Raw genomic sequence first — 72,089 nt, forward strand, 5'->3', positions numbered from 1 at the left:
GTTATGATTATGTTGTGCTCTGTGCAAAATTCTACCAGGCGGCTTCCTCTTTCATTTCTGTCCCCCAATCCATATTCACCTACTATGTTTCCTTCTCTCCCTTTTCCTACACTCGAATTCCAGTCACCCATGACTATTAAATTTTCGTCTCCCTTCACAATCTGAATAATTTCTTTTATTTCATCATACATTTCTTCAATTTCTTCGTCATCTGCAGAGCTAGTTGGCATATAAACTTGTACTACTGTAGTAGGTGTGGGCTTCGTATCTATCTTGGCCACAATAATGCGTTCACTATGCTGTTTGTAGTAGCTTACCCGCATTCCTATTTTCCTATTCATTATTAAACCTATTCCTGCATTACCCCTATTTGATTTTGTGTTTATAACCCTGTAGTCACCTGACCAGAAGTCTTGTTCCTCCTGCCACCGAACTTCACTAATTCCCACTATATCTAACTTCAACCTATCCATTTCCCTTTTTAAATTTTCTAACCTACCTGCCCGATTATGGGATCTGACATTCCACGCTCCGATCCGTAGAACGCCAGTTTTCTTTCTCCTGATAACGACATCCTCTTGAGTAGTCCCCACCCGGAGATCCGAATGGGGGACTATTTTACCTCCGGAATATTTTACCCAAGAGGACGCCATCATCATGTAATCATACAGTAAAGCTGCATGCCCTGGGGACAAATTACGGCTGTAGTTTCCCCTTGCTTTCAGCCGTTCGCAGTACCAGCACAGCAAGGCCGTTTTGGTTATTGTTACAAGGCCAGATCAGTGAATCATCCATACTGTTGCCCCTGCAACTATTGAAAAGGCTGCTGCCTCTCTTCAGGAACCACACGTTTGTCTGGCCTCTCAACAGATACCCCTCCGTTGTGGTTGCACCTACGGTACGGCCATCTGTATCGCTGAGGCACGCAAGCCTCCCCACCAACGGCAAGGTCCATGGTTCATGGGGGGGGAATAATTGTTAAATGATCCTATTATTTATTTAGTGCTGTTGTTTGCTGTCCTCAACACTGGCTCTTTAACTACAATATTGACAACCAGAAAGTGATTAGCAAAACGTGAACCCTGTAATTAGAATTCCTAGTGCCCACTTCATCTGAGAAATACATTTATAGCTTCAGCTTATAGCTCTGAGGAATTAGGAGATTGTCTGGGATTCATAATCAAAAACCATTCTCTCTAAAATGTTCACTATATTCTGAAAGTCACAGACCAAATAGAATCCACACAATCCAACTACCAGAGCAGAGTCTAATGCGCTGATGCAACTATAACTGTTCAAATTAAATGTTTAAGTGAATGCTCGCCATAATTTGATAATAATGTTCATCAAACGCCACGCTAATATTGGTAGAATGTCTGTCCTGCGGCGGCACGTGAAAATACGACATTCGCAAACTAAAGATAGATCATTAACGTCATCCCAGAATTAACACTTCATTCGAAAACGATTTCATGGTTACCAGTATCCCGAGTAACTTATTACGGCATCCGAGGCTGTTTATATCAACAATACCGACGCGACGCGACTCCCGGCACAGGTGGTGCGCTAATCAGCGTCTGGAGAGAACTGGGGCGTTCCTCTCTCGCGCAGCGTTCTTAGATATTGAGCCGCGGTGTGGACGGCTAAGGGAACGCCTGATCAACTCGGCTCTCCCGACTAACTGCTGGGCTAGTAATGCACCACTTTAAGTTGTCGAATAAATCATTGCTTCCTTTGCTGATGGCTGATGAAGCTTTCAATTTAATTGTGGAATCAGCACAGAAGTAAGTATTCGTAATAAAAGTCTGATGTGGCTAAGTCAAATATTTTGGGCGAGAGAATTAATTTAATTACACTACACGCAGTAGACGAGCTCTGAACTTGCCCTTTGGAGATACGCTATCGCTATAGTTTTATAGTTATTCAGTTGAAACTTCTCACATCTTTATGATTATAGCGGATCTCCCTTCTACTTAAATTTAAACATCCTAGCTGTATTTATTCGCTACTTAATCTACCTTGCTTCCTTAATTTCTAAGACAAAAACCAGAAAATCATCAATTTCAACTAAAATTTTAATTTGTGAGATCCAGAATACTGTTTCTACGAAATTATTATGCAAAAGGAATCTAAATATAAATTTTTAAGTTTCTAGCTCTTTTCTGTTGCGCCAATGATTTTTACAGAAAAACATCCAAATTTCGAAAATGGTTGAAGTTATTGAACTGATATCCAACACATATTGATTTTGTATTACTGCTGACATGCTAGAAACGTTTCAGGTTATTTACTTCATTTTAAAGTATTGCGCAATATTTATGACGTCAGAGCTAGTTACAGCGGACTAGGCTGGCACACAATGGAAAGACTGATGTGAATTTTATAAGACGTGAGTAGGCTGCTTCCTACAGGGTCCATGCCTTTTCCTCCTTTCGCGTATGCGGCGTCCGCCATGACTGCCTCAATGCAGGATCGCGCTCTGCTTGTAAAGCTGTATTGCAAGAATGATGGCTGTGCACACGTCGCTCTGCAGAAGTTCCGGACACTGAAGGGTTTGAAAAAAGGCGTTGGTTCGATGGCTGCCGTGGGTCTGGAGAAAATGATTCAGAAACTGGAAAGAAGACGGGCTCTTCTGGCGTGCAATCAGGCAGAGGGAGGAAACGAGTTGATTCGAAATCAGTGGAAGCAGTGGCCACAGAAATGCGGGAGGAAACTAGCGGTGGTGTGCGAACGTGTATTGCACGGACTATTGCCCGAACGTTGGACGTACCCGTGAGCACGGTGAGTAAAATCCAACGAAACATCCTCCTTTGCAGTCCACTCAAAATTACCCATGTGCACGAGTTGCTTCCTGTTGATCTGCCAGCAAGAGAGACCTTTGCTTTAGAATTTCTCGCTCGCACGGAAGTGAACAGTGACTGATAGTGGAAGATTTTTGTGGACAGACGGAGCCCACTTCCATCTTACAGGATACGAGGTGCGGCTAGAAAAAAACTGGACTGATGCTGGAAAAAACATTTATTTTCAATTATTTACAATTTCATGTTATCTCCTTCAATGTGCTCTCCTCCTCGGTCTCTACACCGCTCCATACGAATTTTCCACTGTTCATAGCAATGCTGCAGATCATTTTCGGTAAGTCCATACGTTACTTCCGTCGCTTTTTCTTTTACTGCTTCAACAGTCTCAAATCTAGTTCCTTTCAAAGCTGACTTGACTTTAGGGAAAAGAAAAAAGTCACAGGGGGCCAAATCAGGTGAGTAGGGTGGATGATCTAAGATGGGAATGTTGTGTTTTGCCAAAAACGTCTTCACTGACAACGCACTGTGAGCTGGAGCATTGTCTTGGTGAAGGATCCATGACTTTTTTCTCCACAAATCGTTCCGTTTTCTCCGTACTCGCTCACGTAGGGTAGCCAGGACGCTAATGTAGTAATGCTGATTCACTGTTTGTCCCTCTGGTACCCAATCAATGTGCACAATCCCTCTGATGTCAAAAAAAACAATCATCATTGCCTTGAATTTCGATTTTGACATTCGTGCTTTTTTTGTCGTGGAGAACCAGGAGTTTTCCAATGCATCGATTGGCGTTTAGTTTCGGGATCGTAAGTAAAAAAACCACGATTCATCGCAAGTAATAACGTTTTGTAAGAAGGTGGGATCACTTTCAATGTTTTCCAGGATGTCAGAACAAATCATTCTTCGGCGTTCCTTCTGTTCAATTGTGAGACACTTTGCAACCATTTTTGAACACACTTTGTTCATGTTGAAACTTTCATGAAGAATCTGTCTAACACTTTCCTTGTCAACTCCTGTTAACTCAGACACTGCTCTGATCGTTAAACGGCGATCTTGTCGAACAAGTTTACCGATTTTTTCAATGTTTGCATCAGTTTTTGCTGACAATGGTCTGCCAGTGCGAGTGTCATCACTGGTGTCTTCGCGGCCATCTTTAAATCGTTTAAACCACTCAAACACTTGTGTTCGCGATAAACAATCATCGCCGTACACTTGTTGTAACATTACAAACGCTTCACTTGCAGATCTTCCTAGTTTGAAACAAAATTTGATGTTAACACGCTGTTCTTTCTGTACACTCGACATTTTCCGACGCACAGACAAAACGTCAACTACTTAAAACAGACGCCACGGGCAGACTGAGTGCAGGAGGCAGATGAAACTCGAGCAGTAGGCGGAGCGAGAGTCACGTGACAGGCCACGCGACTTTCAGCCTTATTGCATTCGTTTTATTGTTTCACCAGTACTAGTCCGGTTTTTTTCTAGCCACACCTCCTATGTCAATACAAAGAATTGTCGAATATGGGCGAGAGAAAATTCACACACAAATCAACCAGAACCACTTCACCCTGAAAAGGTCACTGTGTGGTGTGGGTTCGTCATCGTTTATCATAGGGCCATATTTTTCCGAAGAGACAGGTGCTTCCGGCCCTGTTACCTGTACGGTCACTGGTAAGCGCTATGAGTTTCTTTTGCGCAACCACGTCATTCCAGCTCTCCAACAGCGTGGATTGGTGGATGCAATGATTTTTATGCAAGATGGCGCACCTCCACACATTGCAAATCCAGTTAAGCAGCTGCTGAAGCTCCATTTCGGAAATGCTAGAATTATCAGCCACCATTTCCCTACTGCCTGGACGTCGCGACCACCCGATCTTAATCCGTGTGACTTCTGGCTGTGCGGCTGTCTGAAAGATATTGTGTTCCGTGTCCCGATTCCAAACTTAGCTGCGTTGAAGACACGCATTGTGCTACACATTCTGAACGTGAGCCCGGAAACACTTCGATCAGTTGCGAAACATCCTGTTTCGCGATTTGAACTTGCAGGAAACGGTGGACAGCATACTGAACATGTTTTGCGCCAGTCACACGGAAATTAATAATCCGATTTGATTTTGATTGATGATTTTTATGCGGGCTTAGGCGTCAGGACAGTTAACAACCGATTTTTCCCATACGATGTGACCTTGTCGTGATGTATGGGCTTACGTGGCTAACAGAACACCCATGCACACCGAGTAATACAGTTCGTTTAACGTCAAACGTACACCTTAGACATTGTTGTATGGTTCAGTTGTCATTTGTAGTCGACCACTATTTAATTATGACGCTTACAGCGCCATCTATTGCTACATTTTGTAACTATTTATTTTTTTCCGCCATGCGTTTTCCCCCTTCTCCGATAATATTCCGTTGCAATTTGACGTCTTTTTGACTAGTGGTGTTATTTCTACTGCGGTTTGAAAGTTTAATTTTAATTATAATCACCCCATATATATATATATATATATATATATATATATATATATATATATATATATTGGTGTTGCGTTTCTTTTTCCATCATAGTATGAATGTCATACACTCTTGGAAATGAAAAAAAGAACACATTGACACCGGTGTGTCAGACCCACCATACTTGCTCCGGACACTGCGAGAGGGCTGTACAAGCAATGATCACACGCACGGCACAGCGGACACACCAGGAACCGCGGTGTTGGCCGTCGAATGGCGCTAGCTGCGCAGCATTTGTGCACCGCCGCCGTCAGTGTCAGCCAGTTTGCCGTGGCATACGGAGCTCCATCGCAGTCTTTAACACTGGTAGCATGCCGCGACAGCGTGGACGTGAACCGTATGTGCAGTTGACGGACTTTGAGCGAGGGCGTATAGTGGGCATGCGGGAGGCCGGGTGGACGTACCGCCGAATTGCTCAACACGTGGGGCGTGAGGTCTCCACAGTACATCAATGTTGTCGCCAGTGGTCGGCGGAAAGTGCACGTGCCCGTCGACCTGGGACCGGACCGCAGCGACGCACGGATGCACGCCAAGACCGTAGGATCCTACGCAGTGCCGTAGGGGACCGCAGCGCCACTTCCCAGCAAATTAGGGACACTGTTGCTCCTGGGGTATCGGCGAGGACCATTCGCAACCGTCTCCATGAAGCTGGGCTACGGTCCCGCACACCGTTAGGCCGTCTTCCGCTCACGCCCCAACATCGTGCAGCCCGCCTCCAGTGGTGTCGCGACAGGCGTGAATGGAGGGACGAATGGAGACGTGTCGTCTTCAGCGATGAGAGTCGCTTCTGCCTTGGTGCCAATGATGGTCGTATGCGTGTTTGGCGCCGTGTAGGTGAGCGCCACAATGAGGACTGCATACGACCGAGGCACACAGGACCAACACCCGGCATCATGGTGTGGGGAGCGATCTCCTACACTGGCCGTACACCACTGGTGATCGTCGAGGGGACACTGAATAGTGCACGGTACATCCAAACCGTCATCGAACCCATCGTTCTACCATTCCTAGACCGGCAAGGGAACTTGCTGTTCCAACAGGACAATGCACGTCCGCATGTATCCCGTGCCACCCAACGTGCTCTAGACGGTGTAAGTCAACTACCCTGGCCAGCAAGATCTCCGGATCTGTCCCCCATTGAGCATGTTTGGGACTGGATGAAGCGTCGTCTCACGCGGTCTGCACGTCCAGCACGAACGCTGGTCCAACTGAGGCGCCAGGTGGAAATGGCATGGCAAGCTGTTCCACAGGACTACATCCAGCATCTCTACGATCGTCTCCATGGGAGAATAGCAGCCTGCATTGCTGCGAAAGGTGGATATACACTGTACTAGTGCCGACATTGTGCATGCTCTGTTGCCTGTGTCTATGTGCCTGTGGTTCTGTCAGTGTGATCATGTGATGTATCTGACCCCAGGAATGTGTCAATAAAGTTTCCCCTTCCTGGGACAATGAATTCACGGTGTTCTTATTTCAATTTCCAGGAGTGTATATATAGAGGGGAATCTCTGTTAACGTAAGTTTCAACAACAACATGTAAAAATTTAGAGTTATTTGGTCGCGTACATTTTGAAACTTACGGTAACATAGTTTCCCCTTTATATATGACATACATACTATGATGGAAAAAGAATTGCAACACCAAAAAATAATTAATCTAGAGTAATAAAATTTCGGAAACATATTTTGGTAGGTAAGTGATTATCAATGCAAGATCACAGGTTAATATAAGCGTGAGATACGCTATTGCAAATGAGAAATGCTGGTCTGAGCGGTGTAACCGCCAGAATATTGAGTACACGCATGCAAACGTGCATGCATTTTGTTGTAGACGTGTCGAATGTCAGACTGTGGGATGGATCGGCCAGTACAGGGACTGCTAGTGTTAATAATTGGCAACCACTGCTGTACTATCGCAATAAAGGCATGAGATGTTCAATTGACTCTTTTATTAGAACATGTTACGCAGATATCACAAACATAAACTCCTTCCTAAACAACCAGACGTACAGCCTTGACAACTCAAAAAAAGTGTCCAATAACATGTGGCTGTAACTGCGACACAACATTTGGGGTTACACTCGTCACATTCCCGGGAGTGGAGGGGGGGAGGGGGGTCCATCGGGGGCCGAACCGCACAATAAGAGAGCAATGAGAGAAGCATTCAACGAATTCGAACATAAAACATTGGCAAACAATCTAAACAAGAACCCTAAAAAGTTTTGGTCATATGTAAAATCGGTAAGCGGATCTAAATCCCCTATTCAATCACTCGTTGACCACGATGGCACCGAAACAGAGGACGACCGAAGAAAGGCAGAAATACTGAATTCAGTGTTCCGAAACTGTTTCACTGCGGAAAATCGTAACACGGTCCCTGACTTCAGCCGTCGCACGGACGCCAAAATGGAAAATATTGAAATAAACGATATCGGAATTGAAAAACAACTGCTGTCACTTAGTAGCGGAAAAGCATCCGGACCAGACGAGATACCCTTAAGATTCTACAGTGATTATGCTAAAGAACTTGCCCCCTTTCTATCAGCAATTTATCGTAGATCGCTGGAAGAACGTAAAGTACCTAGCGACTGGAAGAAAGCGCAGGTCGTTCCCATTTTCAAGAAGGGTCATAAATCAGATGCGAATAATTATAGGCCTATTTCGCTTACGTCAATCTGTTGTAGAATAATGGAACATGTTTTGTGTTCTCGTATTATGACGTTCTTAGATAATACAAATCTCCTTCATCATAACCAACATGGATTCCGCAAACAGAGATCATGTGAAACACAGCTCGCCCTATTTGCCCAAGAAATTCACAGTGCCGTAGACACTGGCGAGCAGATTGATGCCGTATTCCTGTACTTCAGGAAGGCATTTGATACGGTTCCGCACTTACGTTTAGTGAAAAAAATACGAGCTTACGGAATATCGGACCAGGTTTGTGATTGGATTCAGGATTTCCTAGAAGAAAGAACACAACATGTCATTCTTAACGGTTCAAAATCTGCAGATGTAGAGGTAATTTCGGGAGTACCGCAGGGAAGCGTGATAGGACCTTTATTGTTTACAATATACATAAATGACTTAGTTGACAACATCGGTAGCTCCGTGAGGCTATTTGCAGATGACACGGTTGTCTACAAGAAAGTAGCAACATCAGAAGACTCGTACGTACTCCAGGAGGACCTGCAGAGGATTAATGCATGGTGCGACAGCTGGCAGCTTTCCCTAAACGTAGATAAATGTAATATAATGCGCATACATAGGGGCAGAAATCCATTCCAGTACGATTATGCCATAGGTGGTAAATCACTGGAAGCGGTAACGACCGTAAAATACTTAGGAGTTACTATCCGGAGCGATCTGAAGTGGAATGATCACATAAAACAAATAGTGGGAAAAGCAGGCGCCAGGTTGAGATTCATAGGAAGAATTCTAAGAAAATGTGACTCATCGACGAAAGAAGTAGCTTACAAAACACTTATTCGTCCGATTCTTGAGTATTGCTCATCAGTATGGGACCCTTACCAGGTTGGATTAATAGAAGAGATAGACATGATCCAGCGAAAAGCAGCGCGATTCGTCATGGGGACATTTAGTCAGCGCGAGAGCTTTACGGAGATGCTGAACAAGCTCCAGTGGCGGACACTTCAAGAAAGGCGTTACGCAATACGGAGAGGTTTATTATCGAAATTACGAGAGAGCACATTCCGGGAAGAGATGGGCAACATATTACTACCGCCCACATATATCTCGCGTAATGGTCACAACGAAAAGATCCGAGAAATTAGAGCAAATACGGAGACTTACAAGCAGTCGTTCTTCCCACGCACAATTCGTGAATGGAACAGGGAAGGGGGGATCAGATAGTGGTACAATAAGTACCCTCCGCCACACACCGTAAGGTGGCTCGCGGAGTATAGATGTAGATGTAGAATAACCCTGGGTTCGGTGTAGGGGCGGCGGTGGGGTGGGTGGACTGCTGTGGCCTGTTGTGGGATTGTGGAGATCGGTCGTTCGCGTACTAGAGCGAGGAACCAATTCTAAGGAACGGTCTTTCATAGGTCACTTCGGTCGCGGCTTTCTACTTATAGTTCCCGGGAACGGGAAATGGCGGTCCCGTTCCCGCAACAGCACGTCGGCCGGTCTCGTTCCAGCCTCGGTCCCGTTCCCGCCTATCTCGGTCTCGGTCTCGCTCGGCCGGACTCGGCCTTCTTCGGGTGGCCACTTGTCGCAGGTCCACTGCCGACTGGTCGTAGTTAGTTCAGTATCGAGTTGTTGTTGTTCGTTTCGTTCGCTTCGCACGCCCATTCTAGATCTGCTGCAAACTTTTTTTGAACGCTGAACTTCCGGTTCTCTTCGTATTCTATTCAGCGTCCACGACAGGTAATTAAAACTTATTTTATAATTATGTAAACTACATAAAAATTACATGGTATGTAATACATACATATTTTCAAGGATTGCATTGTACGAGGTGCATTCAAGTTCTAAGGTCTCCGATTTTTTTTTTTTTCTAATTAACTACTCACCCGAAATCGATGAAACTGGCGTTACTTCTCGACGTAATCGCCCTGCAGACGTACACATTTTTCACAACGCTGACGCCATGATTCCATGGCAGCGGCGAAGGCTTCTTTAGGAGTCTGTTTTGACCACTGGAAAATCGCTGAGGCAATAGCAGCACGGCTGGTGAATGTGCGGCCACGGAGAGTGTCTTTCATTGTTGGAAAAAGCCAAAAGTCACTAGGAGCCAGGTCAGGTGAGCAGGGAGCATGAGGAATCACTTCAAAGTTGTTATCACGAAGAAACTGTTGCGTAACGTTAGCTCGATGTGCGGGTGCGTTGTCTCGGTGAAACAGCACACGCGCAGCCCTTCCCGGACGTTTTTGTTGCAGTGCAGGAAGCAATTTGTTCTTCAAAACATTTTCGTAGGATGCTCCTGTTACCGTAGTGCCCTTTGGAACGCAATGGGTAAGGATTACGACCTCGCTGTCCCAGAACACGGACACCATAATTTTTTCAGCACTGGCGGTTACCCGCAATTTTTTTGGTGGTGGTGAATCTGTGTGCTTCCATTGAACTGACTGGCGCTTTGTTTCTGGATTGAAAAATGGCATCCACGTCTCATCCATTGTCACAACCGACGAAAAGAAAGTCCCATTCGTGCTGTTGTTGCGCGTCAACATTGCTCGGCAACGTGCCACACGGGCAGCCGTGTGGTCGTCCGTCAGCATTCGTGGCACCCACCTGGATGACACTTTTCGCATTTTCAGGTCGTCATGCAGGATTGTGTGCACGGAAGCCACAGAAATGCCAACTCTGGAGGCGATCTGTTCAACAGTCATTCGGCGATCCCCCAAAACAATTCTCTCCACTTTCTCGGTCGTGTCGTGAGACCGGCTTGTGCGAGCCCGAGGTTGTTTCGGTTTGTTGTCACACGATGTTCTGCCTACATTAAACTGTCACACCCACGAACGCACTTTCGACACATCCATAACTCCATCACCACATGTCTCCTTCAACTGCCGATGAATTTTAATTGGTATCACACCACGCAAATTCAGAAAACGAATGATTGCACGCTGTTCGAGTAAGGAAAACGTCGCCATTTTAAGTATTTAAAACAGTTCTCATTCTCGCCGCTGGTGGTAAAATTCCATCTGCCGTATGGTGCTGCCATCTCTGGGACGTATTGACAATGAACGCGGCCTCATTTTAAAACAGTGCGCATTTTTCTATCTCTTTCCAGTCTGGAGAAAAAAAATCAGAGGCCTTAGAACTTGAATGCACCTCGTATGTTAACCGGGGGCCTAGATACGACGGAGAGGCTCCGTCCCCGCCGCAGCTGCAGTGGTCCACAACCCCACGACGACTACCGCAGTCCACTTCACCCCTCCGCCGCCCCACACCGAACCCAAGCTTATTGTGCGGTTCGGCCCCCGGTGGACCCCCCAGGGAACGTCTCACACCAGACGAGTGTAGCCCCTATGTTTGCGTGGTAGAGTAACGGTGGTGTACGCGTACGTGGAGAACTTGTTGGCGCAGCAATCACTGACATAGTGTAGCTGAGGCGGAATAAGGGGAACCAGCCCACAATCGCCGAGGCAGATGGAAAACCGCCTAAAAACCATCCACAGGCTGGCCGGCTACTCACACCTCGACACAAATCCGCCGGGCGGATTCGTGCTGGGAACCAGGCGCTCCTTCCGAATCTGGAAAGCTGTGCGTTAGACCGCACGGCTAACCGGACAGGCTCTTGTTTTGTAACAAAACGGCATATCAGCTTACTTCACTTTTTCGATAGACAGCATAAGAAATACTTGTAAAAACGCAAGATTTTTTGTTATTACACTCGCAAAGGACGTCGGCACGCGGCACACACGAGTGGCCATTTTCCGTCGTTTTTTGATCCAAGGTGAAAGTCATGTTCATGGCTATGGAAGGCACAGCGACTTAAACCGAATGAAGCCCGCGCCCCGTAATCGAGTGCATGGTATCACATCTTGCAAAGAGAACACGATAGCACCATTTTGGAACATATATTGTGTTCGAACATTATGAATTACCTCGAAGAAAACGGTCTATTGACACACAGTCAACACGGATTTAGAAAACATCGTTCTTGTGAGACACAACTAGCTCTTTGCTCACACGAAGTGTTGAGTGGTATCGACAGGAGATGTCAAACTGATTCCGTATTTCTAGATTTCCAGAAGGCTTTTGACATTGTACCACACAAGCAGTTCGTAGTCAAACTGCGTGCTTATGGAATATCGTCTCAGTTACGTGACTGTTTGTTATTACACAAGCAAAGGAAGTCGGCCCGTCACACAGGAATGGCCATTTTCCGCTTTTTTTTTTAAATCCAATGAAAAAGGGCATGTTCATTGTTATGAAAGGCAGACTGACGTACAACCGAATGAAGCCCGCGCTCCATAATCGAGTGTCTGGTGTCACATTTTGTAAAGAGAATACGATAACTCGTACAATATTGTTTCAGTGGTACAGGGTGGCGGACGGAAAATCGGCCCCGAGTACTGGACTGCTCATTGTCGCCCAACAATCGTCATCTGTTGTTTCGAAGTTGTTTGCAATAGCTTCTTTGTTATTTCTTCACTGCCTGATTATTACATGTTTGCCTATTCTGCTCGTAGCGGTAAACAAATCGTGCGTAATTGGCGAGCAGTCTGTACTCGGGGCCGGTTTTTCGTGCGCCACCCTATATTATTTCACTGTGAAACGTCCCCTTAGAAAACTTATGAATGACTGTGCTGGTAAACCCGTTACGTTATTTCATTTTCAAACAGCTGAGCAGAACTGAACATACTCAGACATTACTCTCTTTACTTATTCTGATCAACACTAAACTGACACACAATATTTTTAGCGCAACGCAATCTGACTTTCAATAAACCCTACAAAAGAATGTCCCTGACTAACAATAACCTATACCTTTCATGAGTCACTTACCTCACAAAAATCTTCGTTACTCGATCTACTGCAATACAGCGAGCGCCAATACCGCCAGCTCAATAAATGATTCAAACTACTGAGGTCACTAACTACTGGTAGGCATAGTTAGCAAATGAAAGATTTTGATATAGAACAAACAATGTATTTACCTTAATACTGTCCAAAAGTCATAATATACACTCCTGAAAATGGAAAAAAGAACACATTGACACCGGTGTGTTAGACCCACCATACTTGCTCCGGACACTGCGAGAGGGCTGTTCAAGCAATGATTACACGCATGGCACAGCGGACACACCAGGAACCGCGGTGTTGGCCGTCGAATGGCGCTAGCTGCGCAGCATTTGTGCACCGCCGCCGTCAGTGTCAGCCAGTTTGCCGTGGCATACGGAGCTCCATCGCAGTCTTTAACACTGGTAGTATGCCGCGACAGCGTGGACGTGAACCGTATGTGCAGTTGACGGACTTTGAGCGAGGGCGTATAGTGGGCATGCGGGAGGCCGGGTGGACGTACCGCCGAATTGCTCAACACGTGGGGCGTGAGGTCTCCACAGTACATCGATGTTGTCGCCAGTGGTCGGCGGAAGGTGCACGTGCCCGTCGACCTGGGACCGGACCGCAGCGACGCACGGATGCACGCCAAGACCGTAGGATCCTACGCAGTGCCGTAGGGGACCGCACCGCCACTTCCCAGCAAATTAGGGACACTGTTGCTCCTGGGGTATCGGCGAGGACCATTCGCAACCGTCTCCATGAAGCTGGGCTACGGTCCCGCACACCGTTAGGCCGTCTTCCGCTCACGCCCCAACATCGTGCAGCCCGCCTCCAGTGGTGTCGCGACAGGCGTGAATGGAGGGACGAATGGAGACGTGTCGTCTTCAGCGATGAGAGTCGCTTCTGCCTTGGTGCCAATGATGGTCGTATGCGTGTTTGGCGCCGTGCAGGTGAGCGCCACAATCAGGACTGCATACGACCGAGGCACACAGGGCCAACACCCGGCATCATGGTGTGGGGAGCGATCTCCTACACTGGCCGTACACCACTGGTGATCGTCGAGGGGACACTGAATAGTGCACGGTACATCCAAACCGTCATCGAACCCATCGTTCTACCATTCCTAGACCGGCAAGGGAACTTGCTGTTCCAACAGGACAATGCACGTCCGCATGTATCCCGTGCCACCCAACGTGCTCTAGAAGGTGTAAGTCAACTACCCTGGCCAGCAAGATCTCCGGATCTGTCCCCCATTGAGCATGTTTGGGACTGGATGAAGCGTCGTCTCACGCGGTCTGCACGTCCAGCACGAACGCTAGTCCAACTGAGGCGCCAGGAGGAAATGGCATGGCAAGCCGTTCCACAGGACTACATCCAGCATCTCTACGATCGTCTCCATGGGAGAATAGCAGCCTGCATTGCTGCGAAAGGTGGATATACACTGTACTAGTGCCGACATTGTGCATGCTCTGTTGCCTGTGTCTATGTGCCTATGGTTCTGTCAGTGTGATCATGTGATGTTTCTGACCCCAGGAATGTGTCAATAAAGTTTCCCCTTCCTGGGACAATGAATTCACGGTGTTCTTATTTCAATTTCCAGGAGTGTATTTATCAGTTCATGGCATCCAGTCTTACAAATTTCGTTTTTCTGACGGACACACGTCCAGATCTTCCGCTCTCAAAACTCCGCCAGCTCTCTCCCCACGTCCACCACTGCTGGCGGCTCACCTCCAACTGCGCAACGCTACGCGCTGTTCACATCCAACTGCCCAACACTGCAATAGCGAATATTCCAACAATGCCAACCAGCCACAGACTGCACACAGCACAGCCAGTGATTTTCATACAGAGCGCTACGTGGCGTTACCAACATAAAAACCTAAACAGCCTACTCACAACTGCGTTACAGCTGGCTGAACGAGAGGTTTTGCAGAACCAAGAAAATTACAAGAGTGTGAGAATTCTGTTATGAATAAAAACTCTGCACTCCAGGGGGGAGGCAAGTGCCCCCTCTTGGCGCTTTCCATCTTCAGTCACGTACGCTACCAATTTTCAGTTTTTCATAAGAACCGTATACCAAGCACAAACGAACGGTGAACGAGTAAAAATGGTTCCCAAAAAAGAGCGACTACCAGTGAATTAGTTCCCAAGGATGAGGGACTTTGCCCATCTCTATTGTGAACCACTGAGGGCTGTGGTGGGACGAAGCCTCTCCGTCGTTTCTAGGTCCCCGGTTCAATACACACAATACACAATACAGAGGTATACCTCAGCTGGTAGTATACATTTCTGAAAATGCGCTAGCACTGTTAGGGCTAAACCGAGCGTGGCTAGAAAGCGCGAGTTTTGACGTTAGGTAGGACTGACAGTAGAGGTTTTGTGGGAATAAGCGAGTAGTCAGCAACGCAAGGACAATGCGTACGGTGTACATTCGCTGCCAAGTAATCCGTACAGCAGTGATAACGGGCGCAGGGCAGATGTGGGGCGCTCTCTAGCTCACCGCTTGCGTAATCGCCGGCTGCGTCTAGAGGATGATTCCGAGGTGATGTTGCAGGCTTTCTGGGATGACGCAGGCGCGTGAGGTATGGGACCCAGGTCTGGAAATGACCGAGTCGAATGTTCAAAGTTCCCTACTGTATCTTTATGGAGGTAACTTAGCCCAAATTTACTTCCTTCTCTACAAAAAATCTAAAAGCAAACAAACACCGTCCCAACAGGCTGCTGACAAAGATACGAACGTATGGAATAAGTTCACAGGTACGTGAGTGGCACGGAGATTTCTTAAGTAATAGAGTTTTCCTCGATGACGAATGTTCAGCCGGCCGCTGTGGCCGAGCGGTTCTAGGCGCTTCACTCTGGAACCGTGCGACCGCTACGGTCGCAGGTTCAAATTCTGCCTCGGGCATGGATGTGTGTGATATCCTTAGGTTAGTTAGGTTTGAGTAATTCTAAGTCTAGGGGACTGATGACCTCAGACGTTAAATCTCATAGAGCCATTTGAACCATTTTGTACAGGTTCCGTATCTCTCGGAACGGATGCAAAACTTTTTTTTGATGTGTGTGTGTATATGTAGAGTATATATTTTTTAAAACAATAATGTGCACGTTTTCTGTTAAACTGACGGCGAGAATGAAAATGCTCTGCTGTATCATTGTGCGGATCGGTTCACTTTGTCGTGGGCGGTTTCACTCATAGACGATTTTTACAGAAAAGAGGAAAGTTGTATTTCTTACTTATCGTTTATGGTTAGAACAGTATTACCGAATCTGAATTTGCAGGAACAACAAAGAAGTTTCAAGGTTAGAAAGGGAGGGAGAGGAACACAGGTGTAGGAGAAAATGGACATAGAAAGCGGAAAGGAGGAGATGGAGAGGTATAGTGCGTGTGTGTGTGTGTGTGTGTGTGTGTGTGTGTGTGTGTGTGTGTGTGTGTGTGTGAGAGAGAGAGAGAGAGAGAGAGAGAGAGAGAGATCGATGGAGGGGGAAGGAGGTAATGAACAGAGAGGGACAAGGAGGAGAAGATGGAAAAGGAGAGGCTGGGGTAGTTGGTGATTAGGACTGCCTCTGGCATGGATGTGTGTGATGTCCTTAGGTTAGTTAGGTTTAAGTAGTTCTAAGTTCTAGGGGACTGATGACCTCACATGTTAAGTCCCATAGTGCTCAGAGCCATTTGAACCATTTTTGAACAAGTGTTCATCAGCGACAAGGGTATCGTCAGCAGTGCCCCAGGGAAGTGTGACAGGACCGCTGTTGTTTCCTGTATACATAAATGTATTTGGCAGACAGGGTGGGCAGCAATCTGTGGTTGTTTGCTGATTATGCCGTGGTGTACGGTAAGGTGTTGAAATTGAGTGACTGCAGGAAGACTTCTAGTACTCAGCCACACACAATTGATATCATCAAAGTGTACGGGCTTGAAGATGGCATTCACGCAACGTCGAAACTAGTAGCCAAATAAATATGAAATCGTAAGTACAGCTGGAGGAGTTTCATTTTTAATCAAAATTGGAAATAGTCTGAATACAACTTGTCTTTATATTAAATACGCAGTTGAAGTAAAACAATTACATTGGCCTGATAAAAAATTTCCACCTTACTCGCGGCTTGTCAACATTGTCGCAGATTTCTCGAAAGCACAATAGCAAAGCAGTGGAACACAAAAATTGGAAGACGCATTCAGTTTGAGATCAGGAGGTGACAGCGACATCAGCCTCCACAATAGTGATCAGGAACATATAGGACACTTGTCTATGACTTCTTGCCAAACCAAAGGCAAATCAACACCATCACCGGCGCCTGTACTGAAAGATGACCTAAAAATAGGCAAGTTTGTTATGGTAAAATGGAACTCCTGAGTATTCCTTCGAGTTATCCTCGCCATAGAAGCTGAAGGTGCTAGAGTCGACTGCATGGAGCCTACACTAAAAGCCTGGAGGTGGCCCAAAAATAACTATGTCTTGTTGTATAAATTTGAAGGTGTGGTACAGACAATAGCACCCCCAAAATTAATAAAAAGAGGTTTGTTTTCTTTAACTGGACTCTAAATATTGTTATACCCCTACATTCTATAGTTTGTACAGTATCAAGAAAGTGTTGTTCAAAATTAATGTTCAAAATTAATATTTGTCTTTAAAATAAACGTTTGGAAGTTCACAGGATGTTCAGAAATTATGTTATTCAAATAACCATCAACCTACTAGGACCCAAACTGCCTTCAAATGGTAGTATTATGGGAATTACAGTCTGGGTTCAAGTAACCCAACTGTAAGGTTAACTTGAGCCCAAATAAAATAGAAAAAATAAAATATTTACTAAGTCACAAACAATGCGTAATGCACGTTAAAGTATCCATCATGAACGATAGCTTAATAATATATTGTACGTCGGTGAAAAAATCTGTTGTGCCGATTTTCAAATATAATGTCAGAAGTTTCGAAATCTATGCTCAAGTAGCCCGCGTTTATGGTACCTTAAAAGCTATGAGCTCTTGCTCATCTTCACTAGTCTGAAACACATCTATCCTACTGCAAGGTCCTTTGGTTTCCATATTTTTGGAGGAGTTAGTATGAACCCTATATTTATAGATTTCCGACAGGCCTATGACAGCATTAATCGGACGGTATTATGGAGGATAATGCAAGAGTTCGGCATCACAAGAAAATACATCAAAGTGATTGAAGCGTGTTACACAGATACGAGCTGCCAAGTATGGTTTGGAAACCAAATGTCAGAGCCTTTCCCTGTCCAACACGGTTTGAGACAAGGAGACTCTTTGCCCTAGTGCCATTCAACATTGCATTAGAAAAGGCACGACGTGAAATTGGTAATGATAGGGAGATGGATATAATTGGACCTGACACAATCCTGGCCTTTGCCGATGATGTGATGATTATGGGAGACTCACTCAATCAGATAGTGTCTGACACCACTAGGTTCATGAAAGAGGCAAGCAAATTGGGATTAGTTGTCAACGACGAGAAAACCAAATATATGATCGTCTCACGCCGACAGGATTTCCCTACCACTGTCAATATAGATGGACACAATTTTGAGCGAGTAGAGAATTTAAGTACCTGGGATCTGTCCTATCTAATAAAGGCGAGCTTGAGAAAGATATTCAACAGAGACTAATTAATGCTAATCGTGCCTTTTTTCGTCTCAGTAACTTATTCAAGTCACCCTTCGTCTCACAAAATAGCAAGATCAAACTTTATATGGCGCTGGTAAAACCGGTTCTGTTATATGGCTGCGAGACATGGGCGACTTCACAAACACTTGAAGAGCGCATTTGAAAGGAAAGTGCTCAGAGAGATCTATGAGCCTACATTCAACAGAGAAAATGGAAGATGGGAAAGGAGGCAAAAAGAGGACTTGTACCAACGTTTTGGGAAAGCTGACGTTGATAATACCATCTTTGGTTGGGACATGTCTTAAGAGCTGGAGAATCTATCCCCAACCGAGTGTTCAATTCCCAGCTGATTGAAAGACGCCCAAGAGGTCGACCAAGGACTAGGTGGAAAGATAGGGCGACGAGGACGTTGCAGAAGGTAGAACCAACAGCGCCCCTGGAAGATGCAACGGACAGAAGAAAGTGGAACAACATGTGCCAGAAATACCTGCAACTGTGATCGGGACAATGCTCCTCCCTGTGTCACTGATTGTGTTATTCATCTTTGTACAGTGTGTTATTCAGGTTTCTGATATTTCTTTTGCTTTCTGTCATGGGCCTTTATGACCTGTTACGTACAATGAATGCATCAGAATGTCAGCTGGTTGGCTTGATCATGAACCTTTCCAAAACAAAAGTTATGTCCAACAAATGGGTCCCAGCTGCAGATGTGAAAGTCAAGGACAGTCTATTAGAAGAGGTCAGTGAATATGTCTACTTTGGCCAGATTATAAATATGAAAGGGAGACATAAGACCAGAAATCTGTCGACGCATCAAGCTTGGCTGTCAAGCATTTGGGAAGAATTCAACAGTATTCAGATCAAAAAGCGCCAGTAAATCTGAAGAACGCAGTATTTGATCAATGCATTCTCCCTGTGATGTATGGCTGCGAGACATGGACACTGAACTCATTTACAAAAGGGATACTTAGGACAGCACAGAGAGCCATGGAGAGATCAACGCTGGGCTATACAAGAAAGGATACGAAAAGGGCAGATGACATCCGTTCTGTGACGAAGGTTAATGACATCTTAGAGACAGTAGGTTCCTCGAAATGGCAGTGGGCTGGCCACGTTGCAAGAAGAAAAGACAACAGATGGACGAAGCTAGTACTGGAGTGGAGTCCGAGAGAGCACCGGAGGCCTAGAGAAAGACCACTAGACAGATGGGACAAAGACATCGAGAAGATAGCTGGTAACACCTGGCAGAGAATTCCCCAAGACCGTCCCACTTGCAGAAGACTGCTGAAAGCCTACCTGAATCCACGACTCGAAGAGGCCACATAAGTTAATGACTGAATTGGCTGATGATGATGATGATGATGATGAATGTTAGTATGAACAAAAACAAAAAAAGGCCAGTAAGTATGGGCTCCAAAACGCGCATCTTAAGACATGTGGGCACTCGCTTAGCAGAAGGGATGTTTGACAGTTTGGAAGATGGTGATAGCTTTTTAGGTATACGTCAGAGCCGATATTTAATGGACTTTCTTGTTTTACTCCATACCACCACCTCTGAAATTGCCTACCCTACAATCTTAGCAACAATAGCACCAGGACATGTGTTCCATTATTTAATATTTATCGTACGGCAAACAGAACAATTTTCAGAATGAGATTTTCACTCTGCAGCGGAGTGTGCGCTGATATGAAACTTCCTGGCAGGTTAAAACGGTGTGCCGGACCGAGACTCGAACTCGGGACCTTTGCCTTTTGAGGTCCCGAGTTCGAGTCTCGGTCCGGCACACAATTTTAATCTGCCAGGAAGTTTCAGAACAATTTTCACTTGTAACTTTCGATTAGGATGTTTCCGGACTGGAGTACCTTCATATTGATATATTTACCGTTCTCCATCACCCTCCAAAGTTTGTAACCTCATCACCGAATCACCCTGTATGTGTTTGTATAAGTTTATCTATCTGTTGATTCAGAGAAAGCTTTTGGCCATGTTGTCCGGAGTACACACTGTGAAATTCTGAAGGTAGTAGTGATAAAGTACAGGGAACCGAAGATTGTTTACTACATTTACGGAAATTAGACAGCAGATGCGAGAAATGGTGGTGGTAGTGGTAAGTTCCTATGGGACCAAACTGCTGACGTCATCGGTCCTAGGCTTACACACTACTTAATCTAACTTAAACTAACTTACGCTAAGGACAAAACACACACCCACGCTCGAGGGAGGACTCGAACGTTCGACAGGGGAGCTGCGCGAACCGTGGCAAGGCGCCCCAGACAGCACGGCTACCCCGCGCGGGTAGGCAGTAAAAGAGAGGAAAAAGAAGCTTTGATTTTTGCCAATAACATATTAATTTTGTTAGAGACAGCAAACTCCTTGGAAGAGGAGTTCTGATATGTATAGTCTTTGTGGTTATCAGATCAACACCAACAAAATTAAACGGGATTATAATAGGAAAAGAGACACTAAAATCGGTGGGTAAGTTTTGATATTTCGGCAGCCAAATAAGGGATGATGGAAATGGAAATGATCGTGTGGTGTCAGTGACCGGGAGTTCCCAGGCGGGAAATTCGGCCGCCAAGTCTTACTGACATGGGGAGGCCGCCAATTGTGAAATCCAGATTCGATTCATACTGCGCATAATAAAAGCTCATGGCCAGAGGTGTAATGTGGCAAAGCACCAAGATGCACTTCTCAGCCGTTGTCGAGAAAATCGACAGTTAAAAGAAACCGTTGCGGTGAAATACTCTCTACGATTAGTAACTTTCTACAGCGTGGTGGTGCAGCGGTAAGCGCTCGGGTTCGTAATCCGAAGGTCGTCAAATAGAATCTCGCTCCATGCAAGTTTTTTTTTAGTATTTGTTTTTTGTAATTCATATATATATATATAATTCCCGGCAATCAGTTGCAACAATTATGCATATAATAAGTTGCTGAAAGTCGTTTGTCGTGGAAAAACTGGTGACTTTGAACATCATTATGTTTTCCGCAAACAGAGTTGTATTTCACAAATGTTATTAATTGTCTTCATAATGTTAACCACGTACAGTTAACGGAAGACGTAGGAACGAATACGTATAGCGTAAGTCAAACGTTCGAATTCGAATAGAGACCCCACGAACACAAACTTGCTGTGGCAGGTATGAAATATAAACTCCGTTACTCGCTCGTTACACTTGAAGGACAGATGTTGAATGGGCCGAAACGAGCCGCCCCATAACAGCGTAGTTGCCTGCTAACTTCGAAAGAAGGTAGATGCAGTCCCTAGCGCAACTTATAACATCGTCGAAAATCAGTGCGGACGTGAGAGCTTTGGTACACCCTGTTAAACAAACGGAAAAATGGAGGCGGTACAATTGGAGAGCGATCCGCCTTCACCAATATGCATAACCATTAATAGTTTATATATATATATATATATATATATATATATATATATGAATTGTAAAAAACTAATAATAAAAATCTATTGCATGGCGCGAGACTCGATCCGGCGACCTTCGGATTACGAACCCGAGCGCTTACCGCTGCGCCACAACGCTGTAGAAAATTATTAATCGTAGAGAGTATTTCACCGCAACGGTTTCTTTTACCTGTCGATTTTCTCGACAACGGCTGAGAAGTGCATCTTGGTGCTTTGCCACATTACACCTCTGGCCATGAGCTTTTATTATGCGCAGTATGAATCGAATCTGAATTTCACAATTGGCGGCCTCCCCTTGTGAGTGCGACGCCACGTTGGGCGACTTGCGCGTCGACAGTGGGGATGAAATGGTGATGAGGACAGCACAATACCCAGTCCCTGAGGGGACAAAATCTGCGACCCCAGCCGGGAATCGAACCCGTGCCCCGTGCTTGGCATTCCAATGTGCTGAACGTTCAGCTATTGGGGTGGGCATGAGGGATGCTGACCTAAGTAGAAAAGATATAAATAGCGCACTTGATACAGCAAGAAAAGCATTTCTGTAAAAAGAGGGATTTGTTAACATCTAACATAAATTCAAGTGTTAGGAAGTCTTTTCTGAAGGTATTTGTCTAGAGTCTAGCCTTGCGCAGAAGTGGAGCTTGTGCAGTCAAGAATAGAATAGAGGCTTTTGATGTGGGATGCTAAAGAAGTATTCGGAAGATTAGATGGGTAGATCAGGTAAATAATGAGGAGGTGCTTAATCGAACTGGGGACAAAAAGGATGTATGTCCCAACGTGACTAAATGAAGGGATCGGTTGATGGGACTCATTCAATCAAGACTTTCGTGTATTGTGTCTATGAAATGGACTTAGTTTGTAAGGTGTCAGGCAAATCCAACACCTTCCATGAAAACCCTGACATGATAAGCAAATCCAGTAGTATGTCACATAGCTCCGAATAAATCGTGACATTAAATTAACCAAAGTAATATGAGTAATGAGTGAGCAAACAGAATACCACAGATTAACACAAGAATGCCTAAATGCATGTCACACCTTCACACCGTGAGACAGACGCAGTTCCGAGAGGAGAAACGAGAACACCCACGTCGCCAGCTAACCGCTAGGACCACCCCCCAGCCCATGTTAAAAGCTAGAGCCCTCCAGAAGAACAGTATAGATCTTACGATAACACTAAAAGGACCACACCAGCTGCAAATTTTAGCGTGAGACTTTTTCGTGTCTCTGTTATGTTGCAAACTTTAAAAACATTGCCCCACCACGAAAAGTATAACGTTTCTCATTGGATAGACAGAATTTTTGTAGGCGGAGCTAAAGGTTAACATTGAGACGCTGATTGGTCAGATGAAAACACAGCCAGATAGTTTTTTTTTTAAACCAACTTCGGTAAATTGTAATAAGGAGAAGTTAGGAGAGAGTTGCTTCCGAGACGGGAAGGTGAGCGGAGCTGTGCTGCCCGCCGCCCCCTGACGAACACCGACAAGGTAATGAACGCACGCGATGCCGCATAACAGCGCATAAAGCTTCACTCAGAACTGCAGAAGTCTCATCTGTTACACCCCATTTTTGCGTAATACTAGTGTCGATCGTCAATTAAAGCTCATGGTGTTCACGTTTGCCACTTCAAGTAAAAATCTGAAACGCGATGATTTTTCTGTTATATAATTATTGAGAAGCCACATCAGCCACTGTAATTTACGACAAGTTAGATAAGTAATTTAAGATAATTGAGGGTCACTGTAGACCATTTTGATAGTTTTCTCTCTTGTGAAACTTAATTTAAACCTAGATTATAGGTGTGATATGGCATAGGTCATCCTTCGATCCATTGTAGAACTTGGAAACCCATTCAGGGAATATTCGTTCACATTTTTGTTGAATGCAGGTTGGTTTTTATCATCCTGTATTAACATATTTCCTTCAATAGTGCAATTTATAAACAATGTTTTGTGAGTAGAATAAAATTTCCAATGGTAAACTTAACTGCTTTTTCGACGTTATTTTACCAGCTAACTAAAAATAGAAAAGCCTTGAACCCCTTCCACTAAATTTAGTTAGTATTAAGATTCTTTTACAGGGAGTGCAGTGGAGCTGACGCTGAAATCATTAAGTATTTGGTTATATCATCGCTAGTCTCACTGAACTCTTCTGAACTCTACATGTCATGTGTGGTCTGGCGTCTCCTTACCAGCAACAGGTCCCAGGTTCAAACTAGTCAATTCCCTAAAAAAACACGCTCAGAGCGTCGTTCCGCGAAAGTGGTAGGGAGACACGATATAGAACAAACAGAATGTTAGAAGTTGTTGCGTAACTTGATGATATTTAGTTTGGCGATATTGCTACCATTCTCTTAACGTTCTCAACGTAACTTTACTGCACTTGATAAGGGTCTTTCCCTTTATTTGAGACGTCCTTCCTTGAATAAACATTTTTCAACCTAATTCTATGTCTCGTACATCAATTACAGACGTTAGAATCCAGTCTTTTTTTATTAAATTAATCATTTATCTTGTATTTTGTGTTTCTGTGTATGTTATTAATTCGCAGTTCTAGGCAGTGCGAAGTCGATTTGAGTGCAGGATCACAGCCAGATGTTATTATTTGCAGCGAATTAGCTGTGGGGCATGAAAGCAGACCGTATGACTACATCGAGCTATTCTTTTTAAACAGTGCTGTGCATAGCCCAAGTACCTCAAGTACAAATGGTACTAGGGAAGTTTTGCAGTACAGCATTATTTTATTATTGGATGGAGGTGTGTAGGGTAGAAATGATAGAGGGAGACCAAGGCATGAATACAGCAAGCAGGTTAAGCGGATGTGGACTGCAGTAGATATAGAGAGGCGAAGAGGGTTGGACAGAGCAGAGTAGTTCAACTAAATACCTAGGTATTACAATTACGAACAACTTAAATTGGAAGGAACACACAGAAAATGTTGTGGGGAAGGCTAACCAAAGGCTGCGTTTCATTGGCAGGACACTTAGAAAATGTAGCAGACCTACTAAGGAGACTGTCTAGACTACGCATGTCCGTCCTCTTTTCGAATACTGTTGCGCGGTGTGGGATCTTTACCACATAGGACTGACGGAGTACATCAAAAAAGTTGAAAGAAGGGTAGCACGTTTTGTATTATCGCGAAATATGGGAGAGAGTATCACCGAAATGATACAGGATTAGGGCTGGACATCATTAAAAGAAAGGCGTTTTTCGTTGCGACGGAATCTTCTCACGAAATTCCAATCACCAACTTTCTCCTCAGGATGCGAAAATATTTTGTTGACACCGACCTACATAGGGAGAAACGATCACCACGATAAAATAAGGGAAATCAGAGCTCGTACGGAAAGATATAGGTGTTCATTCTTTCCGCGCGCTATGCGAGATTGGAATAATAGAGAATTGTGAAGGTTCGTCGATGAACCCTCTGCCAGGCACGTAGTTATGATTTGCAGAGTATCCATGCAGATGTAGATGTAGCATGGGGAGTTGCATCAAATCTGACTTCGGACTGAATACCACAACAGTAACAACGATACCGTGTCATTCTGATTTTAATTACGTCAAATATCGCGGGGAAAGGAGCTAATTGTTTGATTAAGTGCCTCAACAGCATCTGCTAATTACTGGCTACACGTTGATAGCGCTCCTCTTATCTCTTCTCTCGTCTGACTCTTGTAGTCGGCTTCAAAGCTGTTTGGATACGGTTAGGCGTTATCGCTTAGCAAGTGGCGCGCTTGTTTGCGAAACAGTCCGCTTGCATGCTAGAGTCATTGCAAGTTATTAGGAATCACAATATACTTACCACTCGGAGCTGAAGTGAACGTTAGTCAAATAGCGGCAATACACGTTACCACTTTAGATTTCCGTATACTTCGTCGTCTTGTTTATGAAAATCGAGCCCCCAGTAGAAAACAAATGACTCTGAGCACTATGGGACTTAACTTCTGAGGTCATCAATCCCCTAGAACTACTTAAACCTAACTAACCTAAGGACATCACACACATCCATGCCCAAGGCAGGATTCGAACCCGCAACCGTTGCGGTCGCGCCGTTCCAGACTGTAGCGCCTAGAACCGCTCGGTCACCCCGGCCGTCCGGGACCAGCCCGGTATTCACTTAGTGGGATGTGAGAAACCGCGTAAAAGCCACATCCAGGCTCGTACGGAAAGATATAGGTGTTCATTCTTTCCGCGCGCTCGGCCACTTCGGCCGGCCCCGTAGTAGATTTTGAGACCCATAACTAGATTTCATTCCGTTTCATTTATCCTGCGGATTCCTGCAAGGTTGCTGGTCCGTGGCTTAATATTACGTTTGAGGTGATTTTAAATGCTTGAAAAATAAACAAAAACTGTTTGTAATGTTTGTTTATTATTTTTCAAAATAGTATTTATCTGTCTCTCTCCCTCCCTCTCTCTCTCTCTCTCTCTCTCTCTCTCTCTCTCTTCGTTCGGACAGGGCTCGGAACGCTTAACGGTACCGACCGACCGCCATGTCGTCCTCTCCTAATAGGCATCACTGTATGCAGACATGGAGGGGCATGTGGTCAGTACGTCTCCCGCACGACTGTTGTCAGTTTTCGTGACGTGAGCCGCTTCTTCTCAGCCAAGTAGCTCCTCAATTGGTCTCACAAGGACTTTGTGCACCCCGCTTACCAACAGCACTCGGCAGACCCAGACAGTCACCCATCAGAGTGACAGTTAAGCCCGACAGCATTTAAATCTGGTGCCCTAATGCGAACCATTGCTACCACTGTGGTAAGGCCAAAGGCGTTTTCAGCACAGGGCATAAACATAGCACTGCCATTCCTCCTGAGATAATCAGTGCTGCCACAACACCGTTTAATATAATAGAGTCACCAGAACTGCTCTCGTGTTCATTTACTTATTTATTGATTTATTAAACAGATCTGGTTGGAGCCATCAAGCTCTCTCATCCACTGGACCAGTTTCTTACACATACAGTACCTCTTTTACAGCACAGTTATCTAATAAATAACTTTTAATATGACAAATACACTTCTTCATCTTGTTCTCACGTTTTTCTGCCATTGTAAATACACTGAGGAGGCAAAGAAACTGGTACACCTGCCTAGTATCGTGCAGGGCCCCCGCAAGCATGTAGAAGTGCAGCAACGCGACGCGGCATGGACTCGACTGATGTCTGAAGTAGAGTTGGAGGGAACTGACTCAATGAATCCTGCAGGGCTGTCCATAAATCCGTAAGAGTACGAGCGGGGTGGAGATCTCTTCTGAACAGCACGTTGCAAGGCATCCCAGATATCCTCAATCATGTTCTTGTTGGGGAGTCTGGTGGTCAGCGGAAGTGTTAACCTCAGAAGAGTGTTCCTGGAGCCACTCTGCAGCAATTCTGGACGTGTGGGATGTCGCATTGTCCTGCTGGAATTGCCCAAGTCCGTCGGAATGCAGAATGGACACGAAAGGATGCAGGTGATCAGACAGGATGCTTTCGTACGAGTGACCTGTCAGAGTCGTATGTAGACGTATCAGGCGTCCCATATCACTCCAACTGCATACGCCCTACACGATTACAGAGCCTCCACCAGCTTGAACAGTCCCCTGCTGACATGCAGGGCCCACAGATTCATGAAGTTGTCGCCGTACTCGCTCGATAAAACTTGAAACGAGACTCGTCCGACCAGGCAACATGTTTCCGGTCATTAACAGTCCAATGTCGGTGTTGACGGTCCCAGGCGAGGCATAAGGCTTTTTGTCGTGCAGTCATCAAGGGTACACGAATGGGCCTTCGGCTCCGAAAGCCCATATCGATGATGTTCCGTTGAATGGTTCGCACGCTCACACTTGTTGGTGGCCCAGCGTTGATATCCGCAGCAATTTGGAGAAGGGTTGCACTTCTGTTACGTTGAACGATTCTCTTCAGCCTCCTTCAGTTCCGTCCTCGCAGGATCGTTTTACGGCCGCAGCGATGTCAGAGATTTGATGTTTTACCGGATTCCATATTGTGTAGTCATTAGACTGTTCATTCCACAGAGCAGATGCTGTAATTCTTGTTCATTATCAGTGAGAATAGCATGTCATCAGCAAATCTTAACACTGATATCCTTTGGTTCAAATGGCTCTGAGCAGTATGGGACAACATCTGAGGTCATCAGTCCCCTAGAACATAGAACTACTTAAACCTAACTAACCTAAGGACATCACACACATCCATGCCCGAGGCAGGATTCGAACCTGCGACCGTAGCGGTCTCGCGGGTCCAGCCTGAAGCGCCTAGAACCGCTGGGCCACACCGGCCAGCACTGATATTCTTTCACCTTGAGTCTTAATCCCGCTCTTGATGCATAAACATTGGCGGCGTTCGAAACCGGGACGGAGTACGTTTTAGTTCGTAATCAAAGACGTTACCCCCTTTTTTAAATCTCGTTATTGTTCGTTGCATTTCTTCCGGGTGGACGTCCCATGACACCTGTTCAGGTTTCTCGTTGATCCGTTCACTCAGTTTTTTATTACAGAGGGTAGCTGACCCTCTGATGCAACACGCTGAGCACTATAAAGTCCTAAACAATGTAAAGTGCAGAAAGCTACAGTATCTTGGCCACGTACGGGGGAGTGGAAACAGATATAAGGTGCTGCAGAACATTCTTCGAGGAAAAAAATGTGTGTGAAATCTTTATGGGACTTAACTGCTAAGGTTATCAGTCCCTAAGCTTACACACTACTTAACCTAAATTATCCTGAGGACAAACACACACACCCATGCCCGAGGGAGGACTCGAACCTCGGCCGGGACCAGCCGCACAGCGCCTTAGACCGTTCGGCTAATCCATTCTTCGAGGAAGAAGAAGACGATCTTGGCTCGGAAACTTACAGACTTGAACTTCACACACGAGAGAGAAACTTGTTACAACAAGGAAAAGTGACAATCAATGACGGCCACCAACACACGGAACGGACAGAAAATGGAAGAAGGCAGGCCGTTGTTGCCGAGCGGTTCTAGGCGCTTCAGTCCGGAACCGCGCGACCGCTACCGTCGCAGGGTCGAATCCCGCTTCGGGCATGGATGTGTGTGATGTCCATAGGTTAGTTAGGTTTGAGTAGTTCTAGGGGACTGATGACCTCATATGTTAAGTCCCACAGTGCTCGGAGCCATTTGGTTTGAACCAAATCGAAGAAGAAGACGTAAACTCGCAGATGAGTACGACTTTGGGATTGTGAGACTCTTGACAGGCTGCCCCGGTGCCCGACATCGGACACAGAATTCCTGCCGGCCTGCACGCCTGTGTCTCTTTCAGTTCTTATCACGGAATGTCGCGCTGTTGTGTTGTGTCGGGTTGCCGTTATCTGCGTTGCGTAACGGCCGAGCGGATCATCTCAAAGCCTGGGGGCCTAGCTGCCCGCCAGTCACACACTCCCAGCAGCCGCCACTTCACATGCAATTGCCTCGAGTAGGTTACAATGACGTACTCGGTCGCGGGTTTTACTCACACACCCGATACATGGACATTTCTCGCATTTGTACACTTCTGCCCATTAAAATTGCTACACCAAGAAGAAATGCAGATTATGAACAGGTATTCATTGGACATATTATACTAGAACTGACATTTGATTACATTTTCACGCAATTTGGGTGCATAGATCCTGAGAAATCAGTACCCAGAACAAGCACCTCTGGCCGCAATAACGGCCTTGATACGCCGGGGCATTGAGTGAAACAGAGCTTGGATGGCGTGTACAGGTACAGCTGCCCATGCAGCTTCAACACGATACCACAGTTCATCAAGAGTAGTGACTGGCGTATTGTGACGAGCCAGTTGCTCGGCCACCATTGACCAGATGATTTCAATTGGTGAGAGATCTGGAGAATGTGCTGGCCAGGGCAGCAGTCGAACATTTTGTGTACCCAGAAAGTCCCGTACAGGACCTGCAGCATGCGGTCGTGCATTATCCTGCTGAAATGAAGGGTTTCGCAGTGATCGAATGAAGGGTAGAGCCGCGGGCCGTAATTCATCTGAAATGCAACGTCCACTGTTGCAGTGAAAAATTCGGAGTAGGAATTAAAATCCCTAGAGAAGAAATAAAAACTTTGAGGTTCAGCGATGACACTGCAATTCTGTCAGAGACAGCAAAGGGCCTGGAAGAGCAGCTGAACGGAATGGGCAGTGTCTTGAAAGGAGGGTATAAGATGAACATCAACAAAAGCAAAACGAGGATAATGGTATGTAGTCGAATTAAATCGGGTGATGCTGGGGGAATTACATTAGGAAATGAGACACTTAAAGTAGTAAAGGTGTTTTGCTATTTGGGGAGCAAAATAACTCATGATGGTCGAAGTAGAGAGGATATAAAATGTAGAGTGGCAGTGGCAAGGAAAGCGTTTCTGAAGAAGAGAAATTTGTTAACTTCGAGTATAGATTTAAGTGTGAGGAAATCGTCTGTGAAAGTATTTGTATGGAGTGTAGCCATGTATGGAAATGAAACAGGGACGATAAACAGTTTAGACAAGAAGAGAATAGAAGCTTTCGAAATGTGGTGCTACAGAAGAATGCTGAAGATTAGATGGGTAGATCGCATAACTAATGAAGAGGTATTGAATAGAATTAGGGAAAAGAGAAATTTGTGGCACAGATTGACTAGAAGAAGGGATCGTTTGGTAGGACATGTTCTGTGGCACCAAGGGATCACCAATTTAGTATTGGAAGGTAAAAATCGTAGAGGGAGACCAAGAGATGAATGCACTAAGCAGATTCAGTAGGATGTAGGTTGCAGTAGGTACTGGGAGATGAAGAAGCTTGCACAGGATAGAGTAGCATGGAGAGCTGCGTCAAACCAGTCTCAGGACTGAAGACCACAACAACAATAACCCAAAATAGTATACTATTTGGTTATGAGCAGTCCAGTTTGAGTTAAAAAATTTCTCTTCCAGAGAATTTAGGGAAGTATCGGCTAATGGACCTGCTACACTACTATCCATGGATACAATCTGGTTAGGTATAAATTTTGTTGTTAAATTCAAAAAGCATTGTGGTAGTGCTGCTCTCAAAAGATTTCTAATTTTAAATTTTCCTGTCATTGGTATTTTCCTGTATTGTGAGAGCTTGTATTTTATGATTTGTATAGTCTACGGGTAAAAATGATTAATTATTACAAGCAGCTATTCTGGTGCAACTGTCTAACAAGTATGCTGTGAAATCCTACTGACGAAGTTTCAAGAACGCTTATAACATTAATTATTTAGTAACATAGTACAAAACACAACGTACGGCTTCCGTAGCGACTACGAACACGAGAAGTGACAGATTGTAGAGGCGGTTAAGTGAGCGGTCATTATCGCCGTACTCCGTACGGGAAATGAGGCAGAAGAAAAGGCAATGTGAGGCAGCGTGCTGAGAACCCTCTGCCATGCACTTCACAATATTTTACAGAGAACGCTCGTGCATGTAGATGAAACGGTTCCAAGATTCGAAATCCGACAGTGTAGTACCGAAGAGTTAAATTTCAAACAACAATCGGATGCGCTCTGGCGTAAAACGTAAACAAGCTCGCGTCGCCGTGAGCAGAAGCAAGCTGACGATTCCTAACAATCCATTAATACAAAGTTTTATAGCTTTATTTGCCGTATAGAGTACACTGCTCGTTGTGTGTATAACGGACGGTCGGTGTGGCCTAGCGGTTCTAGGCGCTTCAGTCTAGAACCGCGTGACCGCTACTGTCGCAGGTTCGAATGCTGCCTCGGGCATGGATGTGAGTGATGTCCTTAGGTTAGTTAGGTTTAAGTAGTTCTAAGTTCTAGAGTACTGATGACCAATTCCCATAGTGCTCAGAGCAATTTTTTTGTGTGTATAACGTTAAAACAATAATTGCGAAAGAGTAGGAAACAAAGAATTATTTTTAAAGATTTCTGCCACATGTAGCAAGACGCTTATGACATAATAAAAATAACTGAGTTAGTGGCCAGAGACTAATGTATGATAAGAGAACTGAAGTTGAGGATAGCAAAGCGGAAGCACAAAACTTTAACTTTACCTCTCCTGTAGTCCTTAGTTGCTTGTATTTGAGAGCGACTGCAAATGATCCATTGGTCTTCAAAACTATATATTTTCGAAATATCATTGGCTCGTTAATAGAACTGTTATCCATACATCGATATATCGACGGAAAAAACACCAGCCATCGAGTATTGCTCATCAGTGTGTCATCCGTACCAGGTCGGGTTGACAGAAGAGATACAGAAGATCCAAAGAAGAGCGGCGCGTTTCGTCACAGGGTTATTTGGTAAGCGTGATAGCGTTACGAAGATGTTTAGCAAACTCAAGTGGCAGACTCTGCAAGAGAGGCGCTCTGCATCGCGGTGTAGCTTACTGTCCAGGTTTGGAGAGGGTGCGTTTCTGGATGAGGTATCGAATATATTGCTTCCCCCTACTTATACCTCCCGAGGAGATCACGAATGTAAAATTAGAGAGATTAGAGCGCCCGCGGAGGCTTTCCGACAGTCGTTCTTCCCGCGAACCATACGCGACTGGAACAGGAAAGGGAGGTAGTGACAGTGCCACGTAAAGTGCCCTCCGCCACACACCGTTGGGTGGCTTGCGGAGTATAAATGTAGATGTAAATAATGGCTGCGCATTTTAGATTTACTGCCGGCTTTAGAGCAGTGTATTTAAGTATTGATTTATTATTACATTTACTGTACATCAACAAACTAGCAGCCTGCTTATCCCCCTCAGAGCAAGAATTGAAAAGAAAACGATGCACGTTCACGCATTACTACGAATGGTAACTGCATGCATGTACGTGGCTCAATAAAAGGTGTCAGATGGGTCCGTCGTTCGGTTTCGTCACGTATCGGATTTGTCCGGAACACTTCTTGTCGACTTCACTGTTTTGTTTTTCTCATTTCCGCAAACGCCGGCGACTCAGCAGTTTTGGTGCCGTAATTGCTTGAAGACGCTAAACCTTGCAACTCCTGTCGGTAGCGCCGAGCGTCGATACATCAGCATTTCCCCTCACACGTCCCCGCCCGTCGCAAAGAGCAGTCTTGTCATTCAGATTATTGTTCATCATCGATTCCTAACATATCGGATATCTTGTTATCCCATTCACCGCCGCCCCCCCCCCCCCCTACCCAGTGCAATCGGACTTCCTGCGCCATCTATACTTCAAAGAGAAAGAATGAAAGCTCAGAAAGTAGTAACACTCCTTTACATAGTGAAAGTAAAATTATGTTCTACTGCAATTTCAAATAGATAATTTCGAATATTTATCGGAATTGGGGAAAAATTATAATCTGAAATAAAAATATGGGTATTCGATATTGCTCTTTCGATATCGATATACCGTAGAAAATGTCACTCTGGTATATAAATTGATATTTTGTAAAATATAAAATGTTGGAACACGTGAGGCAATACTAAACTTACGACTTATCTTAGAAGAAAGATTAAGAAAAGGCAAACCTACGTTTCTAGCATTTGTAGACTTAGAGAAAGCTTTTGACAACGTTAGCTGGAATACTCTCTTTCAAATTCTAAAGGTGGCAGGGGTAAAATACAGGGAGCGAAAGGCTATTTACAATTTGTACAGAAAGCAGATAGAAGTTATAAGAGTGGAGGGGCATGAAAGGGAAGCAGTGGTTGGGAAAGGAGTGAGACAGGGTTGTAGCCTCTCCCCGATGTTATTCAATCTGTATATTGAGCAAGCAGTAAAGGAAACAAAAGAAAAATTCGGAGTAGATATTAAAATCCATGGAGAAGAAATAAAAACTTTGAGGTTCGCCGATGACATTGTAATTCTGTCAGAGACAGCAAAGGACTTGGAAGAGCAGTTGAACGGAATGGACAGTGTCTTGAAAGGAGGATATAAGATGAATATCAACAAAAGCAAAACGAGGATAATGGAATGTAGTCAAATTAAATCGGGTGATGCTGAGGGGGTTAGATTAAGAAATGAGACACTTAAAGTAGTGAAGGAGTTTTGCTATTTAGGGAGTAAAATAACTGATGATGGTCGAAGTAGAGAGGATATAAAATGTAGACTGGCAATGGCAAGGAAATCGTTTCTGAAGAAGAGAAATTTGTTAACATCGAGTATAGATTTAAGTGTCAGGAAGTCGTTTCTGAAAGTATTTGTATGGAGTGTAGCCATGTATGGAAGTGAAACATGGACGATAAATAGTTTGGACAAGAAGAGAATAGCAGCTTTCGAAATGTGGTGCTACAGAAGAATGCTGAAGATAAGGTGGGTAGATCACGTAACTAATGAGGAGGTATTGAATAGGATTGGGGAGAAGAGAAGTTTGTGGCACAACTTGACTAGAAGAAGGGATCGGTTGGTAGGACATGTTTTGAGGCATCAAGGGATCACCAATTTAGTATTGGAGAGCAGCGCATAGGGTAAAAATCGTAGAGGGAGACCAAGAGATGAATACACTAAGCAGATTCAGAAGGATGTAGGTTGCAGTAGGTACTGGGAGATGAAGAAGCTTGCACAGGATAGAGTAGCATGGAGAGCTGCATCAAACCAGTCTCAGGACTGAAGACCACAACAACAACAACAACATCGGTACACGCAGTGTATCAAAAAGAATCAGCCGCATTAAAAAAAAAAACGTAACTATTATGTTATTTGAGAGATCTGCGTGAACAACGTAGTGTTGGAATGAGCAAATCCTCGAGTTTTACATGGTTCCCGCTAGGTAGCAGCAGTGTGCGCCCACTTCAGTTATAGTGTCGGGACAACAGAAACCGTTTCGTGTTCCATGTTTTGCTCAGTGCGGTTCAGTAACAACTGTTCAGCGTGACTTTCGTACTAGGTACGGTGTGGATCCTCCTACAGCACAGAGCATTAGACGACGGCACGGACAGTTCCGAGAAACATGTTGTTAGTGTAAAGCCAAATCGCCGGGGCGTCCCCGAGTGTCTGACACAGACGTCGAACGCATCCGCCACAGTTCCACAAGGAGTCCCCAGAAATCCGTTCTCCGTGCACCTGGAGAGCTCAACATGACCCCGATGTCCGTCTGGCGTGTGTTGCGGCGACGTTTACACGTGAAACCGTGCAAAACTCAGCTACTGCAAGCTCTTCGTGAAGGTGACAAACAACAACTCGTGGAGCCGGGCGCGGTGGCCGAGCGGTTCTAGGCGCTCAGTCCGGAACAGCGCGACTGCTACGGTCGCAGGTTCGAATCCTGCCTCGGGCATGGATGTGTGTGATGTCCTTAGGTTAGTTAGGTTTAAGTAGTTCTCAGTTCTAGGGGACTGATGACCTCAGAAGTTAAGTCGCATAGTGCTCAGAGCCATTTGAACCATTGTTTTGAACACCGCTCTCCCGGCCGTATGTCAGTTAACGAGACCGGTGGCGCTACTTCTCAGCCAAGTAGCTCCTCAGTTTGCCTCTCAATGGCTGAGTGCATCCCGCTTGCGAACAGCGTCCGGCAGACCGGATGGTCACCCATCCAAGTGCTACCCCAGCCCGACAGCGCTTATCGTCGGTGATCTGACGGGAACCGGTGTCACCACTGCGTCAACGCCGTTGGCTGAACGTCCTTCATACCACGAACAAATACCGAAGGGAAAACAGCGCTGATACCACGATTCTGCCGAACTCTGAGAGTTGGGCCGAATGAAAAATGCCGCACTGTTGCTGTTGTTGTTGTTGTGGTGGTCTTCAGTCCTGAGACTGGTCTGATGCAGCTCTCCATGCTACTCTATCCTGTGCAAGCTTCTTCATCTCCCAGTACCTACTGCAGCCTACATCCTTCTGAATCTGCTTACTATATTCATCTCTTGGTCTCCCTCTACGATTTTTACCCTCCACGCTGCCCTCCAATACTAGATTGATGATCCTACCAACCGATCCCTTCTTCTAGTCAAGTTGTGCCACAAATTTCTCTTTTCCCTAATTGTATTCAATACCTCCTCATTACTTGTGTGATCTACCCATCTAATCTTCAACATTCTTCTGTGGCACCACATTTCGAAAGCTTCTATTCTCTTCTTCTCCAAACTATATACCGTCCACGTTTCACTTCCATACATGGCTACGCTCCGTACAAATACTTTCAGAAACGTCTTCCTGACACTTAAATCAACACTCGATGTTAACAAATTTCTCTTCTTCAGAAACGCTTTTCTTGCCATTGCCAGTCTACATTTTATATCCTCTCTACTTCGACCATAATCAGTTATTTTGCTCCCCAAATAGCAAAATTCCTTTACTACTTTAAGTGTCTCATTCCCTAATGTAATTCCCTCAGCATCACCCGATTTAATTGGACTACATCCCATTATCCTCGTTTTGCTTTTGTTGATGTTCATCTTATACCCTCCTTTCAAGACACTCTCCATTCCGTTCAACTGCTCTTCCAAGTCCTTTGCTGTCTCTGACAGAATTACAATGTCATCGGCGAACCTCAAAGATTTTACTACTTCTCCATGGATTTTAATACCTACTCCGAATTTTTCTTTTGTTTCCTTTACTGCTTGCTCAATATAACCCTGTCTCACTCCCTTCCCAACCACTGCTTCCCTTTCGTGTCCCTCGACTCTTATAACTGCCATCTGGTTTCTATACAAATTGTAAATAGCCTTTCGCTCCCTGTATTTTACCCCTGCCACCTTTGGAATTTGTAAGAGAGTATTCCAGTGAACATTATCAAAAGCTTTCTCTAAGTCTACAAATGCTAGATACGTAGGTTTGCCACGTCCTTCATACCACGAACAAATACCGAAGGGAAAACAGCGCTGACCCCACCATTCTGCCGAACTCAGAGAGTTGGGCCGAATGAAAATTGCCGCACCACAGTGCTAAATGAGATGTCGCGCTGTTGCGGGAGCTTCCGAGAAGGACCGAACAAAGCCGAGTGAGAGTAGGTTCGTTTGAGCAGTTACCAGAAAGCGCCAGACAACAGGCTGTACTGCGCATGCGCAGCTACGATGACGTACACAGCCCGTGCTTGGTGCTTGCTCTGCTCATACGCTTTTCGTGGTATTTCTGGTGGGATTTAGTGCGTGCTGGGGCGTCACGTGACCATGTGCAGCCCTGCGGCATGTTGTTGAGAGGACATACAGAGTTCTACTCAGAGCAGTTGTTTTATCATATCGCACACAGATAAAGGATGCAGTTCTTGCCAAAATATCATTTCAAAATTAGACTACACAGCTCGAAGTACTATAAAATTTTGCTAAGGGGTGACTTTGACAGTTTTTTTTTTTTTTTTTTTTTTTTTTTTTTTTTTTTTTTTTTTTTTTTTTTTTTTTTTTTTTTAATTCGTCCTTTGGAATATTGATATGTAGCATTTCCAACAGGTTTGCATCTACACTGCAAAAAGCTAGTAGGATGAAAAACAGATTTCTTGCACAAAAAAAAGGTTGCTTGTGTAGCTTACACCGGAATAAAGGACAATAAATTTAACGCTTATTTCAAATGTGGAAAAATTAACATGGTTGTCTGTGAGGCAAAGAAACTGTACAACTGACTGTTTATATTCTACTCAAGGAAGAAATATGAAGCCATGTGGGAAGTTAAAACGATAAAACACGGTATGCGGCCAGTCTAAAATTTAGCATAGAATGGCATTCTATAAATTTAAGACGTAAACACAAATTAAGAAATAACTTCAGGCCCAGAGGAAGTACTGGACAAGTGCCTTGTGATCGAAAAACACTGTTTGAGAGAGGGCGGATTTGTAAAGTTCTGCAACAGCTGTCATTATATTTGAAACAAAATATTTAGTTCAAAACTACTGACCAAATTTGCCTACTTAGTCAGCTTCAAGTCAATGTTTACGTATGTTCGTACGTATATAGCATTAAGAGATCTTACAGTGTCATAAAAGGAACAGGACATCAGAGACTACTCCAGCAGCATCGGAATTTCGTAAACCACAGTAAAATGCTTCATTCCGCCCTAATTGCACATTTCTATGTCCAGATGCACTCGAAAGTACGTGATATTCAGCTTTTCGTGTGGTTTTCGTGACACCAATTTTCTTGGAGGTCCAATACTCTATTCTGATGTTTGGTTCTTTTTTATGTTACAATGTCATTCGTCCCAGAAAATGAAAATTTTCACTTTAAATTGAACGAGGTTGAAAGTAGCCAGTAGTGCGAAATGAAACACTTCGTTTCAAAAAAACTAACTGCCTCAGCGGAAAAAAATTAATAGAAGCAAATTTCTCTGTAAAACAGACAGAAATAGCTTCATTAAGACATTAATGGTTGATGGCTATAATATAAATAATATAAAATCAGAAAATTGAAACTACTAACTTACTTTGGTCTTTCATGGTTATGATGGTTCAAATGGTTCAAATGGCTCTGAGCACTATGGGACTTAACATCTGTGGTCATCAGTCCCCTAGAACTTAGAACTACTTAAACCTAACTAACCTAAGGACATCACACACATCCATGCCCGAGGCAGGATTCGAACCTGCGACCGTAGCGGTCACGCGGTTCCAGACTGAATCGCCTAGAACGGCACGGCCACACTGGCCGGCATGGTTATGAGAATGTATATTAATTCACTTGATGGCTCCCGGCCACAGGAATCTGTTTTGATTTCATTTCACGTGAGATTCATTGGAAGAATCCTGAGGAATAGCATTCTGAAAACAAAGGAAGTACGTTACAGTACGCTTGTTCGCCCACTCAGCGGTGTCGGACCCGTACCAGATAGGGTTGATAGAAGAGATAAAGAAGATCCAACGGAGAGCAGCGCGCTTCGTTACAGGATCATTTAGTAATCGCGAAAGCGTTACGGAGATAATAGATAAACTCCAGTGGAAGACTCTGCAGGAGAGACGCTCAGTAGCTCGGTACGGGCTTTTGTTAAAGTTTCGAGAACATACCTTCACCGAGGAGTCAAGCAGTATATTGCTCCCTCCTACATATATCTCGCGAAGGGACTATGAGGATAAAATCAGAGAGACTAGAGCCCACACAGAAGCATACCGACAATCCTTCTTTCCACGAACAATACGAGACTGGAATAGAAGGGAGAACCGATAGAGGTACTCAAGGTACCCTCCGCCACACACCACCAGGTGGCTTGCGGAGTATGGATCTAGATGTAGAGCTGTAAACGAAGACACGAAACATATAAACGGGTCACGTGGAGAAGGACCCTCCCACTATAACTCAGCTTGCTGTGCGCATGCGCGAATCTGGCAGCTTGAGCGCACCAGAAAAATTTTTCCGGGTAGCTTCTCGCTACTCGCTGCTACTGCTCATACAGCAAACGTCCACGCTTCAAGTAGCCAGAAGCGGGAGGAAGGCACTGGTCATACGCAAATTCAGCTCTGCGCATGCGCACGAGCCCGCTGGCAACTGCTGTTAGGCCGGTATTACCCTATCAAATTTCTGTATCAAATATCTTTGGCAAAAAACTTTGTCAAAGATATTTGATGGTGTAATAGGAACTTTGTCAAATATCGTCCAATATTTGATCAAATCTAGGGCCTCGCTGTAGATTTGATCAAAGAAATCGCTTGTCTTCTGTTCACTGCAGTATGACATTTTACCACATGGGGCGCTAGCATCGCTGCAGCGTTCTGTCGTCTGTATTGTTTTTATAACCATTGCCGGTAAATACAATTGGTGTGTGCCGACAACTACAAAATTAATAGAGATGTCTGAAGCTGATGAGGCGCTTTACAACGTGAGGCACCCTGAATACAAAAATATATTAAGAAGATTGGAGACCTGACCTAACCTAACCCAACCTAACATAACCCTCTCCTGTAGCAAGGAGTCGGAGTGTTACAGTGAGCCTGTCTTCTGCAGGTGTAGCAGTTCTTAAGTGAGTATTGTGCTTTGTGATATGAGGATACACTTCATTGAGCAGATACAGAAATGTATGCTCATCCATTCTTTAGTAATTGATGTACGACTTTACGTCTTCCACTGTAAGTTCACGTAACAAGCTTTGTTGAATGCATTTATCGTGTCGTCGTAGAACCCACGGCTTCACCCAGAGTAGATTAGTATTTCGTTCCATAGATCCGTGCTGAGGAGATCCTCGTGGATGTGGAACATGTCAATTTTTTTAAAGCTGAAATAAGAATACTAATAGTATGAATAAATACAATACGTCATTTGTTTCTATTAAAAAATTCGTCAATGGAGTAGAAGGAATTGTCCACTAGTAAGTCTTTCAGGCTCCTTTTAAACTGATTTTTATTTGTAACTAAGTTTTATATGTATGCTGGCAAACTATTGTTTCTTGTGCAGATCATTTTTGTTCCTAGTATTGTATGTATGAACTGAGTTGTTTGTTGGAAAAAGAGATATATTATTTACGACAAATTTCATTAAGGAGTAAATATACTGAGAGGCGTTACTTAGTATACCCAGTTCTTTGAAGAGGTTTCTGCAGGAGGTCCGTGAATTTACTCCACAAATAATACGTATTACACGCTTTTGGACTTTGAAAACTTTTGTTTGACTTGAAGAGTTACCCCAAAATATTGTACCATATGGCATTATGGAATGAAAGTAGGCAAAGTATGCAAGCTTTTTCATTTTTATGTTGCCTATGTCTGCTAACACTCGAATTGCAAATACAGATTTGTTAAGGCGTTTCTGCAGTCCTGGGGTGTGCTCCTCCCAACTGAATTTATTATCAATTTGTAATCTCAGGAATTTGAGAATGTCAACCTCGTATGTACGGTTCCTTTTTTCCCCCCACTTCTTTTTCGCATGTGTACACAACGCAATTGCGGTACTTGCAACTGCTGCGGTTAATAACAAGTTGTTGTCAGCCATCTTGAACTTTGACGAAAAATTTGATGACAGCGTAATACCCCTTCTAGCGCTACGTCAAAGATCTTTGTCAAATATATTTGACGGAATATTTGATCACATCTTTGATCAAATCTTTGACAAAGAACTTTCATAGTGTAATACCGGCCTTTACGAACCTCACGCCGCCTGTACACGCTGCACCCGTGAAGTGGGGCACTCTGCGGTCCACAGCCCACCAGAGTCACCAGTGGCCTCTGTTAACAGCATGACTACAGTAGACGGTAAGATGAGGTGAGTGGGCGATTGAAACGCTGGGTCAGGGCACGCGGGCTGACAAGGTTTGTGTTCCCTGAGCTAACGCACTCCACACGCGTGTGTGCGTAGCGGGCAATGGGCAGCGGGCGTAATGATCGGCGTGTCCCTCTGGGAGGGAGGCCCCTTGTGCGGTGCCCCCCCCCCCCCCCCCCGCTGTGTGCGGTCAGCGGTGACCGCAAATATTGCGACAGGGAACGGGGAGTGTGTGTTTGGGGGGGGGGGGGGGTGACAGAGGGGGGTGAGGAAGGGGTAGCGAGACGGGGGAACTGTAGTCTCCAAGCCCCAGTAAAAGATCAAACTCGTTTGTGAAATTCGCTCTTTGCTGTCCATAGGTTTAACACACAGGTGAGCTGACGTACCAGCAAAGTTTGTCATAATTAACCTCACTTTTGAAGCAGCTGCCGCAAAGTATTTCGACACCATTGGCAATCCAAAATGAGATATTCACTCTGCAGCGGAGTGTGCGCTGATATGAAACTTCCTGGCTGATTAAAACTGTGTGACGGACCGAGACTCGAACTCGAGACCTTTGCCTTTCGCGGGCAAGTGCTCTACCAACTGAGCTACAAAAGCACGACTCACGCCCCGTCCTCACAGCTCAGTTGGTAGAGCACTTGCCCGCGAAAGGCAAAGGTCCCGAGTTTGAGTCTCAGTCCGGCACCCACTTTTAATCTGCCAGGAAGTTTCAGCACATACTCCGCTGCAGAGTGAAAATCTCATTCTGGAAACATCCCCCAGGTTCTGACTAAGCCATGTATCCGCAATATCCTTTCTTTCAGGAGTGCTAGTTCTGCAAGGTTCGCAGGAGAGCTTCTGTAAAGTTTGAAATGTAGGAGATGAGATACTGGCAGAAGTAAAGCAATGAGTACCCGGCGTGAGTCGTGCTTGGGTTGCTCAGTCGGTAGAGCACTTGCCCGCGAAAGGCAAAGGTCGGGATTTCGAGTCTCGGTCCGGCACACAGTTTCAATGTGCCAGGAAGTTTCACTATTGGCAATGTCTGTAACACAGCATTTTCTTGCACTGACTTCAGCACTATGTGGAGAGAAAAAAGCGGTGGTGCACGGAATGGTTGAGATTGAGGGATAAATATAACAATGAAAATCTGCTGACGGAAATATTTACACTCAGAACCTGATGATTCCGACAATAGTGAAAACAGTAAATCTGGCAATCCTTCCCAATTGGTAAATATTTATGGGAATTGCGTATACATCCTAAATTCTTGCCCTCCCCCCTTCCTCTCTCTGCGTATCTTCTCATCCATACATCTCCTCTTCTCCCATCTCTCTGTCCATAACTTCCTCCTCCTCCTCTATTCATCTTACCATCTCCTCCCCCCACCCTCCCTCTCTCTCTCTCTCTCTCTCTCTCTCTCTGTGTCCACTCCCGTCTCAACATTCAGTAGAATATCGTCTAAATAACTGGAGTAAATCCGTCAAGACCTTTTCTACATTTTTGGGAGAAACGGTCCCTCTTTATGTATTACATATGTACTTACCTCTGTAATATGTTACAAAATATATAGCTTATCTCTTCCCGAGTGTTCATTAGATTACCGTGTAAAGATTGAAAGTAAATCGGTCAAGAACTTTTCTAGATTTGGCGTAATAACGCTTCTCCATTTACATATTACATTTAGGTGTATATATTATACAGTCCTGGAAATTGAAATAAGAACACTGTGAATTCATTGTCCCAGGAAGGGGAAACTTTATTGACACATTCCTGGGGTCAGATACATCACATGATCACACTGACAGAACCACAGGCACATAGACACAGGCAACAGAGCATGCACAATGTCAGCACTAGTACAGTGTATATCCACCTTTCGCAGCAATGCAGGCTGCTATTCTCCCATGGAGACGATCATAGAGATGCTGGATGTAGTCCTGTGGAACGGCTTGCCATGCCATTTCCACCTGGCGCCTCAGCTGGACCAGCGTTCGTGCTGGACGTGCAGACCGCGTGAGATGACGCTTCATCCAGTCCCAAACATGCTCAATGGGGGACAGATCCGGAGATCTTGCTGGCCAGGGTAGTTGACTTACACCTTCTAGAGCACGTTGGGTGGCACGGGATAGATGCGGACGTGCATTGTCCTGTTGGAACAGCAAGTTCCCTTGCCGGTCTAGGAATGGTAGAACGATGGGTTCGATGACGGTTTGGATGTACCGTGCACTATTCAGTGTCCCCTCGACGATCACCAGTGGTGTACGGCCAGTGTAGGAGATCGCTCCCCACACCATGATGCCGGGTGTTGGCCCTGTGTGCCTCGGTCGTATGCAGTCCTGATTGTGGCGCTCACCTGCACGGCGCCAAACACGCATACGACCATCATTGGCACCAAGGCAGAAGCGACTCTCATCGCTGAAGACGACACATCTCCATTCGTCCCTCCATTCACGCCTGTCGCGACACCACTGGAGGCGGGCTGCACGATGTTGGGGCGTGAGCGGAAGACGGCCTAACGGTGTGCGGGACCGTAGCTCAGCTTCATGGAGACGGTTGCGAATGGTCCTCGCCGATACCCCAGGAGCAACAGTGTCCCTAATTTGCTGGGAAGTGGCGGTGCGGTCCCCTACGACCTTCCGCCGACCACTGGCGACAACATCGATGTACTGTGGAGACCTGACGCCCCACGTGTTGAGCAATTCGGCGGTACGTCCACCCGGCCTCCCGCATGCCCACTATACGCCCTCGCTCAAAGTCCGTCAACTGCACATACGGTTCACGTCTACGCTGTCGCGGCATGCTACCAGTGTTAAAGACTGCGATGGAGCTCCGTATGCCACGGCAAACTGGCTGACACTGACGGCTGCGGTGCACAAATGCTGCCCAGCTAGCGCCATTCGACGGCCAACACCGCGGTTCCTGATGTGTCCGCTGTGCCGTGCGTGTGATCATTGCTTGTACAGCCCTCTCGCAGTGTCCGGAGCAAGTATGGTGGGTCTGACACACCGGTGTCAATGTGTTCTTTTTTCCATTTCCAGGAGTGTATATTACAAAAATGTATAGTCTATCTGCCTATGTCCGACCGAATCATGTAAAACTTTGTAGTAAATCGTTAAAAAAATTTTGGAGATTTTCGGTAATAACATTTCTCCTCTATATATTACATATGTATTCACATATTTTCATACATAACTGCCCAACTGATTTCTTTTTGTTATCAAAACATGTGACAGCAGAAGTCAAACTGAAAGCATTTTTTTTATTTTCTTTTTTGAACCAAAAATACCTTTACCATCCACAATTACGAAAATAACAGGAAACGTCAACCAAATCGATCGACCCGTTATCAAGTCATTATCTCTCACAATTTATTTTTATTTCTGACTTTTCTGGAGATTTTTGCAAAAAAAAATTTTTCATGTAAACCTTATCCTGACAATTACAAGCACAAAAGAAGAAACAGCCAAATCGCCGAAGCTATTCTCAGGTGATGATCTTTAATACATGCGGCAAATGATTTTTGTTTACACAGACTTGTCAGAATGACTGCGCAGTCACACTGAAAAAGACACGGTTAAGCGAAACTCTGTTCTCTTCTGCCTGGTCCCCTAATGGAAGTTCATTAAAATAACACATTGCGGGAACATACAGGACGATTCTTATTTACATATAGAAACTGTCAAAAGCGACATACGGGGTGTTCAAAAAGTCTCTCCGCAGCGCCGTATGACTGTTAGCCGCAGGTGCCGTATGCAGCAGTCAATATACCGAAATGAAACTGAGTGAAATACAAGTTATTAATTTATTAAATATTCGTTTTTACTTAGAAATTTTCACATTAAATGTTGAAAGTCTCCCCCCTGTCTGGCCGGAGTGGCCGTGCGGTTCTAGGCGCTACAGTCTGGAACCGGGCGAGCGCTACGGTCGCAGGTTCGAATCCTGCCTCGGGCATGGATGTGTGTTATGTCCTTGGGTTAGTTAGGTTTAAGTAGTTCTAAGTTCTAGGGGACTGATGACCACAGAAGTTGAGTCCCATAGTGCTCAGAGCCATTTGAACCATTTTGTCCCCCCTGTTGTTGAATACACAATTCAATTCGTCTAATCATGTTTCCAAACTCAAGCTGTAACATTTCTTCCGTAACAGAAGCAGTGAAAGTGGATATTGCAGTTTTCAATTCATCGATGGATTTTGGACGTTTTTTATAGACAGTTGCTTTCGCTGTACCTCAGAAGAAAAAGACAGGCGATCGTGGAGCCCAAAGTCCCTGTGAAATTATGCGATCACCAAAAACGTCAGCAAGCAGGGACATTGAAACGCGAGCTGTATGCGCGGCTGCACCATCATGTTGAAAATAACCGATCAATATTTCACTTAACACAAGTTCTCTATTGAATGGGTACAGAATATCAATGCAGTATCGTTGTGCGTTTACTGTTTCGTTGAAAAATATGGGACCCACAATCCGACGTTTAGAAATTGCAATCCAAACTCCTATTTTCACAGAATGAAGCGATTCCTCATGAATACACGATGGATGTGCAGTACTCCACGTACGGGAATTTTGCGAGTTCATGTACCCGGATAAATGAAACCACGCCTTATTAGTGAGAAACGTTTCATTAAGAATATCCCTTCCATTTTGTTGACGAAATTTTTGAACCATCGACAATAATGCAGTCTCTTGCCATGATTAGTATTTTTCAGTTTTTGCACGATTCTCACTTTGTATGGGAAAAGTTCAAATTTTCTCCTTGCAGCTGTGTGGGCCGTCCCGACAGTAACAGATTTCCTGAGCGAATTTTCTTACTGACTTGTTCTTATTCGTGGACATTTTATCGGAAATATCGAGCAGTTAATCTCAGACAAAACTCTAGGACGAGCACTTCTCGGTGCATCTGTCACTGAACCCTTTTTTCGAAATTTGTTAATCGAATCTCGCACAGTATCGCGATGTGGGAGTGTTGTCTCCGGGAAAACAGAATTATATGTTCGACGAATTGAAACTGTTTATTTACGGCCAGCTTTGACACTTGTTCGACTAAAAACACACCTTCTTCAATGGTTAGCATTTCAAGAGTGACAAAAACGAAACAAACGAACAAAGGAACCAAATTTAAACGTTTACGTCAACACGTAACGACACACACCAACCTTACTACTGACGCTGGCTGAGATAAACGAAACAGCGGAATGTTGGGAGAGTCCACTTCAAGGGAAGTAACCCAGGCAGGCGAAAAATCACACGGCACGCGCGGCTAATAATCGTACGGCACTGCGGAGAGACTTTTTGAACACCCCGTAGATGTTGCTGAAGATAAGTAATATAATACAAGACACATGGGGTCGCAAATGACTCGAAATGTAAACACACACAGCTGTCTAATGCAGTGAAGGAAATGCTGTGAGCCAGACGCAAGACTCGAACCCCGCGCGCTAAAGCACCTCACGTTGGCCCCGAGCCACAGCGACGCGAATACGCACTTGACCTGGGCTGGGATGACCAGCGCTAGAGACCGACAGGCTCCACCGCTGCACCTGCAGCGAGATGCGACATCTGGTGACGTCACATGCTCAGCATTTGTCATCCGCTTTTGGCGTATTTCCCGATACTTGCGACCCCACGTGTCTGGTACTAAATTACTCCACTCAGCACCATCTGCGTCGCTTATGAAAGCTTTGCAGAAGTTCGAAATATACACTCCTGGAAATGGAAAAAAGAACACATTGACACTGGTGTGTCAGACCCACCATACTTGCTCCGGACACTGCGAGAGGGCTGTACAAGCAATGATCACACGCACGGCACAGCGGACACACCAGGAACCGCGGTGTTGGCCGTCGAATGGCACTAGCTGCGCAGCGTTTGTGCACCGCCGCCGTCAGTGTCAGCCAGTTTGCCGTGGCATACGGAGCTCCATCGCAGTCTTTAACACTGGTAGCATGCCGCGACAGCGTGGACGTGAACCGTATGTGCAGTTGACGGTCTTTGAGCGAGGGCGTATAGTGGGCATGCGGGAGGCCGGGTGGACGTACCGCCGAATTGCTCAACACGTGGGGCGTGAGGTCTCCACAGTACATCGATGTTGTCGCCAGTGGTCGGCGGAAGGTGCACGTGCCCGTCGACCTGGGACCGGACCGCAGCGACGCACGGATGCACGCCAAGACCGTAGGATCCTACGCAGTGCCGTAGGGGACCGCACCGCCACTTCCCAGCAAATTAGGGACACTGTTGCTCCTGGGGTATCGGCGAGGACCATTCGCAACCGTCTCCATGAAGCTGGGCTACGGTCCCGCACACCGTTTGGCCGCCTTCCGCTCACGCCCCAACATCGTGCAGCCCGCCTCCAATGGTGTAGCGACAGGCGTGAATGGAGGGACGAATGGAGACGTGTCGTCTTCAGCGATGAGAGTCGCTTCTGCCTTGGTGCCAATGATGGTCGTATGCGTGTTTGGCGTCGTGCAGGTGAGCGCCACAATCAGGACTGCATACGACCGAGGCACACAGGGCCAACACCCGGCATCATGGTGTGGGGAGCGATCTCCTACACTGGCCGTACACCACTGGTGATCGTCGAGGGGACACTGAATAGTGCACGGTACATCCAAACCGTCATCGAACCCATCGTTCTACCATTCCTAGACCGGCAGGGAACTTGCTGTTCCAACAGGACAATGCACGTCCGCATGTATCCCGTGCCACCCAACGTGCTCTAGAAGGTGTAAGTCAACTACCCTGGCCAGCAAGATCTCCGGATCTGTCCCCCATTGAGCATGTTTGGGTCTGGATGAAGCGTCGTCTCAAGCGGTCTGCACGTCCAGCACGAACGCTGGTCCAACTGAGGCGCCAGGTGGAAATGGCATGGCAAGCCGTTCCACAGGACTACATCCAGCATCTCTACGATCGTCTCCATGGGAGAATAGCAGCCTGCATTGCTGCGAAAGGTCGATATACACTGTACTAGTGCCGACATTGTGCATGCTCTGTTGCCTGTGTCTATGTGCCTGTGGTTCTGTCAGTGTGATCATGTGATGTATCTGACCCCAGGAATGTGTCAATAAAGTTTCCCCTTCCTGGGACAATGAATTCACGGTGTTCTTATTTCAATTTCCAGGAGTGTAGAACGTACTTCAGAGCGAGATGCTTTTAAATAAATTCCACAACGAAATTCTGTCTCGTAATCTGGCAGGAAGCCCAAAGAGATTCTGGTCATACATAAAGCGCACCAGTGGCAAGACGCAATCAATACCTTCACTGCGCGATAACAACGGTGAAGTCACTGATGACAGTGTCACTAAAGCAGAGTTATTAAACACGGTTTTCCGGAACTCCTTCACCAAAGAAGACAAAGTAAATATTCCTGAATTGCAATCAAGAACAACTGCCAAGATGAGAAACATAGAAGTAGATATCCTCGGTGTAGCAAAGCAGCTTAGATCACTCAATAAAGGCAAGGCCTCCGGTCCAGATTGTATACCAGTCAGGTTTCTTTCAGAGTATGCTGATACAATAGCTTCTTATTTAGCAATTGTATACAATCGCTCGCTCACAGAAACATCCGCACCTAAAGACTGGGAAATTGCTCAAGTCAAACCAATACCCAGAGAGGGAAATAGGAGGAGTCCGCTGAATTACAGGCTCGTATCACAACATATACTGTATTCGAACTGTGCGGCTGGCCCCGGCGGGGGTTCGAGTCCTCCCTCGGGAATGGGTGTGTGTTTTTGTCCTTAGGATAATTTAGGTTCTGTAGTGTGTAACCTTAGGGACTGATGACCTTAGCAGTTAAGTCCCATAAGATTTCACACACATTTGCCCATTTGACATTATGAAAGCGATTTATTGACACATAGTCAGCACGGATTCAGAAAATATCATTCTTGTGAGACATAATTAGCTCCTTATACTCATGAAGTAATGAGTGCTATCGACAGGCGACGTCAAATTGATTCCATATTTTTAGATTTCCAGAAAGCTTTCGACACTGCACCTCACAAGCGACATCTAACCAAACTGCGTGCGTATGGAATGTCGCCTCAGTTGTAGGACTGGATTCGTGATTTCCAGTCACAAAGGTCACAGTTCGTAGTAATAGAAACCCATCGAGTAAATCAGAAGTAATATCCGGCGTTCCCCAAGGATGTTTTATAGGCCCTCATTGTTCCTGATCTATATTAACGACATAGGAGACAATCTGAGTAGCCGTCTTAGATTGTTTACAGATGATGCTGTCATTTACCGTCTTATAAACTCGTCAAATGACCAAAACGAATTGCAAAATGAAGTAGATAAGATATCCGTATTGTGCGAAAAGCGGCAATTGACCCTGAATAAAGAAGAGTGTGATGTTATTCACATGAGTACTAAAAGAAATCCGCTAAATTTCGATTACGCGATAAGTCAAGCAAATCTGAAGGCTGTAAATTCAACTGAATGCTTATGGATTACAATTGCAAATAACCTAAATTGGAACGATCACATAGATAATGTTATGGGTAGAGCAAACGAAACACTGCGATTCATTGGCAGAACACTTAGAAGGTGCAACAGATCTACTAATGAAACCACGCTTGTCCGCCCTATTCTGGAGTATTGCTGTGCGGTGTGGGATCCGCATCAGGTGGGACTGACGGACGACAACGAAAACTTTCAAGGAAGGGGAGCTCGTTTTGTATTGTCGCGAAATAGGGGAGATAGTGCCATAGACATGATACGTGAATTGGAGTGGCAATCATTAAAACAAAGGCGTTTTTCGTTGTGACGGGATCTTATGAAATTTCTGTCACCAGTTTTCTCCTCTGATTGCGAAAACATTCTGTTGGCACTCACATACATAGGGAGAAACGATCATCACGGTAAAATAAAATCAATCTGGGGTCGAACAGAATAATGTAAACGCTCGTTTGTCGCGTGCGCCGTTCAGGAGTGGAACGGTAGAGAGACGGCTTGAAGGTGGTTCATCCAATCCTCTGAAAGGTACTTTATTGCGAATAGCAAAGTAATCACGTAGATGTTGAGAGGCACCCACATGTCTTGCTCATACTGTGGCATCAAGCAGTCAGGCCTGCAAGATGAGTGGTCTGCCAAGCGAGTGGACTCATTCTTATTTATCGAGTAACATGGACTCTAGTACTCACAATTAATTTACAAATTATTCTCCTGTCTGAATATTACGCAACGGAAACGGACAACGCACATCTGACTATTAGTAATTTGCACAACTCTGACTGTTCACTACGCACTGGCAATACCACATTTTCTTTTTTTGTTTAAGGGCTTTTATCAACACGTGGCCATCGCACTGAATATGAGTGGCGCACACATTATAAATTCTGGATATCATGACAACATACAATTTGAAGGAAAAGGCCACCAATCTTTTTCTTTTCACTATCTTATTTATTCCGATAAATTCTATAACCTAAACACACAAATTCTATAACCTACAACAATAACACATGAGAAATTCCGCCCAGTGGGGATGGCTTAACATTGGTGATTCTCTACCTTATGGTCTCGTAATTATTTAACTCTACAGTGCACTTTCTGGATAGGATGGTGGATCTTTTTCTATATCTCACACTTCGACTCTCACAACCATCATCACGAAACTTTCCTCCAGACCGAACAGTACAAAAGGAACACGCATAACCCACTACCTCTGAAACTACCTTGCTACTCTCCCATGCAAACCACACATACTTAAATTACATGACATACACCACTGTACAACATGAAATACAACACAGGGAATAGTCACAACATTATCACTTTCAGCTTTCCGACTTCAATTAATATTTATCCTAGTTTCACACGACACTGCACCACTTCGTAATTCTACTTTCCTACTATGAACTCTGGAGATATATGCACGTCTTCCTGTGCAACGCAAGCCAAGTGGCGTTGCTGGATAGACGGCTGACTCACCTTACTTCCCTCTCAGAGTATTATAGTTTGAATCAAGCGTCACACGGAAACATATCACGCAAAGTAATATTAAGAACATATTCATCACACACTCGAGTCCTCAACTGATACTGTGGACGAGTACTTCTCTTTATCCTTTGTCTCATACACAGATTGAGACTCACACAGTACTCACCACGTGGAAGTACTCGCTTCTAATTTCAAGTCCTGCACACGCTATTTCTTAAATATTTCAACTTATAGTACACACGCTAGTAATTCAGCTTAACTTAAGCACACAGAAGTATTTCAACTTATTACTACACGTGGTTCCATTGTGACCGTTGGTCACTTTCGAAGATTACTACGATCCCATTAATATTACCTGCCTGACATTTAATTCTCCCCACAAAAGTTCCTGAAATAGAGAAATTATTTTTTCAAACTACTCTTAAGTATTCCACATGCATACCATGTCTCCACTCTTTTGTCTTTACGGAGCACACCTAAGACAGGTCTTAACAACACAAGATCCAGCGGCAGAGTGCTGAAACATGGCCGTTCTTCAGGTCCTCTCGCACCTCTGCCGAAGTGGGGGAGCACCTTGCTACCGTATTGGTCAGCCACATTTCAGGCGCTCAAAGCTCAGGTAAATTTCATCTCTTTGGTCCCACCAAAGGTGGCCAAAGGATCGTCTCAAAGATGATCATCTATGCACATTCACTATCTGCGGTTAGCAGACGACCATACATTCATTCATTTCACAGATCTCACCAAATTGGATGTAGGGATTTATTTTGTGGGAGTGCACATGTGATCAATTAAATAAATAAATTGTCATTCTTTCCCACACTGGTATCCGGCTTCGCTGTATTAATTGAAATTGAGTTATTTTACAAAAAAATGTGTTGTTATGACAAAAATAATGAAGTATGTTGTACCTATTTTCAATGTCGGGCGGTACTGTACCCTTTCAATGTAGATTTAGATACAGGGTGACACGTAATCAACTATATGAGAAAATGTAAATTAGTTACAGACTACAGCGTGCACACACTTTATTCAGCATGTAAACGTCACTACAGATATCCAGATTTAGCTTATGCATGTTCAATATGCGTGTCATCATAGACGATGATGAGGCGCAGACGAAAATCGATACTCTGCATGACCCGCTGAAGTGTCAGAACATCGATGCTGTCGATGACCTCCTGGATGGCTGTTTTCAGGACAACAAAAAGATTCTGGGATTATTGCAGTACACCTTGTCTTTAACATGGCCCCGGAAATATGAGTCACATGTTTCCACATCCGGAGAATATAGCGCCCAATCTAGGCCCACGCTAGGGGCCTCAGGGTACCCCGGAGCCAGAATGCGGGCCCCAAAGTGCTCCTCCAGGACACGAAACACTCTCCTGCTTCGATGGGGTCGAGCTCCGTCTAGCATGAATCGCATCTTGGCGAAATCAGGGTCACTTTGGATAAAGAGGATGAAATCACCTTCCAAAACCTTCGGCAGTCATCGTGCCATCAAGGAATATCTCACCGATTATTCCATGACTGGACGCTGCAGACCCCATAGTCACCAGTTCAGGATGAAGAGACTTCTCGATCGCGAAATGCGGATTCTCAGTCGCCCAAATGCGCTAGTTTGCTTATTGGCGAACCCGTCCATATGAAAGTGGGCTTCATCGCTAAACCAAACCGTACTAATTGCCGTCATGCCCCGCGGCCAACCGTGAAATTTGAATGTGCTAACGCAACCCGATCAGAAGTTATCAATTGAAGACATAAAGGCCACTCTATTTTACTGGTCCGTCTCGATCACACAAAGTTTTACACTTCACTATTACTGGTTTCGGCTACTGCATTTCAACCGTTACATTTCGATACTGGTTAATCATGTACCCTAACTATAGTGCCGTGTGCTGGCCACAGTTTCCTTGTAGAAATACCAGGCGCATTCTGATTATCACCAGTACTTACTATGTACCAACACGTTTGGTTTGACGTTGATACTACGAGGGCGAGTAAAATGAAAACGTTAAATTTGCAATAACAAATTGAAATTTCGCGCCGTTATCCTGTAAGTTGGTAAGCGTGCTACAAACAGCGTGGAGAATGGACTGTAGTTGGCAGCATAGTGCAGATGCACACACACCGTCGCAGTATCGGTATAAAGATGGCCGCCCCACTTGCGACTTGCACCAGGGATGAGCAGCGTTCTGTCATTCGGTTTTTGCGTAGTGAAGGTGTGAAACCTATTGAAATTCATCGACGAATGAAGGTTCCGTAAGGTGATGTCACAGCAGCTAGTCTATGAATGGAGTAGGAAGTTCGCAAGTGGTGTGACTTCAGTGGAAGATGCTCCTCGTCCAGGTCAGGCACAACGAGTTGTGACTCCACAGAACATTGCAGCAGTTGAAGCCATAGTGAAGGAAAACCGTCGAGTGACACTGAAATTACAGCGTGTTTACAGATTAGTCATGGGTCAGCACACCACGTTGTGCATGATATGCTCCAGTTTCACAAAGTGTCTGCAAGATGGGTTCCACGGCAGCTGACTCCTGAAATGAGAGAACGACGTGTTGATGCTTGTGAAGAACTTCTTCGGCGCTTTGAACGAGAAGGTGATGGCTTCCTCGCAAGAATCGTTACTGGGGACGAAACCTGGGTTCACTTCCACCAGCCGGAAACGAAGAGAGCGAGCAAGGAATGGCGCCATTCCTCGTCACCTAAACCGAAGAAGTTTCGAACAGAACCATCAGCAGGGAAGGTTATGCTGACTCTCTTTTGGGACGAGAAAGGCGTCATTTTGGAGCATTACATGCCTAGAGGGACCACTGTCACCAGTGCATCATACACAGATGTCCTAAAAAATCATCTGCGGCCTGCAATCAAATCAAAGCGGCGTGGATTGATGTCAGCAGGTGTCCTTTTGCAACATGACAATGCAAGGCCCCACACTGCCCGTACAACAATTGCAGACCTGCATTTTGAGTGTCTTCCTCATCCACCATACTCACCACACCTTGCCCCAAGTGATTTCCATATGTTTGGACCACTCAAAGACGCAATGGGTGGAAAGAAGTTCAGTTCTGATGAAGAGGTACACCACACGGTGCATGAGTGGTTGCGCGGACTACCGAAAAAAATTTTTTCTAAAGGAATTTATGCACCTTGAAAGCGCTGGAGGACTTGCATTGAGCGTGGGGTAGATTATGTTGATAAGCGATACAGCTTTGTACCACTTCTGCACAATAAATAATATTCAAAAAAATATTGAAAGTTTTCAATTGACTCAGCCTCGTACATCGGAATAATTTATAGTATGTGGGGCTGGTATACATGACTGTTAATCACGTAAACACTTTTTCTCTTTCTTATATAGAACCAGGACTTTTATAGACGTAGCGTCAGCAAACTGAACTTAGTTGGTTACTCACAGTTTTTGTTTGTAACAGATCTGAAGATGGCAGTATCCGAAACCGGTAATAGTGAAGTGTGAAAATTAGTGTGATCGAGAGGGACCTGTAAAACAAAGTGCCGTTCAGAAGTTATGACGATTTTATATAATATAGTTGAATAATTCTCACCCTGGAAGAAGCATGCTGTGCACTTCGTCCATGAAAGAACGGGAGAGCTTCCATATCTTAAATTTTACTCCTCTACCATTTCGGCAACTGCCTGCGCTCTTAGCTTTTATTCATATACACTACTGGCCATTAAAATTGCTACACGAAGATGACGTGCTACAGACGCGAAATTCATCCGACAGGAAGAAGATGCTGTCATATACATATGATTAGCTTTTCAGAGCATTCACACAAGGTTGGCACCGGTGACGACACCTACAACGTGCTGACATGAGGAAAGTTTCCAAACGATTTCTAATGCACAAACAACAGTTGACCGGCGATGCCTGGTGAAACGTTCTTGTGATACCTCGCGCAAGGAGGAGAAATCCGTACCATCGAGTTTCAGACTTTGATCAAGGTAGGATTGTAGCCTATCGCTATTGCGGTTTATCGTATGGCGACATTGCTGCTCGCGTTGGTCGAGATCCAATGACTGTTAGAAGAATATGGAATCGGTGGGTTCAGGAGGGTAATACGGAACGCCGTGCTGGGTCCCAACGACCTCTTATCACTAGCAGTCGAGGTGACAGGTATCTTATCCGCATGGCTGTAAGGGATCGTGCAGCCACGTCTCGATCCCTGAGTCAGCAGATGGGGACAAATGGTTCTGAGCACTATGGGACTTAACATCTATGGTCATCAGTCCCCTAGAACTCAGAACTACTTAAACCTAACTAACCTAAGGACATCACACACATCCATGCCCGAGGCAGGATTCGAACCTGCGACCGTAGCAGTCGCGCGGTTCCGGAATGCGCGCCTAGAACCGCTAGACCACCACGGCCGGCAACAGATGGGGACGTTTGCAAGACAACAAACATCTGCACGAACAGTTCGACGACGTTTGCAGCAGCATGGACTATCAGCTCGTTTACCGCGGCTGCAGTTACCCTTGACGCTGCATCACAGACAGCTCCTGCGATGGTGTACTCAACGACGAACCTTCGTGAACGAATGGCAGAATGTCATTTTTTCGGATGAATCCAGGTTATGTTTACAGCATCACGATGGTCGCATTCGTGTTCGTGGTGAACGCACATTGGAAGCGTGTATTCGTCATCGCCATACTGTCGTATCACCCGGCGTGATGGTATGGGGTGCCATCGGTTACACGTCTCGGTCACCTCTTGTTCTCACTGACGGCACTTTGAACAGTGGACGTTACATTTCAGATGTGTTACGACCCGTGGCTCTACCCTTCATTCGATCCCTGTGAAACCCTACATTTCAGCAGGATAATGCACGACCGCATGTAAGCAGGTCCTGTACGGGCCTTTCTGGATACAGGAAATGTTCGACTGCTGCCCTGTCCAGCACATTCTGGAGATCTCTCACCAACTGAAAACGTCTGGTCAATGGTGGCCGAGCAAATGGCTCGTCACAATACGCCAGTCACTACTCTTGATGACCTGTACACGACATCCGAGCTCTGTTTGAGTCAATGCCAAGGCGTATCAAGGCTGTTATTACGGCCAGAGGTGGTTGTTCTGGGTACTGATTTCTCAGGATCTATGCACCCAAATTGCGTGACAATGTAATCAAATGTCAGTTCTAGTATAATATATTTGTCCAATGAATACCCGTTTATCATCTGCATTTCTTCTTGGTGTAGCAACTTTAATGGCCAGTAGTGTACTTTTGTGATCGTATTTTCCACAACTGTGGGAACTCACAATGCAGTGAGAGAAAATCTTCTTCGCTACATGTGTGTGCCTGATCATCAACACAAGAACCGCCCGACATCATCTCAAATCGGACGGCAGTCAAAATTGCTCTTAAATATGTCAAACGCCGTCTGTGTTTGACAAACACGTCAAACAAAGACGCACGCTACCAAATAACCTAACAAACTAGTGAAGTCTGACAACTCGTTTGATACTTTGTATGGTCCTGAAATAATGCAGTCTTTCGCTCATTGCTTTTGTTATTACCGTATGGCAACTGCAGCGACACAATAATCCGTTCAGCCGGCTGGGTGGCCGACCGGTTCTAGGCGCTACTATCTGGAACCCCGCGACCGCTACGGTCGCAGGTTCGAATCCTGCCTCGGATATGGATGTGTGTGATGTCCTCAGGTTAGTTAGGTTTAAGTAGTTCTAAGATCTAGGTGACTGATGACCTTAAAAGTTAAGTCCCATGCTGCTCAGAGCCATTTGAAGCATTTGCCTTAAAAAATTAAATTGTGTTTTCTTCATTGAAACAAGTTTTATGAACAGTCTTTCATAAAACATCGATAATTAAGAATTTGTCTTTGAAATGGAAACATGAATTTCGGGTCCAATATGTAATTAGAAACCAGAAGACGTGCATTATCCATAAAACGATGGTTCGAATGGCTCTGACAAGGGAACCTCCCCATCGCACATCCCTCAGATTTTGTTGTAAGTTGGCACAGTGGATAGGCCTTGAAACACTGGACACAGATCAATCGAGAAAACAGGAAGAAGTTGTGTGGAACTATGAAAAAAATAAGCAAAATATGCAAACTGAGTAGTTCATGTGCAAGATAGGCAACATTAAGGATATTGTGAGCTCAGGAGCGCCGTGGTCCCGTGGTTAGCGTGAGCAGCTCCGGAATGAGAGGTCCTTGGACTACTCAGTTCGTATATTTTGCTTTGTTTCCGGCCACATGTCCACATAACATATTTTCTTTATTTGTGTGTGAGGAATGTTTCCTGAAAGTTTGGCCGCACCTTTTTGTAAGACCCTGTATATAGCACTGTTAGTACAGTACCAGATACCTGAATGTAGCTTAACATGCATAAATCATTTGGATATAACGACACATGATGCAGACCAGCTGATACAAAATCATTGTCGCAGAAATAAAAATGAGCAGTTGTTTTTTGAATTTTTATTTCTGCAAAAAAAGATTTGATATCAGCTGGTCCCCCTCATGTGTCGATATATCGAGATGGTTTATGAATGTTAATCTACATTCAGGTATGTGATGCTGTACGAACAGTACTATATATAGTGTAACTCCTGTAAGCCCTCCCTCAGACCTGTCATATCTTCACAGATCTGATGATGGCACCTTTAGTGTGTTGAAACCGGTCATCTAGGAAACAGTGTTTAAGCGATCTTGGCTTTTGAATTATATATACAACAGAGTGGCTGCCCCATAACACACTGTGTGTTCACTGCTAAATCCTCTTTATTTGCACTATGTCCACAGCCTTATACCACAGAGGCAGATAAGTATCGTAGAAACATGAAAAACAATCATTTTCACAGCATCAACACATCATACAAATGCTGTATTTTCACATTTGATACTGTGCCGTTGCAGTATGAACCCAGCAGAACTGATCTGGAGCCAAGCTGCGGGATTTGGCCCGAGAAGTAACAAGACTGTTAGGCTAGGCGCAAATTGAGAAGCGTACAGCACGTGTGACGTGACACTAGACTACAGCGCGACACGCACGGGTCACGCGCGTGCAGCGCATGTTGCCACGCGTACACTATACTTCGCACACGCCGACTGGCGACGCTCTGCGCTGACTGAACCGAAGCGCGCGCAACCTCTTATCTTTCTCAAACGATTTTACAGAAACTATTCTCTGAAAATATATGATTTTTGCCTTACTAGTAGCGTTATATGTCAGCGTCGTGACGAAGTGCCCATCACCTCGCTAATGACCATTCTTATTGTGGTGTACATGTTTTAGTAAGACACTACGCAAAACTCAATAAGTTGGCAACGAAAATTAGGGGTCGCTATGATTTTGCGTTTGGTGCGTATTACACCATATGTTGCTGCGTATGAAATTTAGCTAACATGCTGAATTTTTGTTTAGTCTTAGGAGGAGATCTCTATCTACCTCCGATCTCGAGGAAATGGATCCCATGTAGCGCGCTCACTTCCGATCCCACGCCCGCGAGAATGAAATAATCGCAATATCTCTCGTATCTCCTAAACCGCTCGAGACATCGAAACGAAAATTTGGCGAATGATAGCACACAAGGAGGAGAGTGTTTTGGCAACTCTAAAGCACACGGAACTTTCTTATCTATGGCGATATATCACTACTTATACTTCCTTTTTTATTTATTTCACTACAGTGACTAATTTTTTAAGAGTTATCGACAGCTAGGGAAACAAGAGCTTCCTAGTATGAAAATAAACATGAAATTTCTTCTTTTATGTTACTGCAAACCGATACTATGAGGTTTTTCGTAAGCTATTGAGCTCTGTGATGGCCAATAACTTGTTTAATGAGGCCCTCCGTTTCGGAATTCTGTCTCAGTAACTACTGTGAGATGAGTTTGGCAAATTACATTGTGACAAAGGAAGTACAATTGAACCAGTCACCAAGAGAAATGTGGCCTTTACTCATAAATGGTGATGCTTCTTCGAATGAGAAAAGGTTAACAACTCACACAAAAACAGATCGGCAATTCTGTTGGAATTTTGGTGGAATCCCCGTAACCCATCGTTTTTTTTATCACTGAGTGACTGGAATGGAAACTTACCAAAGGATTTTATTCCTTCTCTTGATCTGAGCAGCATCAAAATAATGACGAGCGTTCTTTCAGGCGAAATGATAGGCACATACCACACACTGGTTACTCATCTACGGCTTGCCAAACTGACAATGCGTGATCGCGAAGAAAATAGTTGTTATTGAGAAAAATAAACGATTGATCTGTCGCACAACACAATGGTCAGTGTATTGACAGCAGCGAAGGATAATGCGCGCGACAGGAATGCACAAGCTAGCCATGTGTGCCTTGTGAGATGGAGTTCGAAAAACATTGTCATGAAAGTAGATCTGCCTTTGTCAGCAACACATTTCAACAAATTAAATATATCTAATCATAACACTCTTTTAGGATATTCCTACTTTCGTAATAATACCGACCATATTCTTCATTTGTGTAGCCTGTTGTTGTATAATTAGTTTATTAATGCTGATAATCTCCATGCAACAATTGAAATGCTTTTTCTCATCACGGCGAACCAATTAAAACATTGTTATTTGTGACTGCTTTTCGACTGTTTCTAGCTTGCAGTGGAAATACGTTGTTCACATGCATGTAGTACAGTGTGTCGTATTACATTATTACATCCATATCAGAACGGCTGAAAGCAAGGGGAAACTACGGCCGTAATTTTTCCCGAGGGCATGCAGCTTTTACTGTATGATTAAATGATGATGGCGTACTCTTGGGTAAAATATTCCGGAGGTAAAATAGTCCCCCATTCGGATCTCCGGGCGGGGACTACTCAAGAGGATGTCGTTATCAGGAGAAAGAAAACTGGCGTTCTACGGATCGGACCGTGGAATGTCAGATCCCTTAATCGGGCAGGTAGGTTAGAAAATTTAAAAAGGGAAATGGATAGGTTAAAGTTAGATATAGTGGGAATTAGTGAAGTTCGGTGGCAGGAGGAACAAGACTTTTGGTCAGGTGACTACAGGGTTATAAACACGAAGTCAAATAGGGGTAATGCAGGAGTTGGTTTAATAATGAATAGGAAAATAGGAATGCGGGTAAGCTACTACAAACAGCATAGTGAACGCATTATTGTGGCCAAGATAGACACGAAGCCCATGCCTACTACAGTAGTACAAGTTTATATGCCAACTAGCTCTGCAGATGACGAAGAAATTGAAGAAATGTATGATGAAATAAAAGAAATTATTCAGATAGTGAAGGGAGACGAAAATTTAATAGTCATGGGTGACTGGAATTCGAGTGTAGGAAAAGGGAGAGAAGGAAACGTAGTAGGTGAATATAGATTGGGGCTAAGAAATGAAAGAGGAAGCCACCTGGTAGAATTTTGCACAGAGCACAACATAATCATAGCTAACACTTGGTTTAAGAATCATGATAGAAGGTTGTATACATGGAAGAACCCTGGAGATACTAAAAGGTATCAGATAGATTATATAATGGTAAGACAGAGATTTAGGAACCAGGTTTTAAATTGTAAGACATTTCCAGGGGCAGATGTGGACTCTGACCACAATCTATTGGTTATGACCTGTAGATTAAAACTGAAGAAACTGCAAAAAGGTGGGAATTTAAGGAGATAGGACCTGGATAAACTGAAAGAACCAGAGGTTGTACAGAGTTTCAGGGAGAGCATAAGGGAACAATTGACAGGAATGGGGGAAAGAAATACAGTAGAAGAAGAATGGGTAGCTTTGAGGGATGAAGTAGTGAAGGCAGCAGAGGATCAAGTAGGTAAAAAGACGAGGGCTAGTAGAAATCCTTGGGTAACAGAAGAAATATTGAATTTAATTGATGAAAGGAGAAAATATAAAAATGCAGTAAATGAAGCAGGCAAAAAGGAGTACAAACGTCTCAAAAATGAGGTCGACAGGAAGTGCAAAATGGCTAAGCAGCGATGGCTAGAGGACAAATGTAAGGATGTAGAGGCTTATCTCACTAGGGGTAAGATAGATGCTGCCTACAGGAAAATTAAAGAGACCTTTGGAGAGAAGAGAACCACTTGTATGAACATCAAGAGCTCAGATGGAAACTCAGTTCTAAGCAAAGAAGGGAAAGCAGAAAGGTGGAAGGAGTATATAGAGGGTCTATACAAGGGCGATGTACTTGAGGACAATATTATGGAAATGGAAGAGGATGTAGATGAAGGTGAAATGGGAGATACGATACTGCGCGAAGAGTTTGACAGAGCACCGAAAGACCTGAGTCGAAACAAGGCCCCCGGAGTAGACAACATTCCATTGGAACTACTGACGGCCTTGGGAGAGCCAGTCCTGACAATACTCTACCATCTGGTGAGCAAGATGTATGAAACAGGCGAAATACCCTCAGACTTCAAGAAGAATATAATAATTCCAATCCCAAAGAAAGCAGGTGTTGACAGATGTGAAAATTACCGAACAATCAGTTTAATAATACTAACTCGAATTCTTTACAGACGAATGGAAAAACTAGTAGAAGCCGACCTCGGGGAAGATCAGTTTGGATTCCGTAGAAATACTGGAACACGTGAGGCAATACTGACTTTACGACTTATCTCAGAAGAAAGATTAAGGAAACACAAACCTACATTTCTAGCATTTGTAGACTTAGAGAAAGCTGACTGGAATACTCTCTTTCAAATTCTAAAGGTGGCAGCGGTAAAATACAGGGAGCGAAAGGCTATTTACAATTTGTACAGAAACCAGATGGCAGTTATAAGAGTCGAGGGACAAGAAAGGGAAGCAGTGGTTGGGAAGGGAGTAAGACAGGGTTGTAGCCTCTCCCCGATGTTATTCAATCTGTATATTGAGCAAGCAGTAAAGGAAACAAAAGAAAAATTCGGAGTAGGTATTAAAATCCATGGAGAAGAAATAAAAATGTTGAGGTTCGCCGATGACATTGTAATTCTGTCAGAGACAGCAAAGGACTTGGAAGAGCAGTTGAACGGATGGTGTCTTGAAGGGAGGATATAAGATGAACATCAACAAAAGCAAAACGAGGATAATGGAATGTAGTCGAATTAAGTCGGGTGATGCTGAGGGAATTAGATTAGGAAATGAGACACTTAAAGTAGTAAAGGAGTTTTGCTATTTGGGGAGCAAAATTACTGATGATGGTCGAAGTAGAGAGGATATCAAATGTAGACTGGCAATGGCAAGGAAATCGTTTCTGAAGAAGAGAAATTTGTTAACATCGAGTATAGATTTAAGTGTCAGGAAGTCGTTTCTGAAAGTATTTGTATGGAGTGTAGCCATGTATGGAAGTGAAATATAGACGATAAATAGTTTGGACAAGAAGAGAATAGAGCTTTCGAAATGTGGTGCTACAGAAGAATGCTGAAGTTTAGATGGGTATATCACATAACTAATGAGGAAGTATTGAATAGGATTGGGGAGAAGAGAAGTTTGTGGCACAACTTGACCAGAAGAAGGGATCGGTTGGTAGGACATGTTCTGAGGCACCAAGGGATCACAAATTTAGTACTGGAGGGCAGCGTGGAGGGTAAAAATCGTAGGGGGAGACCAAGAGATGAATACACTAAGCAGATTCAGAAGGATGTAGGCTGCAGTAGGTACTGGGAGATGAAGAAGCTTGCACAGGATAGAGTAGCATGGAGAGCTGCATCAAACCAGTCTCAGAACTGAAGACCACAACAACAACAACATCCATATCAGAGTAATCACAGTGAAACTTCCATACTTGAGATCTTGGACGCTTTTTACCACAAGCACAAACGGATCACACCTGCAGAGATTATCCCTTTCTAAATTTTTGTAACAGATCGTACAGATACGCCACTATACTAGGCAGCGAGAATATAACCTTGCTTTACTTTGCTACCTTGATTCTTAATCACATGATTTTATAATATTCCTTGCTTCCTTATTCACTACCCTCTGTCCCTTCTTGCGATCTGAAAATATCACAGAGGCATATGGTGCAATTCCAGCGGCCAATGGGTCACCAGTTACTGAAGTATACATTTTTCTTGACAGAAGAAAAACAAAACAAAACTATGCATATATAAATAACAGAAAAGTATATCGTGCTAACGAAGAAAGCTGGAGCGTTTAAGTGGCGAAAAACGAGACACTACCCAAAAGCAATAAAATTCAGTACACAGTAAGGCAAAATTTATCGTATTGGCAATACTACCAATGCTGATATGCGCCGTTCCGATGTGAGCATATGGCCGGGCTACTTTTCCGCTCCCCGCCTCAAATTTCCCACGGTGTTAGCGAGGCACGCGCGACGCGCAGCGCGAGAAACTGAGCCGCAACCACAACGCCGCGCGACCTGGCGCAGGCGCGAGTCGCGTCCCAGTCGCGTCGCGTCGCAGTTTGCGCGGTCCCATTTGAACCTGTGATGTCAAAGCTGCCACACGCACTGGAACTAAAGCACGCAGCTTTTTCACACGTCCCTACCAAACTCTGGCGGGATATAGAACGGCTCGTGATAGAAGAGAAAATGCTGCGCCTGGTTGGCTTCATGGATTCTGTTGTTGGTAGGCTCGTTATCAATGTAGCAGGTGACGCTTGCAGAACTGAAATGTATTTCACTGATTCGGATAAGGAAGGAGCTGAGAGATTACCAGACGACTGACTAAGTAATACCTTCAGTGTCTGCAATATTTAACTATTCAGTTAAATCCTTCAACACTCTCTTACGTTGCACACAGCTTATGCACAAAAATTATCCTATGCGTAAATCAGGAATTTTCATCATTCTTGTTTTTAATCACGCAACGGCCTTGCCACAGGGGATACACCGGTTCCCGTGCGATCACCAAAATTAAGCGCCATCGGGCGCGGCTGGCACTTGGATGGGTGACCATCCGGGCCGCCATCAGCTGTTGCCATTTTTTGGGGTGCACTCAGCCTCGTGATGACAATTGAGGAGCTACTCGACCGAATAGTAGCGGCTCTGGTCTAAGAAAACCACCATAACGACCGGGAGAGCGGTGTGCTGACCACATGCCCCTCCTATCCACATTCCTGATGAGGATGACACGGCGGTCGGACGGTCCCAATGGGCCACTTGTGCCCTGAAGACGGAGTGCTTTTGTTTTCAATTACAATCGTATAATAGTCGTCTAAGGAGCTTATTGTGGGAGATTTGCAGTGTGTTATTTCATTTTGCTTAAACATTAAATTACATTGGAAGCTGTACTGCTTCTCTGCTCGTCTCTTTCTACTGCAGCTGGCCACGCCACTGCAGGCTAGCTGCACCAGCTGACCGGCCAGTGCTGTCCAAGTTTAATGCGCCGCTAAAACTGTTGTCCCGTATTATCGCTGAGTCGATGTGCGCGTAACGCACAGCACAAAACGTACCCGTATTATCGTACTTGACAGTACTCGAGACAGATTGGCTGCAGTCCCACATAAAACGGAAATCCAGTGAGGTTGGAGCAAACGAGGAAGAATACATAGTGCAATGTTTACATACGGTTTATTCTTATGATGAACGGATTATAGCACACCTGACGGCATCTTAAAACGTCACACGTGCCGTAAGAAGGATGTTTGTTTCCATTATCTATGTATGTAATTTACAAAAAAATATTACCAGTAACTCCCGCGCCTAGTTTAAGACGTGCAGGCAGAACGATCTTTGATCATTTGCAGTATACATGTTCTATGAAAGTCTAATAAATACTGGATTCGGTAACTGGAACTGATCTAAACCGACTTAAACCATTCCACTGTTCGTTATTTATATCCTTTTAACAACAGGTGTCTGCACTAAAGTTCTACAGGATTTCTACATATGGTATTGCTATCTTCATTACTGTACCTACAATATTTATTAGTTTTTCGTACTAGTTCTAAGATCAATAAGAAATCTAGAAATCCTACAGAAACATTTATTGCAAGTCCAGAATTATGAACTATCGGAAAGTTGGAATCGGTAACTTCCTATATAGGTCAGTTCTAGTTACCGATTCTAGCCATTCGATAGTTCATTAATTACATCGTCTCTTCAGCACGTGCGTGCACTAAAATGTAGGCTAATATGATTTCAGCGTTTGTAAGTGCTCTCTGAACTACTGCAGTAAAGTTACTAATACTGGAATCGGTGACCAGAATTGACCCAAATAGATGGTCACTTTTAGTTACCGATTCCAATTTTGTTATACACCGCAGCAATTTCCGGGAGCAATCACAAATGTAGAAATGGTATTACGTTTCAGTACATACAACTGCAAAAATAATTTACATATGAATCATGGAGCGGTTGGAACCTGTAACTGGAATTTACCTACATAGGATAATTCTAGTTGTCGATTCCAGTATTTTTTTTTTTTTTTGTAGATATTCGTTTGTAATGTGATGGCTTTTCTTTTAGAATTTAGTGTGTCGTTTTTTCCACATTTTATGCAACTGTTTCGTTTTCTTTGTCTTTCATTTAATTTTTCTGTATTTTAGTGTCTCCCGCCCAAAACTCCCACTTTCCTGCGCTTCTCCCGTTAGATCAATAACTAATATAAAATTAACGCTATTTTATAACAGTATGACTTCACCATGCGCTTTACTGTAATGCAATTTAAAGGTTCTCTGTGCTTTTCTAATCGCATAAATTACGAGAATATTGCTTTTAATTCTTGTTCTTAATTATTTTCGTTATCATCAGGTCGTTTCGATATGATTCATGACTAAGTAAATAATTACGTGAATGTGATTGTAATTTTATCATATGCTACATTCGTTTGTTTACGAGTATCCCGTTGAATTCATAGATTGCCTATACATTTTTTCCCCTTTTTATTGGCTTCTAGCATACAAACTTTTTAGCCATCACAAATAAATGTACTGACATACATAACAAGGTAACATTTTTACTTCGTCATACATACTGTTTAGGGCATACATTCATATGTTTTCAGATCAACATTATTGTAATCAGATTACGAAACACCGTTGACTGCTAAAAATTTATTTGTTAATTAAGTTCTTTAGTTAAGTTCAATTCATTTTTGATTTTTATGTCTTCTTTCGCTAGAAACCGGAATATGGCATCGTATGTACTTCTGGTTGTGTATCCGAGAATTGGAATCGTCAAAGCAGTGACCAAGTCTTAAGAGCTCCTTTAAAAAGTTGACTCTGCCTTTCTCATAGCGTCTGCACTGAAATAAGATCTGATTTACATCGCCAATTGTTTCCTCTTCACATTGACAATAGGGTGTCTCCGATACACCGATTCTCTGTAAGTGGCCAGGGTAAGATTCATGATTGAGACGCATTCACACAATGGACGTTATAATTTTCCTTGAATGTTTTAAGTTCGCAAACCATGTCTGTCTTGGTATGAATGTCTGTATACGTGCATAGCTTTTACCTCTTGTTTGTGGCTTTCATTCCATTGTTCCTGCCATGAGAGAATCGCTTGTTGTTTTACTTTTAGGAGGTATTCTGTGTATGGGAGTTTTAATGTCCATAGGTCTTCCAGTGTTAATCGCATCTCTCGCTAGTTAATCTGGTTTGCCATTGTATAGCGTCTCTGCTGTAGGTATGACGTCATTGTAAAAGACGACGAGTAGAATTGGACAGTAGAATTTATCCGAGCCGGCCAGAGTGGCCGAGCGGTACTAGGCGCTACAGTCTGGAGCCGCACGACCGCTACGGTTGTAACAGTAAGCATACCAAGGAATTACAAATACAGCAAGTCCGTTACTTTTTGTCATTCATGCAGTGTTATAATCCTTCTGGTTAATATCTCCCTTTAAACATCTCATTACAAAAACTGCTCCAAATGATGCTGCTTCTATTCCAGGGCGGACCAGCTTTCGTCCATTCCAAACCAAGTACCGCATGATACGTGTTACAAATCGGACACAATAGGAAGGACCATCCTCCTTTGCTTTTATCTTTTATCACTCGTTTATTACATCAGAGAAATACACATTTTAAGACAAAATTTAACTGCATGAAATATTGCTCCTAGTAAAGGTTAACATAAGCAGTGACAAAACTTTGTTGTCTTAAGGGTTTCTGCTGGCAACAACTTTTAAGGAGGCAATGTAAGGTTTATATCAATTCAGCTCTGGCGCAGTGGTTAGCACACTGGACTCGCATTCGGGAGGACGACGGTTCAATCCCGTCTCCGGCCATCCTGATTTAGGTTTTCCGTGATTTCCCTAAATCGCTTCAGGCAAATGCCGGGGTGGTTCCTTTAAAAGGGCTCGGCCGATTTCCTTCCCCATCCTTCCCTCACCCGAGCTTGCGCTCCGTCTCTAATGACCTCGTTGTCGACGGGACGTTAAACACTAACCTCCTCCTCCTCCTCAATTCAGCTCAAACACGTAGCTAGAGATTGAATCACGACACAGACACTTTAACAATTTCGGCAAAAAATAAAAAGCGTGAATTTGTACTCACAGTAACCAACTAATCAACAGCCTTGCCATTGAATAAGTAGTAGGCCATTTGGAACAAATTAGCAAGAAGCATCAACTATGGGAGTTAATACCAACAGTCTTTAAATGTCTTGCTCCCCATTAAATAAACAAACTTATAGTAATTAAATGAATAACAAATCAAACACACTACGCTCCACTCAAACTCTTCAGTGGAAGCCAAGCCAAAATGAAGATTCCATTAACTGACTAGCACTGAAGTCACACCAAAGCTCATCTCTGTGTTCCCAGACACACATGGGGCAGACTGATAAAAGACAAGATTTTCAAGGGAGCGCATCAGCAAAACCGGTAGTGGAGTTAATTCGTGCCACCGAAAATTAAGGTACTAGACCGGGGCACAAGGTGGTGTACAGTGAGGTTGCCTTAGTGCTATACTGCGCTCCAAAATACACTCCTGGAAATTGAAATAAGAACACCGTGAATTCATTGTCTCAGGAAGGGGAAACTTTATTGACACATTCCTGGAGTCAGATACATCACATGATCACACTGACAGAACCACAGGCACATAGACACAGGCAACAGAGCATGCACAATGTCGGCACTAGTACAGTGTATATCCACCTTTCGCAGCAATGCAGGCTGCTATCCTCCCATGGAGACGATCGTAGAGATGCTGGATGTAGTCCTGTGGAACGGCTTGCCATGCCATTTCCACCTGGCGCCTCAGTTGGACCAGCGTTCGTGCTGGAGGTGCAGACCGCGTGAGACGACGCTTCATCCAGTCCCAAACATGCTCAATGGGGGACAGATCCGGAGATCTTGCTGGCCAGGGTAGTTGACTTACACCTTCTAGAGCACGTTGGGTGGCACGGGATACATGCGGACGTGCATTGTCCTGTTGGAACAGCAAGTTCCCTTGCCGGTCTAGGAATGGTAGAACGATGGGTTCGATGACGGTTTGGATGTACCGTGCACTATTCAGTGTCCCCTCGACGATCACCAGTGGTGTACGGCCAGTGTAGGAGATCGCTCCCCACACCATGATGCCGGGTGTTGGCCCTGTGTGCCTCGGTCGTATGCAGTCCTGATTGTGGCGCTCACCTGCACGGCGCCAAACACGCATACGGCCATCATTGGCACCAAGGCAGAAGCGACTCTCATCGCTGAAGACGACACGTCTCCATTCGTCCCTCCATTCACGCCTGTCGCGACACCACTGGAGGCGGGCTGCACGATGTTGGGGCGTGAGCGGAAGACGGCCTAACGGTGTGCGGGACCGTAGCCCAGCTTCATGGAGACGGTTGCGAATGGTCCTCGCCGATACCCCAGGAGCAACAGTGTCCCTAATTTGCTGGGAAGTGGCGGTGCGGTCCCCTACGGCACTGCGTAGGATCCTACAGTCTTGGCGTGCATCCGTGCGTCGCTGCGGTCCGGTCCCAGGTCGACGGGCACGTGCACCTTCCGCCGACCACTGGCGACAACATCGATGTACTGTGGAGACCTCACGCCCCACGTGTTGAGCAATTCGGCGGTACGTCCACCCGGCCTCCCGCATGCCCACTATACGCCCTCGCTCAAAGTCCGTCAACTGCACTTACGGTTCACGTCCACGCTGTCGCGGCATGCTACCAGTGTTAAAGACTGCGATGGAGCTCCGTATGCCACGGCAAACTGGCCGACACTGACGGCGGCGGTGCACAAATGCTGCGCAGCTAGCGCCATTCGACTGCCAACACCGCGGTTCCTGGTGTGTCCGCTGTGCCGTGCGTGTGATCATTGCTTGTACAGCCCTCTCGCAGTGTCCGGAGCAAGTATGGTGGGTCTGACACACCGGTGTCAATGTGTTCTTTTTTCCATTTCCAGGAGTGTATATAAAAGTCATTTCAGCAGATTTCAATGAACGCATCTGCACTACTACAGAAAGCCGCGTGAAATGTAATGCCATTTCCCCCGACAAAACGCTGAGTACAGCCATAAGCGCAACACGAAACAACCATGTATTGCCAACATTCACGTGACTTTAGCCCAGAGATGTTGGAGCCACGAAAATGACGTCAGGGCCAGTCTATTATATTTATGGCCGAAGGTACTCTAACAAAGTATAGCTAACATCTCTGGTCGAATATAGTTTCAAAGTGTATAATTATAAAGGCAATGTTAAAGCGATACTTGTTGCCCATCAGATACGCAGAATTGTCATAGGAAATAGGACAGCCACTTTGAATATGCGACATCGAAGCAATGTACTAGTTGTGTCTCGGCATCTGAACATTCCACGGTGTACCGGTGGAAAGTCCTGCGATCAGTATTGTGAAATGGTATATCTAGATCCAGTGTGTCGCAGATGCAGGTGGTCGTCACGATGAGCAATGTTTGTAACGTGGAACATAAACATGGTACACAGTCAAGGAATGTTACCCTCAAGTGTGGCAATTAAAATGTGTTTCTTTCAACGGTTTACTCGTTATTTCTCTCCGGTATGTCGTTACAAGTGTTTCGACTACGTTCATTGTCCTTCGATCACCATTCGCTCGTTGCGGCCCTCTCAAATAGTGAAAGTTTAACTAGAAGCGCCCTGTATGTGTACCGGCCGTGAATGCCTGTATTGCATTACGGAACGAATTAGTCGTCGATAGATAAGGTTCGTAGTGAAGCTGTGACGCGACGCTGTTTGAATAGGCAGTGATACCTAGGCTGGAGGTTTAGCCACCCCACACGGCTTAGCTGGCTTTTTCTGTCGGTTCTCCGTACTGTTTGATGGACCGTGTTGTTTGGCGCAGAACATTGGAGCCGCTATATTGGCAGCCGGAGAGGGCTATTCAAGAGACGCACACACACACACACACACACACACACACACATTCACGAAGGCGGACAGGGGCGTAGGTGGAAACGCATTTAGAGAGAGAAAGAGAGAGGATTTGTATTGGGTGCGACTAGAAGTGGAGGAGCGCGCACAGAGGAAATCGTATAGAGTTTCTCTGATGAATGAGGTACCTTCATTTCAGTCGTCGGAATGAAGGGTAGGATGCGAAAAAAAAGTGGGCCCACTAAACTGACGGATCGAATGACTACGAATGTGTGTGTGTGTGTGTGTGTGTGTGTGAGTGTGAGAGAGAGAGAGAGAGAGAGAGGGCGGAGAAAGGGACATATGATGATGTGTGTACGCACACACCTCGCCAGTCAATTCCTGAGTAGCGCTCTTCAGAGCACACACACACACACACACACACACACACACACACATGGCGATCAACAAAGCCGTGTTCCTGAGAATCGGTCCCCTGTCTGCTATTTCGCGAACTCGCTCGCTCTTCCGCGAAATTTGTCTGTTGACTGCGCGACGGCTATGCGCTCTAGTGACCATTGCTTTCAAATTGTTCTCTTCGTCTGAATCAAAGTCACTGTACACAATAATGCCAGTAAACCCATCCTTTTTAAAAAAAAATTCTTTTTATATTATTGGGTCCTAACCCTAGCGTCCTTACATCCAACTGCATAACGTTGCCTGTATATAGGGTGTTACAAAAAGGTACGGCCAAACTTTCAGGAAACATTCCTCACACAGCCGGCCAGTGTGGCCCTGCGGTTCTAAGCGCTTTAGTCTGGAACCGCGTGACCGCTACGGTCGCAGATTCGAATCCTGCCTCGGGCATGGATGTGTGTGATGTCCTTAGGTTAGTTAGGTTTAACTAGTTCTAAGTTCTAGGGGACTGATGACCTCATAAGTTAAGTCCCATAGTGCTCAGAGCCATTTGAACCACTCCTCACACGCAAATAAAGAAAAGATGTTATGTGGATATGTGTCGGGAAACGCTTAATTTCCACGATAGAGCTCATTTTACTTTCGCCAGTAAGTACTGTACTTCCTCGATTCACCGCCAGTTGGCCCAATTGAAGGAAGGTAATGTTGACTTCGGTGCTTGTGTTGACATGCGACTCATTGCTCTACAGCACTAGCATCAAGCACATCAGTACGTAGCATCAACAGGTTATTGTTCATCACGAACGTGGTTTTGCAGTCAGTGCAATGTTTACAAATGCGGAGTTGGCAGATGCCCATTTGATGTACGGATTAGCACGAGGCAATAGCCGTGGCGCGGTACGTTTGTATCGAGACAGATTTCCAGAACGAAGGTGTCCCGACAGGAAGACGTTCGAAGCAATTGATCGGCGTCTTAGGGAGCACGGAACATTCCAGCCTATGACTCGCGACTGGGGAAGACCTAGAACGACGAGGACACCTGCAATGGGCGAGGCAATTCTTCGTGCAGTTGACGATAATCCTGATGTCAGCGTCAGAGAAGTTGCTGCTGTACGAGGTAACGTTGACCACGTCACTATGGAGAGTGCTACGGGAGAACCAGTTGTTTCCGTACCATGTAGACTTGTAGAGCGTGTGCAGGCACTATCAGCAGCTGATTGGCATCCACAGTTACACTTCTGTAAATGGTTCATCCGACAATGTGTCAGTCCTCATTTCAGTGCAAATGTTCTCTTTACGGATGAGGCTTCATTCCAACGTGATCGAACTTTCACAATCAATGTGAGTGGGCTGACGAGAATCCGTACGCAATTGTGCAATCAAGTCATCAACACAGATTTTCTGTGAACGTTTGGGCAGGCATTGTTGGTGATGTCTGGATTGGGCCCCATGTTCTCCACCTATGCTCAATGGAGCACGTTATCATGATTTCATACGGGATACTCTACCTGTGCTGCTAGAACATGTGCCTTTACAAGTACGACACAACATGTGGTTCATGCACGGTGGAGCTCCTGCACATTTCAGTCGAAGTGTTCGTACGCTTCTCAACAACAGATTCGGTGACCGATGGATCGGTAGAGGCGGACCAATTCCGTGGCCTCCACGCTCTCCTTACCTCAACCCTCTCGACTTTCATTTATGGGAGCATT

The sequence above is a fragment of the Schistocerca americana genome, chromosome 11 (genome assembly GCF_021461395.2).
Source record: "Schistocerca americana isolate TAMUIC-IGC-003095 chromosome 11, iqSchAmer2.1, whole genome shotgun sequence".
In the NCBI taxonomy this organism is placed as follows: Eukaryota; Metazoa; Arthropoda; class Insecta; order Orthoptera; family Acrididae; genus Schistocerca; species Schistocerca americana.